Genomic DNA, 71,515 nt, shown 5'->3' on the forward strand with positions numbered 1-71,515 from the left:
GCCGGCGCCTCCATACGGCCAGCCCTGATCTTAGGGACCACCTCACTGCTCAACGCATTGGGCGTGGCAATGATCTGAGAGAGCGACTCAGCTCTAGACCCAATATCCCGCTGGCAGCCCCAACTAACGGGAACCGCCGCGCAGGACAGGGGTCTAACGAGAGGCTGCAGGTGACTCCTCCCGATCAAGGGGTTACTCCAACGACCGGTCTCGATGTGGTCACCATGATCCACAACCTTCGAAATGAGGTACGAGATCTCCGAGAATACGGAATAGGTGGAAGCGCCTACGGAGTCGTTGAGGAGAACTCATCGCCTTTCACTACTCAGATATTGGCTGAGGTTTGTACGGGGAATTTCAAGCTCCCGAACCTCGCTCCCTATGATGGGAAAGCAGATCCTGCTTACCACATCCAGCACTATGAAACCTGGATGACGATGCAGGGTGTTTCTCCTGGTGCCATGTGCCAAGCCTTTAGTTTGACCCTCACCGGACCCGGCTTTGAGTGGTTCAAAAACTTAAGACCAGGAAGCATCCACTCGTTCAAAGACCTGAAGGACATGTTCCTGGCACGGTTCGCTACGTCTATGGTCCAAAAGAAGACCAAGATGTACCTGTGGTCAATCAGGCAAGAGAGTGGCGAGTCTCTTAGACGATACCTCGCCCGATTCACAGAAGAGTCAAACAAGGTCGACCGCTTTGACGACAGTGACGCGATTGCCGCTATCATAGAAGGCTTGCGCACGAGTGACTTCCTCAAGTCTGTCGTCGGCCGTGTCCCTTCCACCATGGCCGAGTTAATGACTCGAGCTAAGACCTTCATGGGAGTTGAAGACTACCTCGACGGCCGCAAGAGCACTAATCAAAGCTCTCGCCGTCGGGAAGAACCTATCCGCGAGCAGAACGAACCTCGTAAGAGGCGAAACAAGGGGAACCAGGTTTCTAGCAACCAACCCCCTGTACCTCAGAAACCGCGACTTGCGGAAAACTTCAAAGGGTACTCGTCGTTCACGCCGCTGAACACGGCGCCGGAAAGGATCTTGGCTCTAGCACGTGACAAGTTCACGCCCCCGGCTCCAATGAAGAAGGATCCCGCAACTCGCGATCGGTCCAGGTATTGTGAGTTCCATCGGGAATATGGTCATTTGACCTCGGAATGCTACAACCTCAAAAGGCAAATCGAGGCTCTGATCCAACGGGGCGAGCTGAAGGAGTTCGTGTTGCGCATGATTGGTGCTGCGGGCCCCACCGCGAACAGACAGCAGTCTGGTCAAGGAGGAGGAGCAGCCGCCTCTGCCAACCAAACTCCGGCTACTGCCAACGCCAACCCACAACTGCACGTGGTAACCACCATACTGGGAGGTCCACAAGATGGGGATTCGGCCCGTCAACGGAAGAAATTCCTTAGGGTCGTGTCTCAGGAAGACGCTGCTATGCACGTCAACTTCACATATGAAGAACCTCCGTCCGTGCCTCACGAGACGATGTATTTCACCAATGAAGAGGCCAAGCGAGTTGTGCATCCGCACAATGACGTGATCGTGCTCAAAGCCCAAGTGGCCAATAACTTGGTGAAAAGGGTTCTCATCGATAACGGCAGCGCTGCCGACATAATCTTCAAGTCCACCCTAGAGCGCATGAAGCTCGGGGGGCTGCGCCCGACTCCGACCCAAACGCCATTGTTTGGGTTCACTGGGGAAAAGGTTATGACCGAGGGCATCATCGACCTGCCGGTCTGTTGGAATCGATCTAGGGTTTGAGAAAAAGTTTAACGCTTCGTTAAGCGGCGGAATTTTAAAAATTTTCTTTTTAAGTAAAACTAGTTTTTACTAACCTAGACAAGAGCATATGCATGTAAATAAAAACTAATATGAGCTATAAAAGTTACTAACCCTTTTGATGCTTGAACGTTGATGAGCCTTTGGAAGGTTGGCAACGTTCGTCTCCCCTCGCAGCACGTCTCTCTTTTCTTTCTTCGGGAACTCGAGCAACCACGATAGTTTCTATCACTAAATCACTCGAAAAGAAGGAATTAGTGAGTGGGCACTTTTAAACACTACGACTTGAGAACGAGTCTCGAAGTCGCAGAGCTAAAGATTAGGTCGAGTGAGGACCTAGGTGCCAAGACAAGAGAAAACCGAAAAATAAACTAGAGAGAGAGAGAAGAGGACTTCGGCCAAGTTCTAGAGAGAGAGTCTCTCAAATCTCTTAAACTTGGATGAATGAATTGTGAGGAAATGGGGCTCCTATTTATAGGAGAGGTCTCACCTTCAATAAGGTAGTTTCCTCTTCTATAGAATATCACATATTCATGAGCAAAAATCCTTCATTTCCCATTCCATGTTGGGCGCCCAAGGCTGCCTCCTAGAGGCTAGGATTTGTTTCCTTTTTTGTTCCTTGGCTTTCCCTTTTCTCACTTGGCCGAATTTCCTACAAGCATGTGTGGGAAATTTGTTTCCTCTTTTTCTTTTGGCAAGTATCCAAATACATTTATGCACAAAATAAACTCTCTTTCCTTGGGTATTATGGGCGCCCATTTCACTTCTAGAAGGAGCTTCTAGAAGCTTCTTCATTTATTCATGAGAACATAAAAAAAGGCCCATTAAGAGTTTTCAATAAAATTCTTATGAAATGAAATTAATTCACAAGGCCCAATGATCAAGTCATGGCCGAGTGAAACATGTCATAAAATGACCTTGTCAAAAAATTTATTGACATTCATTTCATCCTTTGTCTCAAAAGACAAAAATACCCTTTTAACTATTTTCGTTCTTGTTTTGGCTTAGCTTCCAGTTTAACTATTCCTATCGAGGTGATTCGTGACAGTGACCTCATGGACCCAAATGAACAAAGCTTTAGCTAAACACTTGGACTCAAAAGTTCACAAACCTTTTCCAAGTTTAGCTTAATGCCAACTGACTCCACTAAAGAGCTGACACTGAAAATCTCTCGGTTCAAATGAATTTATTTTCTACTCAAGAATTCGACCTAATTATGATGAGCGGATCCACTGAATATTATCTATGTTTACCCTTCATGAATGTCATCAGCTAGTCGGGATTTACTAAATTACCATTTTACCCTTCTAGCTGTTATTTCCTCAACTCCTTTGTCGCTTGTGAATAAGTTAGAAACAATGTATTGACGAGGAGCTAACAAGTCACATTGTTTCATCCAAAAGAGTCAGGACTCAATTTGGACACTGGCCAGTTCATTTATTCACACTCCAAGGAACAAAGCATGAGGTGACATACATTGCATTTCAGCAATCTTGTACATGAATTCCATATCTATGAGAACTTCACAAAGTTACTCATGACAGACTCACAACTTAGTACTTCACCAATAGGCCTTGTTCGGAATCACATAGTGAGTCCGAACTTTGACTTTCTCAAATGAGAATACTAAGGTGTGAAATGGCATGTCTCATTTCAGGATTAAGGTAAGCATGATGCAATTCATACATAGTGACTTCGAGACATAAGAGGTTAAATGGTTTGTTCTTATCTTGTCTCTAGAAGTGCACTGGTCAATTCAGTACCTTCGGAAGATACCTAGAAGAACTATAGAGTTCCTAACTCTCAATGCCTCATAACCAGACATCATAGATTCTTCTAACAATCATACTGAGGTCAATAGTCCTTTGACCCTAAGATTGCGAATATATCGTTTTAAGCAAACTACGAAGAGTTTGTTCATGGAAATCTACATTTGTCTCTTCGTAAGTTGTTAAGTTTGTTTATGGACTAAAAGACTATGGTTTTATCATAAAGCTTCAGACAAGGAAGATTGAATGAACGTTTCAACTTTATTAATGAATGAATAGGCAATTACAAGCAAGAGTCTTCATGAGACTTTATTACATCAAATGTTCAAAATAAAGACTACAACTCTTCTTGTGGGCACCATTGACAACAAACTCCCACTTGACTCAAAGAAGGTGTGTGTAGTCCTTCATGCCTAATCCCTCACGATGTTGGTCGAAGACCTTGTTCGCCAGGGCCTTGGTGAATGGATCTGCGAGGTTGTCCACGTTGAGATCTTCTTCACTTCCACGTCTCCGCGCTGCACGATCTCTCGAATCAAATGGTATTTCCTCTCAATATGCTTAGAGCGCTTGTGGCTTCTAGGTTCCTTTGAGTTAGCGACAGCCCCACTATTATCACAATAAAGGGTCATGGGCTCGTCGACGTTTGGAACAACTTCCAAATACTTAAGGAACTTTCTAAGCCATACAGCCTCTTTGGATGCTTCACAAGCAGCCACATATTCTGCCTCCATTGTGGAGTCAGCAATGCAAGATTGCTTAATACTCCTCCACACGACAGCTCCACCATTAAGGATGAACACAGATCCCGAAGTGGATTTCCTGGAATCCTTATCCGCTTGAAAATCGGAGTCGGTATATCCCGTCATAGTCAGGTCAGTACCTGAGTATGTAAGCATCAAGTTCCTAGTTCTTCGAAGATACTTAAGAACATGCTTAACAGCAATCCAGTGCTCGGGTCCAGGGTTGGATTGGAAACGACTAACTACGCCAACGGCGAAACATATATCAGGTCGGGTGCAAAGCATAGTATACATGAGGCTTCCTACGGCAGAGGCGTAAGGAATTTTCCTCATGTCTTCAATCTCTTGTGCAGTCTTGGGAGACTGGTCCTTAGAGAGTGAAACTCCATGCCTAAAGGGTGTTTGACCCCTCTTGCAGTCTTGCATCGAGAAGCGATCCATCACCTTATCAATATAAGATGCTTGAGAGAGCGACAGGGTCCGGTTTTTCCTATCTCGAAAGATTTGGATCCCCAGAATGTACGCGGCTTCTCCTAGATCCTTCATATCGAATTGCTTTGCTAGCCAGACCTTAACCTCAGATAACTTACCCACGTCATTACCAATGAGTAGTATATCATCGACATATAGTACCAGAAACACAACTTTGCCTTCGTGTATTAACTTGTAAACACAAGGCTCATCTATTGACTGTTCAAAACCGAAGCTCTTTACAGTTTCATCGAATCTAATATTCCATGACCTAGATGCTTGCTTTAGTCCATAAATGGATTTAAGCAACTCACAAACCTTGGTCTCTTGACCTTTATCCACGAAACCGTCTGGTAGAGCCATGTAAATGCGCTCGTCAAGATTGCCATTCAGAAAGGCTGTCTTGACATCCATTTGCCAGATCTCATAGTCGAGAGCTGCAGCTATGGATAGGAGTATGCGGATGGATTTAAGCATCGCGACTGGCGAGAAGGTTTCTTCATAGTCAATCCCTTCTTGTTGGGTATAACCCTTCGCCACAAGTCGTGCTTTGAACGTCTCGACGTTCCCATCAGGACCCCTTTTCTTCTTGTATATCCACTTACACCCTACGGGTTTAATCCCTTCAGGAAGGTCTACAAGTTTCCAGACTTTGTTGACATACATCGAGTGCATCTCAACTTTCATGGCGTCAAGCCAAAGGTTTGATTCAGAACAAGCCATTGCTTGGCTATAGGAAACAGGATCATCCATGTCGGAGACGGCTACAAGAGAGTCTCCATATGACATGTACCTGTCAGGCTTTTGAGTAGCCCTCCCACTACGTCGAAGTACTACTTGACGAGATTCTGATGAGTTAGGTTGTGTTTCAGTTGGGGTAAGAACAGTTCTTACAGATGAGGTAGAAGCTTCCTCACCCAACTTTTCTTCAAGCACAATTTTGCTTCTAGGTTTCGCATCCTTCATAAAGTCCTCCTCAAGGAAACGAGCATTCGTGCTAACGAAAGTCTTATCGTCCTCGGGACTATAGAAAGTAAAACCTTTGGTTTCCTTCGGATATCCTACAAACAGGCACAATTCTGACCTACTAGCCAACTTGCTAGTCTTTTGCCTTAGCACGTGTGCAGGGCAACCCCAAATTCGGATGCGGCCAAGATTCACTTTACGGCCAGTCCATCGTTCATAAGAAGTACCAGGAACCGTTTTAGATGGAACTTGGTTCATAATATAAGCGGCTGTTTCGAGGGCATATCCCCAAAAGGAAAGCGGGAGTAATGAGTAACTCATCATCGATCTAACCATCTCCATAAGAGTTCGGTTTCTTCTCTCTGACACTCCGTTTTGTTGAGGTGTGCCAGGCGCGGTAAGCTGAGAAGCGATACCTTCTTCTTTAAGAAAGTCATCGAACTCTCCAGACATATACTCACCACCTCGATCAGATCGAAGGGTTTTGATCACTTTGCCAGTTTGCTTTTCCACTAAAGCCCTAAAGACCTTAAATACGTTAAAGGTCTCGGATTTGTGTTTAAGCAAATAGACAAACCCATATCTTGAGTAGTCATCAGTGAAGGTAACGAAGTATTCGTATCCTCCACGTGCCTGTTGGTTGAGCGGACCACATACATCAGAATGTATTAGTTCCAGCAACTCAGTGGCTCTTCGACCCTTATCGGAGAAAGGTCGCTTAGTCATTTTTCCTTCTATGCAGGATTCACAAGTAGGTAGTGAACCTATTGCAGAGGCTTGGAGTGGACCATCCCTCACAAGTCTCTTAATCCTATCTAGACTGATATGACCAAGTCTTAAGTGCCAGAGGTATGTTGATTTTGTTAGATCGGAGGATTCAGAAAGTTTGATCCTCTTTGGCTCCCTAATTAGATCGTTATCTATTTCGGTGTCTAAAAGAGAAGGTTGAGTGGGATAGATGTAAAAAAGACCATTCTTCATACATGCATCAGTGACGAAAGAATTAGAAAAAGAAATACGAATTCCATTCTTTATAAACTTTAAATAATAATCTTGCTCGAAAAGTTGAGCAACAGATACTAGGTTTTTCCCAAAGGAAGGAACATAATAAACATTATTCAAATTTAAAGTTCGATCTTCAAAAGATAGCGTCACAGCCTTCGCAGACACCACGCTCTCATCACCCCACTTGAAGCAGAAGTCGCCATCCTCTAAGCTTTTGCTTTTCCTAAAACCAGTCAAGGAGCAGCAAATATGGTTAGTAGCAGCGGAGTCAATAATCCACGATGATACATTATCAGCTACTAAACAGGCTTCAGTAACAAGTACAATACCTTTAGCTTTGGTTTTGAGGTAGGCGGGACAGTTCCTACGCCAGTGACCAGGCTCGTTGCAGTGGTGGCACTTGTCTTTAGACTTGTCCACCTTCGGAGCCTTTGGCGCCTTCTTCTTCGTTTGAACCTTAGGTTGGTTCTTCTTCTCGGCGTTGCGAGGTCTCTTCTTAGATCCAGAGGTGGAGGCAGTAGCATGTACTTCTCCTTGAGCCCTCTTTTTCTTAGTGAGTGCCTCAGCGGTTTGAAGTTCCTTCATGAGCTCGGTAACAGTGTACTCCAGCTTGTTCATGGAATAATTCAATTTGAAGGTATCAAAGGTTTCGGGGAGAGTTTCCAAGATCATATCTATTTTAGTCTCCCCATCAATCTCAGATCCAAGAATCTCCATCTCGTTGAGATAGCTAATGATCAGCATCATATGATCTCTAACGGGAGTTCCAGCCTTCATACGACAGTTCATGAATTGTCGGACCGCTTGTTGCCTAGCTTGACGTCCTTGCCCTCCAAACATCTCATGGAGATTGTAGAGCATATCGGTGGCAGTTTCGAAATCACGATGTTGTTGTTGCAACACATTGTTCATCGATGCCAAAATATAGCATCTCGCAATCTCATCGGATCTAAGCCAGGCCGCCAGGACGTCTTTCTCCTCTTGCGTTGAATCATCATTCGTTTGAGGACAGGGGGTGGTGAGAACCCATTTGTGCTTGTCGACAGTAAGGACTATGTCGAGGTTACGTTTCCAGTCGACGTAATTGTCGCCTTCGAGTTTATTCGAGGAAAGAATTGTTGAGAGAGGGTTGAGAGACATATTGCCTATAAAAGTTGAAACAAGTTTATGATTAGTCTTTGGTTTAGGATTTAAGTTTCATTAAGACTTTTGTAAAACCCAAAGGTGTTATAAACCAAACGATAATTTACTCCCTCAAGAGAAAGCCGCAAAAAATCTCCATTTATAAGTAAATGACACATCATTAATGCTAAGCCAAGATGTCAGTACATCATTTTGACTAGCCACCTTGTAAATTGGTTTGATCACTCATATCCTTTCGCAGAGCCTTAAGGAAGGATACTAGGGATTGAGCCTAAGTGTGCAACCAACCACTTAGTCCAAAAGATCAGCTTTGAAAAACAATCCCCCAAGGGGAGGCCTTGCCATCATTGCATCATTCTCGGACGTAGCTCATTGAGCAATGATCGAAGCAACAACGCCTTGGAGTACTCACATTTAAGTGAGGGTCGCAAGAGCGGCTCTTAGTCCCACGTTATTGCATCTTTCACTAGTGTTGGGGATCGCGGGTTACAAACAACGAGTATAACCCTCCCACTTAGTTTTTGGAGTTGGTTCATCGACTCTTTTAAGTTCGGAAACAGATTTCCTAGTTAGAGAGCGACAGAGCGGACAACTAGAAGAGAATCCTAGATCGACATGTTCAGAGCAGTATTAGTGCATAAAGGCACAAGGGACATACTCGATCTTTTCCTATTTTCTATTTCGGGAAAGTGCGTGAGGGAAGTGTGAACTTCAACTCACTCGAACACTTGAAAGTTTGAGATTACACATCTTTTTATTTTTCGGTTTTGTCTACAAAGAGACCTCCCACTCAAAATTTCAAGAGCATATAGATTTTGAACATATGTGATATAGATATAGTTTTGAAAACATTTTGAAAATTTATTTGATTTGGATGACAAAATATTTTCAAGTTTGAAAGTGAAAACGGTTTTTCAAAATTCAAACTAGTTTTGTAAAAATTCAATTTCAATTAATCTTTCAAAAATCAAAACTTTTAATCTTTACACATCATGTTTATAATCATATGAAAAACATTTTTGCTCAAGAAAGTTTTCTCATTAGAGTTCTATAACTCATGGTAGTGGGGTTTGAAAATCCGGATTTCTAAAAAACTGGAGTTTCAGACAGCCGCGCACCTCGGAGTAAAATCGCCATAACTGGCGGCTCCGATGTCCTTTTGAGCCGAAACCGGTGGCATTGGACAGAGGACAGACAGAGCTTTAATTTGATTCAAGAATCATTAAATTTCGATTTCTGAGCAGAGAGTTATGCCGCTTTTAATGCGGGTTTACATTCCAGCTCGAAGAAAAAGAAATAAATTAAAGCTTTGTCCTTTTAGGTGCAAAAAAGAATCGAGTGTAACGGAACGTTTTATGAAGTTGTTTAAAGCTTTTATTCGTGTTTTATTTGCAGGGTAATAACATAAAAATAAAAGAAATAACAACATGCATAAAACGATTCAAGTAAATAAACGAAACTAGAAAGAAAACAAAACTAGTCATAAAATTTACTCGAAAATTCTCAAACCTTTAAAACACGTTTTTCAATATAAAAAATTAAAAACTTTTAGAACTGATTCTAATGTGTTTTAACATCGTCCCAAACTTATAGAAAATCAACATGGTTTTTAATTTAAAGACAAGAGCATTAAATTAAAAAAAAAACTAAGATTACAATTCTAACTTGTCACAAAATTAGTAAACTTTCGAAAACGATTTTCAAGCTCATAATTTAAAAACATGCACATGCATTCCTTTGACCATAGCTCTGATACCATTTGTTGGAATCGATCTAGGGTTTGAGAAAAAGTTTAACGCTTCGTTAAGCGGCGGAATTTTAAAAATTTTCTTTTTAAGTAAAACTAGTTTTTACTAACCTAGACAAGAGCATATGCATGTAAATAAAAACTAATATGAGCTATAAAAGTTACTAACCCTTTTGATGCTTGAACGTTGATGAGCCTTTGGAAGGTTGGCAACGTTCGTCTCCCCTCGCAGCACGTCTCTCTTTTCTTTCTTCGGGAACTCGAGCAACCACGATAGTTTCTATCACTAAATCACTCGAAAAGAAGGAATTAGTGAGTGGGCACTTTTAAACACTACGACTTGAGAACGAGTCTCGAAGTCGCAGAGCTAAAGACTAGGTCGAGTGAGGACCTAGGTGCCAAGACAAGAGAAAACCGAAAAATAAACTAGAGAGAGAGAGAAGAGGACTTCGGCCAAGTTCTAGAGAGAGAGTCTCTCAAATCTCTTAAACTTGGATGAATGAATTGTGAGGAAATGGGGCTCCTATTTATAGGAGAGGTCTCACCTTCAATAAGGTAGTTTCCTCTTCTATAGAATATCACATATTCATGAGCAAAAATCCTTCATTTCCCATTCCATGTTGGGCGCCCAAGGCTGCCTCCTAGAGGCTAGGATTTGTTTCCTTTTTTGTTCCTTGGCTTTCCCTTTTCTCACTTGGCCGAATTTCCTACAAGCATGTGTGGGAAATTTGTTTCCTCTTTTTCTTTTGGCAAGTATCCAAATACATTTATGCACAAAATAAACTCTCTTTCCTTGGGTATTATGGGCGCCCATTTCACTTCTAGAAGGAGCTTCTAGAAGCTTCTTCATTTATTCATGAGAACATGAAAAAAGGCCCATTAAGAGTTTTCAATAAAATTCTTATGAAATGAAATTAATTCACAAGGCCCAATGATCAAGTCATGGCCGAGTGAAACATGTCATAAAATGACCTTGTCAAAAAATTTATTGACATTCATTTCATCCTTTGTCTCAAAAGACAAAAATACCCTTTTAACTATTTTCGTTCTTGTTTTGGCTTAGCTTCCAGTTTAACTATTCCTATCGAGGTGATTCGTGACAGTGACCTCATGGACCCAAATGAACAAAGCTTTAGCTAAACACTTGGACTCAAAAGTTCACAAACCTTTTCCAAGTTTAGCTTAATGCCAACTGACTCCACTAAAGAGCTGACACTGAAAATCTCTCGGTTCAAATGAATTTATTTTCTACTCAAGAATTCGACCTAATTATGATGAGCGGATCCACTGAATATTATCTATGTTTACCCTTCATGAATGTCATCAGCTAGTCGGGATTTACTAAATTACCATTTTACCCTTCTAGCTGTTATTTCCTCAACTCCTTTGTCGCTTGTGAATAAGTTAGAAACAATGTATTGACGAGGAGCTAACAAGTCACATTGTTTCATCCAAAAGAGTCAGGACTCAATTTGGACACTGGCCAGTTCATTTATTCACACTCCAAGGAACAAAGCATGAGGTGACATACATTGCATTTCAGCAATCTTGTACATGAATTCCATATCTATGAGAACTTCACAAAGTTACTCATGACAGACTCACAACTTAGTACTTCACCAATAGGCCTTGTTCGGAATCACATAGTGAGTCCGAACTTTGACTTTCTCAAATGAGAATACTAAGGTGTGAAATGGCATGTCTAATTTCAGTATTAAGGTAAGCATGATGCAATTCATACATAGTGACTTCGAGACATAAGAGGTTAAATGGTTTGTTCTTATCTTGTCTCTAGAAGTGCACTGGTCAATTCAGTACCTTCGGAAGATACCTAGAAGAACTATAGAGTTCCTAACTCTCAATGCCTCATAACCAGACATCATAGATTCTTCTAACAATCATACTGAGGTCAATAGTCCTTTGACCCTAAGATTGCGAATATATCGTTTTAAGCAAACTACGAAGAGTTTGTTCATGCAAATCTACATTTGTCTCTTCGTAAGTTGTTAAGTTTGTTTATGGACTAAAAGACTATGGTTTTATCATAAAGCTTCAGACAAGGAAGATTGAATGAACGTTTCAACTTTATTAATGAATGAATAGGCAATTACAAGCAAGAGTCTTCATGAGACTTTATTACATCAAATGTTCAAAATAAAGACTACAACTCTTCTTGTGGGCACCATTGACAACACGGTCACCTTTGGGACCCCTGGAGGAATCGAAGCCGTTCACATGGTCCCATTCCTAGTGGTCGATCAAGAGTCGCCCTACAACTTAATCATTGGGCGACCCACGTTGAACCGGCTGAGGGCAATCACTTCCACGTATCACCTACTGGTGAAGTTCCCCACCGAAGGGGGAATTGGCATCATGGCTGGAGACCAATCCCAAGCCAGAATATGCTACGTGCAAGGAGTTGATGGCAAGTCCGCGGGAAAAGCGGTCAACACAATCTTCCAACTGGAAGACGATTACCCATGCAACCTAAGGGATGCAAGGAAGTTCGGAGAACTTGACCCCCGTGATGAAATCGAAAGACTTAAAGTGGAAACCTCCGATGATCTCGTGCCAATCGTCCTGGACGAGTCGAAGCCTGATCAAGTTGTAAAAATCGGCACCCGACTTCCACTCGCCATCAAAACTCAGCTTACCGCCTTCCTTAGGGAATTCAAGGATGTTTTTGCATGGACTCATGCGGACATGCCCGGAATCGATCCCGAGGTAATAGTGCACCGACTGAACGACGACCCAAAGGTCGCCGAAAAAGTGCAGGCTAGACGAACGTTCAACCCAGAACGATACCTGGCCATAAATGAAGAGGTCGAGAAACTCCTCACCGCAAACTTCATTCGAGAGGCTAAGTACCCCAAGTGGGTCGCCAACGTGGTAATGGTAAAAAAGCCCAACGGGAAGTGGCGAATTTGTATAGACTACAAAGATCTTAACAAAGCCTGCCCTAAGGATTGCTTTCCACTCCCGCGCATCGAACAACTGGTGGACGCCACGGCCGGCCATGAACTCCTAAGCTTCATGGACGCCTATTCAGGCTACAACCAAATTCGAATGCACGAGCCCGATCAAATTAAGACAACCTTTGTCACTGATCGAGGTCTCTACTGTTACAAGGTCATGCCTTTCGGCCTTAAGAACGCGGGAGCAACATACCAACGCTTGGTAAATCGGATCTTCGCCGATCAAATCGGCAAGACAATGGAAGTATACGTGGACGACATGCTCGTTAAAAGCCTGCTGGCAACTAATCACGTACGCGACCTTAGGGAGATGTTCACAATCCTCCGCCGATATAAAATGAAGCTCAACCCCAACAAATGCGTATTCGGGGTTGAATCCGGAAAGTTCCTCGGTTATATCGTCAGCCGACGAGGCATAGAAGCGAACCCGGAAAAAATCAAGGCACTCCTTGAAATGAAGTCGCCAAGACGAGTCAAAGAAGTGCAAAGCCTGACCGGTCGGATTGCCGCTCTGACACGCTTCGTGTCTAAAGCCACCGACAAGTGTCAACCGTTCTTCAAAGCTCTGAAGAAGACGGACGGCTTTGAGTGGACGGACGAATGCGAAAGTGCCTTCCAAGAAATGAAGGCTTACTTTGGATCCCCACCATTCCTCTCTAAACCGAAAGAGGGTGAGACGCTGTACGTGTATCTCGCCGTCTCTGAAAGAGCTGTAAGCGCTGTCCTTGTCCGCGAAGAGAACAAGGTCCAATGGCCAATCTACTACGTAAGCAAGGCCTTACTCGACGCGGAAACACACTATACCGAGATTGAGAAACTTTCTCTGGCTCTCGTAACGGCAGCTAAGAAGCTACGACCGTACTTCCAAGCTCACCCAATCGCGGTGCGAACTGAGCATCCAATCGGTAAAGCTCTTCAAAAGGGAACGTCGACTCGCATGGCGATCTGGTCCCAAGAATTGAGCGAGTACGGGATTGAGTTCCACCCAAGAACGGCTATAAAGGGGCAGGCCTTAGCCGACTTCGTGGCAGAATTCTCCTACGCTCCCGATATGGGAGAGCGGAAACTGACTTAAACGATAACGAGCTAACTCGGAAAAGGAAGGTAGACCCAACGGGTCCCATCTGGGAGTTATACGTAGACGGAGCATCTAATGCTCGGGGGGCTGGCGCCGGAATAATCCTAATTAACCCCGATGGGGAAAAGCTGCGATATGCCCTCCACTACGGCTTCCGAGCCTCCAACAATGAAGCTGAATACGAAGCGCTCATTGTAGGGATAGAGCTAGCACAGAAGCTCGGCTCCCATAACCTGCGAATACACTGCGACTCGCAGTTGATCGTAAACCAGGTTAAGGGAGATTACATCGCCAAGGAGCCCAACATGGTCGCATACCTGGCTAAGACGAACTCCAAACTCGAGGCCTTCTCTTGGTTCGAGATTCACCAAATCCCGAGAGAACAAAATTCGGAGGCTGACGCGCTTGCTCGCCTCGGATCTGGCATCGACGAAGACGGATTGGGGACCGTACCCATTGAATCTCTCCCACGACCATCCGTCTCCCGAGACGAAGTCGGGACCATAGAGGTGGCATCTCAGCCCACTTGGATGGACTCAATTGTCGAGTTTTTGCGAAGAGGGGAACTCCCCGAAGACCGCAAGGAAGCCGATAAACTGAGGGCCTTAGCATCCAAATACACGCTCCGTGAGGGCACACTCTATAAGCGCGGTTACTCGACACCGCTGCTCCGATGCCTCGATAGCGTTGAGTCGACCAAGGTCCTCCGCGAAATCCATGAGGGCATCTGCGGAAACCACGCCGCTGGGACTTCCCTTGCGCTCAAAGCGCTCAAGCAAGGCTATTTCTGGCCTTCCATGAAGCGAGATGCTTGCGAATGGGCAAGGCGTTGCGATAAATGCCAGCGCTTCGCGGAAATTCCGCGACAGCCCCCGACCCCGTTAAGCAGCATCGTTGTCCCACGTCCCTTTGCTAAGTGGGGCGTGGACATCATTGGCAAGCTCCCTAGAGCGCTAAGGCAATACGAGTACGCCATTATCGCCATCGACTACTTCACTAAGTGGGTAGAGGCCGAGCCGCTTGCCAGAATAACTGAAGCAAACACGACGAACTTCATCTGGAAGAACATCATATGCAGGCACGGTATCCCCGCCTCGATTGTGACCGACAACGGGGCACAATTTGACAACGCGCGAGTAAGAGATATCTGCGATCAACTGAAGATCAGCAAGACCTTCTCCTCGCCGCGACATCCTCAGGCCAACGGCCAAGTCGAGGCAGTCAACAAGACTATCAAGAGCAACCTGAAAAAGAAGCTCGAAGACAAGAAAGGCGCCTGGGCCGATGAATTACCATTCGTCCTATGGGCGTATAGGACAACCGCGCGAAACGCCACCGGCGAGACGCCATTCTCCCTTGCATATGGGGTCGAGGCTGTGGTTCCAATTGAAACCGAGATACCCACGTTCCGAGTCGACACGTTCGACGAAGCGGAAAACAACGAGGCCATGCGCCTTGAGTTGGACCTGATCGACGAAAAGAGGGCGGAAGCATTCAGACGCCTCGCCGCACAGAAACGCAAGGTCGAAAGATACTACAACTCCAAAATCAAAAGGCGAACCTTTGCCGTCGGAAGCCTTGTCCTCAGACGAGTGTTCCAAAACACACAAGTCCAAGGCGCCGGCGTCCTAGGCCCAAACTGGGAAGGCCCTTACAGAGTCCGCAAAGTCATTCACGACGGGACATACTACATCGAGCACACGGACGGGACTCCGATTCGCCACCCGTGGAACGCAGAACACTTGAGGCATTACTATCAGTAGCTAGCGTCCCCCGCTTTTTTATCGCTTTTATTTCCATTTTCAATAAGGCCTACGAGCCAATGTTTTAGGATTTAAAATTTCTCGCAAGTTTTTTTTCGCAAAAGTAATAAAACTCAAGTTTTCCATTTCAATTTCGTTTTATGCAAGTTTTCTGGTTATCAATAATTAACTTATAACCCAAAAAACTTGGGGGGGCTAGCTATGGTAAGGAAACTCTCAAAAGAACACGCTCCACCAAAAAAATCGTAAGACGCCTACATGGCGCAACCTAAGACGCCTACATGGCGCACGTAAGTCGCGTAAAGGCGCAGCCCGTAAGACGCCTACATGGCGCAACCTAAGACGCCTACATGGCGCACGTAAGTCGCGTAAAGGCGCAGCCCGTAAGACGCCTACATGGCGCAACCTAAGACGCCTACATGGCGCACGTAAGTCGCGTAAAGGCGCAGCCCGTAAGACGCCTACATGGCGCAACCTAAGACGCCTACATGGCGCACGTAAGTCGCGTAAAGGCGCAGCCCGTAAGACGCCTACATGGCGCAACCTAAGACGCCTACATGGCGCACGTAAGTCGCGTAAAGGCGCAGCCCGTAAGACGCCTACATGGCGCAACCTAAGACGCCTACATGGCGCACGTAAGTCGCGTAAAGGCGCAGCCCGTAAGACGCTTACATGGCGCAACCTAAGACGCCTACATGGCGCACGTAAGTCGCGTAAAGGCGCAGCCCGTAAGACGCCTACATGGCGCAACCTAAGACGCCTACATGGCGCACGTAAGTCGCGTAAAGGCGCAGCCCGTAAGACGCCTACATGGCGCAACCTAAGACGCCTACATGGCGCACGTAAGTCGCGTAAAGGCGCAGCCCGTAAGACGCCTACATGGCGCAACCTAAGACGCCTACATGGCGCACGTAAGTCGCGTAAAGGCGCAGCCCGTAAGACGCTTACATGGCGCAACCTAAGACGCCTACATGGCGCACGTAAGTCGCGTAAAGGCGCAGCCCGTAAGACGCCTACATGGCGCAACCTAAGACGCCTACATGGCGCACGTAAGTCGCGTAAAGGCGCAGCCCGTAAGACGCCTACATGGCGCAACCTAAGACGCCTACATGGCGCACGTAAGTCGCGTAAAGGCGCAGCCCGTAAGACGCCTACATGGCGCAACCTAAGACGCCTACATGGCGCGCGTAAGTCGCGTAAAGGCGCAGCCCGTAAGACGCCTACATGGCGCAACCTAAGACGCCTACATGGCGCACGTAAGTCGCGTAAAGGCGCAGCCCGTAAGACGCCTACATGGCGCAACCTAAGACGCCTACATGGCGCACGTAAGTCGCGTAAAGGCGCAGCCCGTAAGACGCCTACATGGCGCAACCTAAGACGCCTACATGGCGCACGTAAGTCGCGTAAAGGCGCAGCCCGTAAGACGCCTACATGGCGCAACCTAAGACGCCTACATGGCGCACGTAAGTCGCTTACATGGCGCAACCCAAGATGCCTACATGGCGCAATTTGAGACGCCCACGTGGCACAACCCGGCGCCTACATGGCGCGTAAGACGCCTACATGGCGCAACCTAAGACGCCTACATGGCGCATGTAAGTCGCGTAAAGGCGCAGCCCATAAGACGCCTACATGGCGCAACCCGTAAGACGCCTACATGGTGCACGTAAGTCGCTTACATGGCGCAACCCAAGATGCCTACATGGCGCGATTTGAGACGCCCACGTGGCGCAATCCGGCGCACGTAACACACCTACGTAGCATGGCTGACTCGCAGTTGAAAATACTTAAGAACGCAAACCATCCAAGTGACTGGCGTGTTTGAAAAAGTATCCTGCTGAGATAAAAGGATGGACACAAACAAGTGACCATCCATGCATACCATAGGAGATAAATGTGCGAAAACATTCATAAAAATAAATGAATAACTCCTCACAAAAGAAAGGGGCAACTGCCTCAAAACCTAGAAAGCATGCGCTAAGACAAGTGCGCTAAAGGGAAATATCCTAGTAAGCAAGCGCTAAGACAAGTGCGCTGAACGGAAAAACCTAAAAAGCACGCGCTAAAACATTTGCGCAGGAAAAATAAAGAAAGAAAACGGTCACTCGGCGGGATCGTCGCCCACAGGGTCGGCCCCGTCAAGTGGTGGGAAAAGCGAGTCGAAGAAGTCGAAGGTGACCCCCCGAGAAACATTCTCGGCAGCTGTGGCGTCCCGACACTCCACCGCCGCTGCGTGCCTTGCCTCCTCGACTCCGACATCAAAGTCGTCCTGAAGGTCGGACGCAAGCTGCTCCGTCGCGGCTTTCTCCTCGGTGACCCGAGCCACCTCCTCCGCCAAGGAGTCACGCTTACGCTCCGCACGAACACGGGCAGCCTCACTCGATGTAAGCTGGCCCTGAAGAATGCCAACTTCTTCCGTGCGCGATTCCAACTGACGTCGAAGGTCCCGCGCTTCGCTCCGGAAGACCTCCGTCGATCGAGTCGCCACTTCAAGGGCTTGACGTTCCGTCGTTAGCTCCTCAGCCATCTTCGCCACCGCCGCCTGAGCACGGTCGCACTTGCCGCGGGTAACTCCCAGTTCCACGCGAGCCTCCTGAAGCTGCTCACGGAGACTCGCAAACTCCGCCTTTGAGTGAGAACCTCGCTCGGCGTGAGCCAACTGAGACTTCGCTTGAGCAAGCTCCTCCTGAGCGCGACTCATCCGCCTGATGAGGTCGTGAAGGATCTTCTCGCTCCGGGTCGCTCGAGCAAGCACCTGAGAAGGCAAAAAGACAGTTTAGCGAAAGACAGATTCATCGCAAAAGAGGCAAGGGAAACTCACTCTCTGTGCATCGGAAACGCCGTGACGAAAGAACTCTACGTCACTGCTGGCCACAACGCTCTTCCACATCTTCATCGAAGATTGAGCAAGGCCCAGGGAACATTCCCCCCTAACCTCCGCGGCCTCCACGTCGACCATCGAATTCACGCGCTTAGAGTCCGAAGACGTGTCTGGCAAAGCCGAGGAGGAAGGTCGCTTCAAGGAAGCGCGAGGACCGCTCTCCGCCCGATGATCGGTATCGAGTTTCTCCCGACCATCCCGCGCAGCAATCCGACGGCGAACCGCCGCCAACGACTTCGGGTCCCGGGAAGCCTTCGCTAGACGAGCCCGAGCCCTCGCCCTAGCCGAAGAGACTGCAAAAGCGACAAAGTCAAAACCTTGAGCTAAAAACAAAAGCAAAAATACGAAACGTCAACATACCTTGAGGATCGCCGCTCGAGAGAGATGATGCGGCACTTAGGGTACCCTCGGTCCGCTGAGGAAACGGCGGGAACCACCCAGTGGAAGCCATCAGCTCAGGAGAACGAAATCGTTCAACGGCTTTCCGAGCCTCCGACATTCCCCGGATCTCCTTCACAAAGTCGAGATCATCGGCCCCCTCGTTAGCAGGAAACTCGGACAAGGGGCCGAACCGGAGCGGGGCGTCACCAAAAGCCTCCGCCGAGACCCACACCCACGGTCGTCGATTGTACTTCTCTGAATCAATGATCAGCTTAGTATTCCGTCGATCGCGGGCCACAAAGAAACTGGGTTGCCCGGGCGCAGGGAAGACCGCGATGAGATTGCGAAAATCACTCACGGTCATCACCCGCTCGGTCTGGCAATGCCACTCCATATGGCACATCGCCACTATGCGGTAGAATGCCGGGCTCATCTGACATGCGTGCACCCCCAGACGGGCGAGAAGCTGCTGAACGATGGGTTGAAACGGCAGCCGCAACCCGCAGTTAAGACTCGCAACTGAAACTGCGGCGAAACCACGACGAGGCCGGAAAGGACGGTCGTCCTTTAAAGGACGGAGAAGTGCCACGGATGACGGAATGGCAAAAGCCTCCCGGAGACCGACGAATGTCCGGTAGGTAAGCGTGCTCGAAGCATCAACCCCCGAACAATCGAAGTCCTCGGGAGCAGCAAGGCCCTCCTCGGGATACCACTCCGTCCTAGCAAGCGACCTCGCCGATACCAACGCCTCCGCGTCAGGGGCCTCGGGCTGAGAATCCCCTGGCTCCACGGAAGGGTCCCCGCCCTCCGACACGACCGCGGCAGCTGCCGACGGTACCTCGGGACACTCCGACGCGAGGCCTTCGGCCCTCGGACATGTCTCTGACTCACCTCCGGGATCTTCAGACTCGGGACCAAAGTCGTCCACGCAGTCTATCTCGTCGAGAACCGACTCTAGCGGAGTCACCGCATCCGCGTCCGTAACATCTCCCGGCGCGCCTTGAAAGCCCAAGTCGGACTGCGGCACGTCGAGGCGAACTTTGTCACGGACCCCCCCGCCAACTAAGTTGATCACGAGGCGAGGGGCAGGCTCCCCGGACGCGGGACGATCAAACTCCCCGCCTGTACCACGCCCAGTTGGCGCGCACCCTTCGAGAGGCTGAGCAGCGGGCACGGTCGCACCCAGCTCGCCTTCCTCCAACCACTGCTCTACTCCGCTTGGATTTTCTTCCACGTGCAGAGGGACTTCCCTTAATCCCGCGAAGAGATCATCCTCTGCGTGTTCAGAACCCTGAAACAAGAGAGAGAAATCAATCTCGGGACTCTCAGCTGAGAAAAGGGGAGGGACACCCATGATGCAAACGTAAAAGAAGAAAACAAGCGTAAGAAAAGAGAAAAAATAATGTGAGGAGTAAAGGGAAGGGGGGAGGTCTATTTATAGACTTCTAGGGGGGTAGCAGTCGAAATCCTACTCCCACAAGGAGCAAAATCGGAGTAGAAACTCCAAAAAGTCGGAGTTCTCCCGCGCGAAGCGACCCAGCCCCGCGCACGGGGCGCGCCGCGCGCCAAGCCCGCGCGCCGCGCGGGTCGTGCAGCGCAGACCGCGCGCCGCGCCGTCCAGGGCGCGCGCCGCGCGGCCACCACCTGAAAAAAAAAAAAAAAAAAAAAAAAAAGAAAAGAAAGGAAAAAGAGAAGAGGAAAAAATTTTCCTCGGGGCCACAAGGCACGGGAAACATTTTCCTCAAACACCCAACTAGAAGAACAAAAAGTTCATCGCTGGGACGCCTCCCGAACGACGAACTTGGGGGGCTAATGTTGTCGGTCGTTTTCGGAAAACCCGAGACGCCGAGAAGGCACGTCGCTCAAAGGGCCGATGGTCAGGCCGGAGGTCCTGAAGAGCGGCAAATCTTCAAGCCCTCGCCCAAACTCCTGACTCCTCGAGTCGAGCTTCGCTCCTCGAGTCGAGCCTTGAGTCAATCTCCTCGAGTCGAGCTTCGCTCCTCGAGTCGAGCCTTGAGTGGTTCCTCGAGTCGAGCCTTTAATTGTTCCTCGAGTCGAGCCTCGAGTCATTTTCGAGTCGAGCCTCGAGTCATCCTCGAGTCACTCCTCGAATCAAGTCGCTAGTCGCTCTCGCCGGGCCAAGCCTTGCCCCTCGGATCGAGTCACTCTCATCAAGTAGAAAGCTTCATATTTCACGTGAGAAGAATGGCATTCGAAGGCCCGCAAGAGCCCGGCAAGACGAGCCGCTCACTGCGCACGCAACGCGCTGCACCGGCCAGCCGGGCAGCAGGCAGCGCGCCGCGCCGGCCAGGCAGCGCGCCGCGCCGGTCAAGGAACCCTGCGCCGCGCGTCCTGCGCCGCGCGTCCTGCGCCGCGCCCGGTGACCCGCGCGCCGCGCCCCCTGCGCCGCGCGCCGCGCGTTGTGCGCCGCCCTTTGTGCGCCGCGCGCGCCGTGCGCCTCCACTTGATGCCACACGCATTCCTAGTCCCACATGGACGAAAAAGGGACCTTCTAAGGCTCCCAAACACCTATAAATACCCTCTCTCATTGAGGGGAAAGCCATCCCAAGATATCCAAGAATATCTAATAATTCTCTTCATCTCTTATCGACACGCTCGATTTCTCTGCTTCTCTGGATGCCATATTTGGCCTGAAGCAGGTTCTCTTCTCTCTCCCTCGTTCTCAAAGGTCCCGAAGCACTCACGGGAACTTCCCGGACGTCGCTCCCTTTGACCGAACGTTCTCCGGTGCTCAAGCACGCCCCTAGGGTTCTCAACTAGAGCTACCCTTGCGCGTCTAACACGCTAGACGCGTACGCGATCTCCGAAGTTCCGAGACGCTGCCGAGGACTCCTCGCGCCCCGTTTCCTTCGTCGAGCACGCCTCTCCGCCAAGGCTCCGCGCCTCATACTGCGTCACATACGCTTGAACTACGTTCTGACCTGATCCCACGCACGGGTACGTAGGCAGCCGACAACCAAGGCACGGTCACTCATCCTCCTCACCCCCTACCTCTCCCGAGAGGCGGGTTGATCGGAGAGAACCCTAGCTCGAGACTATCGAGTTCACACTCTTGGCCCGGGTGCGATCACTTGGTCCGGCCTTGGATCGAACCGCCCGAGGTTTTAAATAGTTGTTCATTTTCGTGCGACAACACTTTCAAAAAACAAAACATTTTAATCTTACACATCATGTTTATAATCATATGAAAAACAATTTTGCTCAAGAAAATTTTGTCATTAGAGTTCTATAACTCATGGTAGTGGGGTTTGAAAATCCGGATTTCTAAAAAACTGGAGTTTCAGACAGCCGCGCACCTCGGAGTAAAATCGCCATATCTGGCGGCTCCGATGTCTTTTTCAGCCGAAACCGGTGGCATTGGACAGAGGACAGACAGAGCTTTAATTTGATTCAAGAATCATTAAATTTAGATTTCTGAGCAGAGAGTTATGCTGCTTTTAATGCGGGTCTACATTCCAGCTCGAAGAAAAAGAAATAAATTAAAGCTTCGTCCTTTTAGGTGCGAAAAAGAATCGAGTGTAACGGAACGTTTTAAGATGTTGTTTAAAGCTTTTATTTGTGTTTTATTAGCAGGGTAATAACATAGAATAAAAGAAATAACAACATGCATAGAACGATTCAAGTAAATAAACGAAACTAGCAAGAAAAAAAAAACTAGTCACAAAATTTACTCGAAAATTCTCAAACCTTTAAAACACGTTTTTCAATATAAAAAATTAAAAACTTTTAGAACTGATTCTAATGTGTTTTAACATCATCCCAAACTCATAGAAAAACAACATGGTTTTTAATTTAGAGACAAGAGCAATAAATTAAAAAAAAATCTAAGATTACAATTCTAACTTGTCACAAAATTAGTAAACTTTCGAAAACGATTTTCAAGCTCATAATTTAAAAAACATGCACATGCATTCCTTTGACCATAGCTCTGATACCATTTGTTGGAATCGATCTAGGGTTTAAGAAAAAGTTTAACGCTTCGTTAAGCGGCGGAATTTTAAAAATTTTCTTTTTAAGTAAAACTAGTTTTTACTAACCTAGACAAGAGCATGTGCATGTAAATAAAAACTAATATGAGCTATTAAAGTTACTAACCTTTCTTGAAGCTTGAACCTTGTAGAAGCTTTTGGAAAGTTGCAATGCTCGTCTCCCCTCGCAGCACGTCTCTCTTTCTTTCCTCGGCACCTCGAGCAACCACGAAAGTTTCTATCACTAAATCACTCGAAAAGAAGGAATCAGTGAGTGGGCACTTTTAAACACTACGACTTGAGAACGAGTCTCGAAGTCGCAGAGCTAAACACTAGGTCGAGTGAGGACCTAGGTGCCAAGACAAGAAAAAATCGAAAATATAAACTAGAGAGAGAGAGAGGAAGGGGCGGCCAAGTCTAGAGAGAGAAGCTCTCAATCTCTAAAACTTTGCATGAATGAAAAGTGTGGAATGAGGCTCCTATTTATAGGAGAGGTCTCACCTTCAATAAGGTAGTTTCCTCTTCTATAGAATATCACATATTCATGAGCAAAATAACCCTTATTTCTCATTCCTTTTGGGTGCCCAAGGCAGCCTTCTAGAAGGCTAGGATTTGTTTCCTTTTTTGTTCCTTGGCTTGCCTATTACTCTCTTGGCCGATTCCCTTGTGCATCTAATATGCAAATTTGTTTCCTCTTTTTCTTTTGGCAAGTATCTAAATACATTTATGCACAAAATAATTTCCCTTTCTCTTTGGGTAGTGTTGGGCGCCTATGGCTTCTAGAAAAGGCTTCTAGAATTTTCTTCACTTGTTCATGACAACATAAGAAAAAGCCCATTTAGAATTTTCAATAAAATTCTTATGAAATGAAATTAATTCACAAGGCCCAATTAATCATATTATGGCCGAGTGACATTAAGTCATCAAATGAACTTGTCAAAATTTATTGACATCCATTTCATCCATATGTCTCAAAAGACAAAAATACCCTTTCGACAATTTTCGTTCTTGTTTTGACTTAGCTTCCAGTTTAACTATTCCTATCGATGTGATTCGTGACAGTGAGCTCATGGACCCAAATGAACAGAGCTTGAGCTAAACACTTGGACTCAAAAGTTCACAAACCTTTTCCAAGTTTAGCTTAATGCCAACTGACTCCACTAAAGAGTTGACACTGAAAATCTCTCGGTTCAAATGAATTTATTTTCTACTCAAGAATTCGACCTAATTATGATGAGCGGATCCACTGAATATTATCTATGTTTACCCTTCATGAATGTCATCAGCTAGTCGGGATTTACTAAATTACCATTTTACCCTTCTAGCTGTTATTTCCTCAACTCCTTTGTCGCTTGTGAATAAGTTAGAAACAATGTATTGACGAGGAGCTAACAAGTCACATTGTTTCATCCAAAAGAGTCAGGACTCAATTTGGACACTGGCCAGTTCATTTATTCACACTCCAAGGAACAAAGCATGAGGTGACATACATTGCATTTCAGCAATCTTGTACATGAATTCCATATCTATGAGAACTTCACAAAGTTACTCATGACAGACTCACAACTTAGTACTTCACCAATAGGCCTTGTTCGGAATCACATAGTGAGTCCGAACTTTGACTTTCTCAAATGAGAATACTAAGGTGTGAAATGCCATGTCTCATTTCAGGATTGAGGTAAGCATGACGCAATTCATACATAGTGACTTCGAGACATAAGAGGTTAAATGGTTTGTTCTTATATTGTCTCTAGAAGTGCACTGGTCAATTCAGTACCTTCGGAAGATACCTAGAAGAACTATAGAGTCTCCAACTCTCAATGCCTCATAACCAGACATCATAGATTCTTCTAACAATCATACTGAGGTCAATAGTCCTTTGACCCTAAGATTGCGAATATATCGTTTTAAGCAAACTACGAAGAGTTTGTTCATGCAAATCTACATTTGTCTCTTCGTAAGTTGTTAAGTTTGTTTATGGACTAAAAGACTAAGGTTTTATCATAAAGCTTCAAACAAAGAAAGAATGAATGAACGTTTCAACTTTATTATTAATGAATAAGCAATTACAAGCAAGAGTCTTCGTAAGACTATATGACATCAAATGTACATAAATAGACACTACTACTCTTCTTGTGGGCACCATTGACAACAGAAAGACGATCCCATTGAATCCTATTCAATACACAAAATTCTCTTCATCTCCTATCGACACGCTCGATTTCTTACTCGCCTCTGCTTCTCTGGATGCCATATTTGGCCTGAAGCAGACTCTCTTCTCCCTCCCTCGTTCTCAAAGGTTCCGAAGCACTCACGGGGACTTCCCGGACGTCGCTCCCTTTGACCGAACGTTCTCCGGTGCTCAAGCACGCCCCTAGGGTTCTCAACTAGAGCTACCCTCGCGCGTCTAACACGCTAGACGCCTACGCAATCTCCGAAGTTCTGAGACGCCGCCGAGGACTCCTCGCGCCCCGTCTCCTTCGTCGAGCACGCCTCTCCGCCAAGGCTCCGCGCCTCATACTACGTCTTTCACGCTTGAACTACGTTCTGACCTGATCCCACGCACGGGTACGTAGGCAGCCGACAACCAAGGCACGGTCACTCCTCCTCCTCATCCCCTACCTCTCCCGAGAGGCGGGTTGATCGGAGAAAACCCTAGCTCGAGACTATCGAGTTCACACTCTTGGCCCGGGTGCGATCACTTGGTCCGGCCTTGGATCGAACCGCCCAAGGTTTTAAATAGTTGTTCATTTTCGTGCGACAACACAAGGCCCGTTCACTCCTCCTCCTCACCCCCTACCTCTCCCGAGAGGCGGGTTGATCGGAGAAAAACCTAGCTCGAGACTATCGAGTTCACACTCTTGGCCCGGGTGCGATCACTTGGTCCGGCCTTGGATCGAACCGCCCGAGGTTTTCAATAGTTGTTCATTTTCGTGTGACAACATTTTGGCGCTAGAAGGAGGGGACTTCCCGACCTATTCAGCCCGAAATCCCTTCTGTTCATCTTCTTCTTTTCTTCTGCGAACTCAACTTTCTCGAACTTGAGAAAAGATGAGTAGCCAACCACCCGTACGTTCTGAGGGCGTTAACAACCCCTATAACGTTGCGGGGACTAAAAAGTACTTCTTGCGCTCCCGAGCGCATGGTGACGAAGTGTCGCTCCACGAAGAGAGCTCGACCCGCTCACCATCTCCATCTCCTGATAGCAGGGACAACCGCATCATGGAGTTAGAGGAGAGTATCCGCCGACTAAAGGCGAGGAACGCAAGGTACCACAGCCGACTGGCTGCGAAGCAACCTGTGCGTGACACGGTAATCCCCAACGGGGATCCTGAGAACCTCAACGAGGAAAGCCACGACCGCGACCCTGATTACGAGGGTACTGGTGAGTCGGAGGATATCGAGACTTCTCTCACGAAGGAAGGGGGACTCCACGCCGTGTTTGAAGTCGGTCCGTAGAATCCCTTACCCCGAACAAGCGATGCGCCGGCAGCCTCTCAAGAGGGGAATTCCCGACGTTCAGCTCTCGACCGACTAGGTCCGAGGGAGAATGTTGCGGAAAGTCAGGGCACGCGGAGAGCGCGCCGTCGCAGACGAAGCCTCCGCCTCCGTACGACCAGCCCTGACCTTAGGGACCGCCTCACATCTCAACGCATTGGGCGTGGCAATGATCTGAGAGAGCGACTAAGCTCTAGACCCAATATCCCGCTGGCAGCCCCAACTAACGGGAACCGCCGCGCAGGTCAAGGGTCTAACGAGAGGCTGCAGGTGACTCCTCCCGAACAAGGGGTTACTCCAACGACCGGTCTCGATGTGGTCACTATGATCCACAACCTTCGAAATGAGGTACGAGATCTCCGAGAATACGGAATAGGTGGAAGCACCTATGGGGTCGTTGAGGAAAATTTATCGCCTTTCACAGCTCAGATACTGGCTGAGGTTTGTACGGGAAATTTCAAGCTCCCGAACCTCACTCCCTATGATGGGAAAGCAGATCCTGCTTACCACATCCAGCACTATGAAACCTGGATGACGATGCAGGGTGTTTCTCCTCGCGCCATGTGCCAAGCTTTTAGTTTGACCCTCGCCGGACCCGGCTTTGAGTGGTTCAAGAACTTAAGGCCAGGAAGCATCCACTCGTTCAAAGACCTAAAGGACATGTTCCTAGCACGGTTCGCTACATCTATGGTCCAAAAGAAGACCAAGATGTACCTATGGTCAATCAGGCAAGAGAGTGGCGAGTCTCTTAGACGATACCTCGCCCGATTCACTGAAGAGTCAAACAAGGTCGACCGCTTTGACGACGGTGACGCAATTGCCGCTATCATAGAAGGCTGGCGCACAAGTGACTTCCTCAAGTCTGTCGTCGGCCGTGTCCCTTCTACCATGGCCGAGTTAATGACTCGAGCTAAGACCTTCATGGGAGTCGAAGATTACCTTGACGGCCGCAAGGGCACTAATCAAAGCTCTCGTCGTCGAGAAGAACCTAGCCACGAGCAGAACGAACCTCGTAAAAGGCGAAACAAGGGGAACCAGGTTTCTAGTAACCAACCCCCTGTACCCCAGAAGCCGCGACTTGCGGAAAACTTCAAAGGGTACTCTACGTTCACGCCGCTGAACACGGCGCCGAAACGAATTCTTGCTCTGGCACGTGACAAGTTCACGCCCCCGGCTCCAATGAAAAAGGATCTTGCAACTCGCGATCGATCCAGATATTGTGAGTTCCATCGGGAATATGGTCATTTGACCTCGGAATGCTACAATCTTAAAAGACAAATCGAGGCTTTGATCCAACGGGGTGAGCTGAAAGAGTTCGTGTTACGCATGATTAGCGCTGCGGGCCCCACCACGAACAGACAACAGTCTGGTCAGGGAGGAGGAACAGCCGCTGTTGCCGACCGAACCACGGCTGCTGCCAACGCCAATCCACAACTCCATGTTGTAACCACCATATTGGGAGGTCCACAAGATGTGGTTTCAGCCCGACAACGGAAGAAATTCCTTAGGACCGTGGCTCAGGAAGACGCTGCTATGCACGTCAACTTTACGTATGAAGAACCTCCGTCCGTGCCTCACGAGACGATGTATTTCACCAATGAAGAGGCCAAGCGAGTTGTGCATCCGCACAATGACGCGATCGTGCTCAAAGCCCAAGTGGCTAATAACCTGGTGAAAATGGTTCTCATCGATAACGGCAGCGCTGCCGACATAATTTTCAAGTCCACCCTAGAGCGCATGAAGCTCGGGGGGCTGCGTTCGACTCCGACTCAAATGCCATTGTTTGGGTTCACTAGAGAAAAGGTTATGATCGAGGGCATCATCGATCTGCCGGTCACCTTTGGGACCCCTGGAGGAATTGAGGCCGTTCACATGGTCCCATTCCTAGTGGTTGACCAGGAGTCGCCCTATAGCTTAATCATTGGGCGACCCACGTTGAACCGGCTAAGGGTAATCACTTCCACGTACCACCTACTGGTGAAATTCCCCACCGAAGAGGGAATTGGCATTATGGCTGGAGACCGATCCCAAGCCAGAATATGCTACGTGCAAGGAGTTGATGGCAAATCCGCGGGAAAAGCGGTCAACACAATCTTCCAACTGGAAGACGATTACCCATGCAACCCAAGGGATGCAAGGAAGTTCGGAGAACTTGACCCCCGGGATGAAATCGAAAGACTCAAGGTGGAAACCTCCGATGATCTTGTGCCAATCGTCCTGGACGAATCTAAGCCTGATCAGGTTGTAAAGGTCGGCACCCGACTTCCACTCGCCATCAAAACTCAGCTTACTGCCTTCCTCAGGGAGTTCAAGGATGTTTTTGCATGGACTCATGCAGACATGCCCGGAATAGATCCCGAGGTTATAGTGCACCGACTGAACGACGACCCAAAGGTCGCCGAAAAAGTGCAGGCTAGACGAACGTTCAACCCGGAACGGTACCTGGCCATAAATGAAGAGGTCGAGAAACTCCTCACCGCAAACTTCATTCGAGAGGCTGAATATCCCAAGTGGGTCGCCAACGTGGTAATGGTGAAAAAGCCTAACGGGAAGTGGCGAATTTGTATAGACTACAAAGATCTTAACAAAGCCTGCCCTAAGGACTGCTTTCCACTCCCGCGCATCGAACAACTGGTGGACGCCACGGCCGGCCATGAACTTCTAAGCTTCATGGACGCCTATTCAGGCTACAACCAAATTCGAATGCACGAGCCCAAATTAAGACGACCTTTGTCACCGATCGAGGTCTCTATTGTTACAAGGTCATGCCTTTCGGCCTTAAGAACGCGGGAGCAACGTACCAGCGCTTGGTAAATCGGATCTTCGCCGATCAAATCGGCAAGACAATGGAAGTATACGTGGACGACATGCTCGTTAAAAGCCTACTGGCAACCAATCACATACGCGACCTAAGGGAGATGTTCACAATCCTCCGCCGATATAAAATGAAGCTCAACCCCAACAAATGCGTATTCGGGGTTGAATCCGGGAAGTTCCTCGGTTACATCGTCAGCCGACGAGGCATAGAGGCAAATCCGGAAAAAATCAAGGCACTCCTTGAAATGAAGTCGCCAAGACGAGTCAAAGAGGTACAAAGCCTGACCGGTGGGATTGCCGCTCTGACACGCTTCGTGTCTAAAGCCACCGACAAGTGTCAACCGTTCTTCAAAGCTCTAAAGAAGACGGACGGCTTTGAGTGGACGGACGAATGCGAAAGTGCCTTCCAAGAAATGAAGGCTTACTTTGGGTCCCCACCATTCCTCTCTAAACCAAGAGAAGGCGAGACGCTATACGTATATCTCGCCGTCTCTTAAAGAGCTGTAAGTGTTGTCCTTGTCCGCGAAGAAGACAAGGTCCAATGGCCGGTCTACTACGTGAGCAAAGCCTTACTCGACGCGGAAACACGCTACACCAAAATAGAGAAACTTTCTCTGGCTCTCGTAACAGCAGCTAAGAAGCTGCGGCCGTACTTCCAAGCTCACCCAGTCGCGGTGCGAACTGAGCATCCGATCGGTAAAGCTCTTCAAAAGGGAAAATCGATTCGCATGGCGATCTGGTCCTCAGAATTGAGCGAGTACGGGATTGAGTTCCACCCAAGAACGACTATAAAGGGGCAGGCCTTAGCCGACTTCGTGGCAGAATTCTCCTATACTCCCGATATGGGAAGAGCGGAAGCTGACCTAAACGATGATGCGTTAACTCGGAAAAGGAAGGTAGACCCAACGGGTCCCATCTGGGAGTTATACGTAGACGGAGCATCTAATGCTCGGGGGGCTGGCGCCGGAATAATCCTGATTAACCCTGAGGGGGAAAGGTTACGTTACGCTCTCCACTACGGCTTCCAGGCCTCCAACAATGAAGCCGAATACGAGGCCCTCATTGTAGGAATAGAGCTGGCACAGAAGCTTGGCTCTCATAACCTGCGAATACACTGCGACTCGTAGTTGATTGTGAACCAGGTTAAAGGACATTACACCGCCAAGGAACCTAATATGGTTGCATACCTGGCTAAGACAAACTCCAAGCTCGATGCCTTCTCTTGGTTCGAGATTCACCAAATCCCGAGAGAACAAAATTCTGAGGCTAACGCACTTGCTCGCCTTGGATCCGGCATCGACGAAGACGGATTGGGGACCGTACCCATTGAATTTCTCCCACGGCCATCCGTCTCCCGAGACGAAATCGGGACCATAGAGGCGGCATCTCAGCCCACTTGGATGGACTCGATTGTCGAGTTTCTGCGAAGAGGGGAACTCCCCGAAGACCGCAAGGAAGCCGATAAGCTGAGGGCCTTAGCGGCCAAATACACGCTCCGTGAGGGCATACTCTATAAGCGCGGTTACTCGACGCCGCTGCTCCGGTGCCTCGATAGCGTTGAGTCGACCAAGGTCCTCCGTGAAATTCATGAGGGCATCTGTGGGAACCACGCCGCTGGAACTTCCCTCGCGCTCAAAGCGCTTAAGCAAGGCTATTTCTGGCCTACCATGAAGCGAGATGCTTGCGAATGGGCAAGGCATTGCTATAAATGCCAGCGCTTCGCGGAAATTCCGCGACAGCCTCCGACCCCATTAAGCAGCATCGTTGTTCTACGTCCCTTTGCTAAGTGGGGCGTGGACATCATTGATAAGCTCCCTAGAGCGCCAAGCCAATACGAATATGCCATTATCGCCATCGACTACTTCACTAAGTGGGTAGAGGCCGAGCCGCTTGCCAGAATAACTGAAGCAAACACGACAAACTTCATCTGGAAGAGCATCATATGCAGGCACGGTATCCCCGCTTCGATTGTGACCGACAACGGAGCACAATTCGACAATGCGCGAGTAAGAGATATCTGCGACCAACTGAAGATCAGCAAGACCTTCTCCTCGCCGCATCACACTCAGGCCAACGGCCAAGTCGAGGCAGTCAACAAGACTATCAAGAGCAACTTGAAAAAGAAGCTCGAAGACAAGAAAGGCGCCTGGGCCGAGGAATTGCCATTCGTCCTATGGGCGTATAGGACAACCGCGCGAAACGCCACCGGCGAAACACCATTCTCCCTCGCGTACGGGATCGAAGCTGTGGTTCCAATCGAAACAGAGATACCCACATTCCGAGTCGATACGTTCGACGAAGCGGACAACGACGAGGCCATGCGCCTTGAGTTGGATCTAATCGATGAAAAGAGAGCGGAAGCATTCAGACGCCTCGCCGCACAGAAGCGCAAGGTCGAAAGATACTACAACTCCAAGATCAAAAGGCGAACATTTGCCGTCGGAAGCCTTGTACTCAGACGAGTTTTCCAGAATACGCAAGTTCAAGGCGCCGGCGTCCTAGGCCCAAACTGGGAAGGCCCCTATAGAGTCCGCAAAGTCATTCACGACGGGACCTACTACATCGAGCACACGGACGGGACTCCGATTCGCCACCCGTGGAACGCGGAAGACTTGAGGCAGTACTACCAGTAGCTAGCGTTCCCCGCATTTTTATCGCTTTTATTTCCCGTTTACAATAAGGCCTACGAGCCAATGTTTTAGGACTTTAAATTTCTCGCAAGTTTTTCGCAAAAGTAATAAAAATCTAGTTTTCCGTTAAAAATTCGTTTTATGCAAGTTTCTGTTTATCAAAAATTAACTTATAACCCAAAAACTTGGGGGGGCTAGCTATGGTAAGGATACCCTCAAAATAACACGCTCCACCAAAAAACAACGTAAGACGCCTACATGGCGCAACCTAAGACGCCTACATGGCGCACTTAAGACACCTACATGGCGCACGTAAGACGCCTACATGGCGCAACCTAAGACGCCAACATGGCGCACTTAAGACGCCTACATGGCGCACGTAAGACGCCTACATGGTGCAACCTAAGACGCCTACATGGCGCACGTAAGACGCCTACATGGCGCAACCTAAGACGCCTACATGGCGCACTTAAGACGCCCACATGGCGCACGTTAGACGCCTACATGGCGCAACCTAAGACGCCTACATGGCGCATGTTAGACGCCTACATGGCGCAACCTAAGACGCCTACATGGTGTATTAAGACGCCTACATGGCGCACTTAAGACGCCTACATGGCGTACGTAAGACGCCTACATGGCGCAACCTAAGACGCCTACATGGCGCACCTAACACGCCTGAATGGCGCATTAAGACGCCTACATGGCGCACGTAAGACGCCTACATGGCGCAACCAAGTCGTCTCTCGAGACGCACCTAAGACGCCTACATGGCGCACCTAAGACATCTACATGGCGCAACCTAAGACCCCTACATGGCGCACTTAAGACGCCTACATGGCGCAGCCTAAGACGCCTACATTGCGTACTTAAGACGCCTACATGGCGCAACCTAAGACGCCTACATGGCGCACCTAAGATGCCTACATGGCGCATTAAGACGCCTACATGGCGCACGTAAGGCACCTACGTAGCATGGCTAACTCGCAGGTGAAAAAAACTTACAGAGCGCGAACCATCCAAGTGGCTGGCGCGCCTGAAAAGGTATCCTGCTGAGGTAAAGGAATTGGCAAGACCATTGACACAAACACTTGCCTATCTAAACACGCCATGAAAGATGAATGTGCAAAAACGCTCATAAAAATAAATGAATAATATCTCACAAAGAAAAGGGCAACTGCCCCAAGATCCTAGAAAGCATGCGCTAAGACAAGTGCGCTAAACGGAAAAATCCTAGTAAGCAAGCGCTAAAACAAGTGCGCTGAATGGAAAAAACCTAAAAGAAAGCATGCGCTAAACACTTGCGCAAGAAAAATAAAGAAAAATGTCACTCGGCGGGATCGCCGCCTACAGGATCGGCCCCGTCGAGTGGTGGGAACAACGAGTCAAAGAAGTTGAAAGTGACCCCTCGAGAAGCGTTCTCGGTGGTTGTGGCATCCCGACACTCCACCGCCGCCGCACGTCTTGCCACCTCGACTCCGACATCAAAGTCGTCTTGAGGTCGGACGCAAGCTGTTCCGCCGCGGCTTTCTCCTCGGTAACCCGAGCCACCTCCTCCGCCAAGGAGTCGCCCTCGCGCTCCACTCGAACATGGGCAGCCTCGCTCGATGTAAGCTGGCCCTGGAGAATGCCAACTTCTTCTGTGCGCGACTCCAACTGGCGTCGAAGGTCCCGCTCCTCGCTCCGGAAGACCTCCGTCGATCGGGTCGCCACTTCGAGAGCTTGACGTTCCGTCGTTAGCTCCTCAGCCATCTTCGCCACCGCCGACTGAGCACAGTCGCATTTGCCGCGGGTAACTCCTAATTCCACACGGGCCTCTTGAAGCTGCTCGCGGAGACTCGTAAACTCCGCCCTTGAGTGAGAACTTCGCTCGACACGGGCTAGCTGAGACTTCGCTTGAGCGAGCTCCTCTTGGGCAAGGCTCATCCGTCTGATGAGGTCATGAAGGATCTTTTCGCCCCGGGTCACTCGAGCAAGCACCTGAGAAGGCAAGGAGACAATTCAGTAAAAGACAAAGCCCCAAAACAGACAAGGCAAGAGAAACTTACTCTCTGCGCGTCAGAAACGCCGTGGTGAAAGAACTCCACGTCACTACTGGCCACGATGCTCTTCCACATCTTCATCGAGGATTGAGCGAGGCCCAGGGAACATTCCCCCATAACCTCCGCGGCCTCCACGTCGACCATCAAGTTCACATGCTTGGAGTCCGAAGACGTGTCTGGTAGAGCCGAGGAAGAGGGTCGCTTCAAAGAAGCGTGAGGGCCGTTCTCTGGTGGATGACCAATGTCGGGTTTCTCCTGACCGTTTCGTGCGGCAATCCGACAACGGACCGCCGCCAACGACTTCGGATCTCGGGAGGCCTTCGCCAATCGCGCCTGAGCCCTCGCCCTAGCTGAAGAGACTACAAAAGCGACAAAGTCAAAACCCTAAGCTAAAAACAAAAGCAAAAAGTGCGAAACGTCAACATACCTCGAAGATCGCCGCTCGAGAGAGATGATGCGGCACTGGGGGCACTCTCGGTCCGCTGACTATCGCCCCGGCTAGGTGGAAATGGCGGGAACCACCCGGTGGAAGCCATCAGCTCAGGGGAACGAAATCGTTCGACGGCCTTCCGAGCATCCGACATTCCCCGGATCTCCTTCACGAAGTCGAGATCATCGGCCCCCGCGTCAGCAGAAAACTCGGTCAAGGGGCCGAACCGGAGCGGCGCGTCGCCAAAAGCCTCCGCCGAAACCCACACCCATGGTCGTTGATTATACTTCTCTGAATCCATGACCAGCTTAGTGTTCCGGCGATCGCGGGCCATGAAGAAACTGGGTTGCCCGGGCGCAGGGAAGACCGCGATGCGATTACGAAAATCACTCACGGTCATCACCCGCTCGGTCTGGCAATGCCACTCCATGTGGCATATCGCCACGATGCGGTAGAACGCCGGACTCATCTGACACGCGTGCACCCCCAGACGGGCGAGAAGCTGCTGAACGATGGGTTGAAACGGCAGCCGCAACCCGCAGTTGAGACTTGCAACTGAAACTGCGGCAAACCACGACGAGGCCGAAAACGACGGTCGCCCTGTAAGGGACGGAGAAGCGCCACGGACGATGGAATGGCGAATGCCTCCCGGAGATCGACGAATGTTCGGTAGGTGAGCGAGCTCGAAGCGTCGACCCCCGAACAATCGAAGTCCTCGGGAGCAGCAAAGCCCTCCTCGGGATACCACTCCGTCCTAGCAAGCGACCTCGCCGATACTAATGCCTCTGCGTCAGGGGTCTCGGGCTGAGAACCCCCTGACTCCACGGAAGGGCCCCTGCCTTCCGGCACAGCCGCGGCAGCCGCCGACGGTACCTCGGGACGCTCCGATGCGAGGCCTTCGGCCCCCGGACATGTCTCCGAATCGCCTCCGGGATCATCAGACTCGGGACCAAAGTCGTCCACGCAGTCAATCTCGTCAAGGACCGACTCTAGCGGAGTCACCGCATCTACGTCCGCGATATCTCCCGGCGCGCCATGAGGGTCCAACTCGGACTGCGGCACATCAAGGCAGGCTTTGTCGCGAACCCCCTCGCCAACTTAGTTGATCACGAGGCGAGGGGCAGGTTCCCCAGACGTCGGATGATCAAACTCCCCACCTGTGTCGCGCCCAGCTGGCGCGCACTCTTCTTGAGGCTGAGCAGCAGGCACGGTCGTGCCCAGCTCGCCTTCCTCGAGCCACTGCTCTACTCCGCTTGGATTCTCTTCCACGTGCAGAGGAATTTCCCCTAATCCCGCGAAGAGATCGTCCTCTGCATGTTCAGAACCCTGAAACAAGAGAGGGAAATCAATCTCGGGACTCTCAGTTGAGAAAAGGGGAGGGACACCCATAATGCAAACGTAAAAAGAAAAAAGAAACAAGCGTAGAGAAAGAGAGAAAAAAATAAAGTGAGGAATAAGAGAAGGGGGGGGGGGTCTATTTATAGACTTCTAGGGGGATATGAGTCGAAATCCTACTCCCACAAGGAGAAAAAACTAAGGAAAACTCCAAAAAATCGTAGTTCCCCCGCGCAAGGCGAACCAGCCCCGCGCACGGGGCGTGCCGCGCGTCAAGCCCACGCGCCGCGCGGGTCGCGCTGCACAGACCGCGCGCCGCGCCTTCCAAGGCGCGCGCCGCGCGGCCTCGTAAAAAAAAAAGAAGAAGAAGAGGAAAAGATTTTTCCTCGGGTAACAGGACATGGGAAATATTTTCGTCAAACACCCAACTAGAAGGACAAAAAGTTCATCGCTGGGAACCTCCCGAGCGACGAACTTGGGGGGCTAATGTTGTCTGTCGTTTTCGGAAAACTTGAGACACCGAAAAGGCACACCGCTCAAAGGGCCGATGGTCAGGCCGGAGGTCCTGAAAAGCGGCAAGCCCCCAAATCCTCGTCCAAACTCTTGACTCCTTGAGTCGAGCTTAGCCCCTCGAGTTGAGACTTGAGTCTGTTCCTCGAGTCGAGCCTCGCTCTTCGAGTTGAACTTTGAGTCGGTCTCCTCGAGTCGAGCTTCGTTCCTCGAGTCGAGCTTCGAGTCGGTCTCCTCGAGTCGAGCTTCGCTCCTCGAGTCGAGCCTCGAGTCGGTCTCCTCGAGTTAAGCTGCGTTTCTCGAGTCGAGCCTCGAGTCGGTCTCCTCGAGTCGAGCTGCGCTCCTCGAGTCGAGCCTCGAGTCGGTCTCCTCGAGTCGAGCTTCGCTCCTTGAGTCCAGCATCGAGTCGGCCTCCTCGAGTCGAGCTTCGCTCCTTGAGTCCAGCATCGACTCGAGTCTTATCCGTGAAACAAACATTTGTGTCAAAGGCCCGAAATACCAAGCGTCTCAGCGGGCCCGGAAGCGAGACGATCGCGAAAAGCCCGCAGAGACGAAGCCCTGCGCGCGCCGCGCCGGCAGGGCTGTGCGCCGCGCAGTGGGCAGCGCTGCCAGCGCACCGCGGGTCGCGCGCCGCGTCCGGCCAAGGCCACGCTGCGAACTGAGCGGCACAGACCGCGCGCCGCGGATCGCGCACCGCGCGTTGTGCGCCGCTGCCTCTTCTGCGCCTCCACGTGAATAGGGGTGCGTTCCTAGTCCCACATAGACGCCAAAGGGCCTCCTTAGGGTCCTCAAACACCTATATAAACCCCCTCCCATTGAGGGGAAAATCATCCCTTCATCTCCTATCGACACGCTCGATTTCTTACTCTTCTCTGCTTCTCTTGATGCCATTTTTGGCCTGATGCAGTTCCTCTACTCTCCCTCTCGTTCTCAGAGGTCTCGACGCACTCACGGGAACTTCCCGGACGTCGCTCCCTCTGACCGAATGTTCTCCGGTGCTCAAGCAAGCCCCTAGGGTTCTCGACTAGAGTTCCCCTCGCGCGTCTAACACCTTAGACGCGTGCGCGATCTCCGAGGTTCCGAGACGCCGCCGAGGACTCCTCGCGCCCCGTCTCCTTCGTCGAGTACGCTTCTCCACCAAGGTTTCAAGCCTCATGTTGTCGCACGAAAATGAACAACTATTTAAAACCTCGGGCGGTTCGATCCAAGGCCGGACCAAGTGATCGCACCCGGGCCAAGAGTGTGAACTCGATAGTCTCGAGCTAGGGTTTTCTCCGATCAACCCGCCTCTCGGGAGAGGTAGGGGGTGAGGAGGAGGAGTGACCGTGCCTTGGTTGTCGGCTGCCTACGTAACCGTGCGTGGGATCAGGTCAGAACATAGTTCAAGCGTGTAGGACACTGTGTGAGGCGCGGAGCCTTGGTGGAGAAGCGTACTCGACGAAGGAGACGAGGTGCGAGGAGTCCTCGGCGACGTCTCAGAATTTCGGAGATCGCGTGCGCGAGAGAGAATGTGTGTTTTCTCTCTTTAGGAGACGTGGAAGACTCTAAGTCAAGAGTTCCTTGTTATGGCGGAGATTTCGGACGCGTAGGCGATTCCTAGTCGGAAATGCCGGACGCGTAGGCGATTTCTTGTCAGAAATGGCGGACGCGTCTAGGGGGCTAGACGCGTAGGCGATTTTCAGTAGAAAACCGTTAGACCACTCATGGGCTCAAGATTAATCGCTCGATCAAGAGAGGCGGCACTCGGGAGTCCCCGGAAAGCGCTTCAGAATCTCCGAGAGCGAGAAATCGTGGAGAATCCGCTTCAGGCCAAGGATGGCATCTAGAGAAGCGGAGAGAAGTCTCAAGTTCCTTGAGAAAGAATGGGATGGCTTTCCCCTCAATGGGAGGGGGTATTTATAGGTGTTTGGGGGCCTTAGAAGGCTTCTTTTTCGTCCATGTGGGACTAGGAACGCATGTGGCATCAAGCGGAGGCGCACGGCGCGCGCGGCGCACAAAGAGCGGCGCACAACGCGCGGCGCGCGGGCCGCGGCGCAGGGGGCGCGGCGCGCGAGTCATTTGGCGCGGCGCGCGGGTGCTCGGCGCATGGAGCGCGCGGCGCGGGCGCGTCTTGGTGCGGCGCGCGCCTGCCTGGCGCGGCGCGTTGTCTTGATGGCGCGGCGCGCTGCTTGCTGCGCGGCTGGCCGACGCAGCTTGCTGTGCGCGCAGCGAATGGTTCGTCTTGCCGGACTCTTGCGGGCCTTTAGGGGTCTTCGAATACCATTCTTGCCATGCAAAATATGAAGGTTTCTACTCGACGAGAGTGGCTCGACTCGAGGAGCAACTCAAGGCTCGACTCGAGGAACGACTCGAGGCTCGACTCGAGGAGAACGACTCGAGGCTCGACTCGAGGAGAACGACTCGAGGCTCGACTCGAGGAACAACTCAAGGCTCGACTCGAGGAGCGACCCGAGGCTCGACTCGAGGAACGACTCGAGGCTCGACTCGAGGAGAACGACTCGAGGCTCGACTCGAGGAACGTGAGGATTTGGCACGAGGACTTGTCAGTCGACTCGTGACAGAAGGCTTGCCGCTCTTCAGGACCTCCGGCCTGACCATCGGCCCTTTGAATGGCGTGTCTTCTTGGCGTCTCGGGTTTTCCGAAAACGACCGACAACATTAGCCCCCCAAGTTTATCGCTCGGGAGGCCCCGGGCGGTGAACTTTTAGTTGTTTCTGCCGGGTGTTTGAGGAAAATTTATCTCCCAGGGCTTCGCTGTCGCGAAGCTTTTGTGAACATAGAGAATATTCTTGCGAACGCTAGTGCTCTCTCTCGCTTTTCCGTTTCTCTCGACACGAGTGTGTGATCGACACGTGGAGGAGGATCCAAGCGGATAGGAGACGTAGCTCGACGTGGGCGAGGCAGACGTGTTTGCGTCCATCGCTCTAGTCCCGGAGCAAAGGGGACATGCGTGGGCAGGCGGGACACGCATTTGTGTAGAGGCAGCCCGGCGTGTCGCGGCTCGTTGATCTTTTGGCGAAGTCATGCCCAAGTCTTTCTTCGATGGCATTTTGCTTGATAATATCATCAATCCGGAGTTCATGGGACTCGACGGTGACTAGCAGGGCGACGATTGTGTAATCGTGACGTATTAGGGGAAGATCATGGCTTCCGTCTCGGCCAGCTTGGAAGGCGACTGCACTTTTGCATTTTGCAGAGGCGTGCTCATTTCGAGGTCTCGAAGACGGAGGTTGATGCTGCGGGCGGATGCTTCGAGAAGACGGAGTGGCACCTGGCGGAAGGCTCTGCCACACCGGAGGGCTTCGACTGCTCGGGGATAAACGCTAAGAGTTTGACCACGCATCAAGCATAAGTCGGTCTCACGGGGCATCCGCCATTCCTGCCTTGGTGGTGCTTCTTCGTCTGCGTTCGGAAGATCGACCCTTATTCCCCAGGCGCGAGCGCGGGTCTCTGCTTTGGCTAACCTGTTCTTCAGGTTGCTCCAGCCGTTTGTTCGAGGAGCGGGACTCGACTCGAGGAGAACGACTCAAGGCTCGACTCGAGGAGCGAAGCTCGCCTCGAGGAGACTGACTCAAGGCTCGATTCGAGGAGCGAAGCTCGACTCGAGGAGACTGAATCAAGTCTCAACTCGAGGAGCAAAGCTCAACTCGGGGAGCCGACTCAAGTCTCAACTCGAGGGGCTAGGCTCGACTCAGGGAGCCGACTCAAGTCTCGACTCGAGGGGCTAGGCTCGACTCAAGGAGATTGGCTGGACTTTAAGGAATATGACTCTACTTGAGGAGCGACGCTCGACTCGAGGAGTATGACTCGATTCGAGGGGCAAGACTCAACTCGGGGAGAATGGCTTGATGAGTGATGCTCGACTCGAGAGGGATGACTCGAGGAGAGTGACTCGACTCGAGGAGCATGGCTCGACTCGAGGAGGGTGTGACTCGACTTGAGAAGGATGTCTTGACTCGAGGAGCAGTGCTCGACTCAAGGAGAATGATTTGACTCAAGGAGCGAGACTCGACTCAAGGAGCGTGACTCGACTTTGAGGAGCGATGCTCGACTTGAGGAGAATGGTTCGATTTCAGGAGCAAGACTCGACTCGAGGAGAATGACTCAACTCGAGGGGCAAGGCTTGACTCGAGGAGAATGGCTCGACTCAAGGAGCGAAGCTCGACTTCGAGGAGAATGACTCGACTCAAGGAGCGAAGCTCGACTTTGAGGTGAATGACTCGACTCAAGGAGCGAAGCTCGACTCGAGGAGAATGACTCGACCCGAGGAGCGAAGCTCGACTCGAGGAGAATGACTTGACTCGAGGAGCGAAGCTCAACTCGGGGAGACTGACTCGACTCGAGGAGCGAAACTCGACTCGAGGAGGATGACTCGACTCGAGGAGCGAAGCTCGACTCGAGAAGAATGACTTGACTCGAGGAGCGAAGCTCAACTGACTTGACTCGAGGAGCGAAACTCGACTCGAGGAGGATGACTCGACTCGAGGAGCGAAGCTCAACTTGGGGAGACTGACTCAACTCAAGGAGCGAAACTCGACTCGGGGAGGATGACTCGACTCGAGGAGCGAAGCTTGACTCGAGAAGAATGACTCGACTCGAGGAGCGAAACTCGACTCGAGGAGGATGACTCGACTCGAAGAGCGAAGCTCGACTCGAGAAGAATGACTTGACTCGAGGAGCGAAGCTCAACTCGAGGAGACTGACTCGACTCGAGGAGCAAAACTCGACTTGAGGAGGATGACTCGACTCGAGGAGCGAAGCTAAACTCGGGGAGACTGACTCGACTCGAGGAGCGAAACTCGACTCGAGGAGGATGACTCGACTCGAGGAGCGAAGCTCAACTCGAGGAGACAGACTCGACTTGAGGAGCGAAACTCGACTCGAGGAGGATGACTCGACTCGAGGAGCGAAGCTCAACTCGGGGAGACTGACTCAACTCGAGGAGCGAAACTCGACTCGAGGAGGATGACTCGACTCGAGGAGCGAAGCTCGACTCGAGAAGAATGACTTGACTCGAGGAGCGAAGCTCAACTCAAGGAGACTGACTCGACTCGAGGAGCGAAGCTCGACTCGAGGAGAATGACTTGACTCGAGGAGCGAAGCTCAACTCGAGAAGCGAAGCTCGACTCGAGGAGGATGACTCCACTCGAGGAGCGAAGTCTCAGCTAGTTCAGGCCGAGCGAGGTTCTTTCTCGGAGGCGGGGTTCGCGAGTTTTTGCGAGCAGCTTCAATTAACTCGCATGGAACGGGGATTCTCCCAAGGTGAGGGTGATCGTGTTTAGTTGGCGATGGCGAAGACAGCATGAACTGCGCCTTGTACGGCGGTTCAGGTGCGTTGCGATTTAGTCATCATATTCAACGCTTTGTGGTCACTCTTAGCGCGTCGTGAGAAGCGGTTTTGTGCGTCGTTTAGGCGCCTTAGGCACATTGCGAGGGATGGCCTAGATGCACCATGCAGGCTTCTTAGGTGTGCCGTATAGGCGTTTTAGATGAGCCATGTAGGCATCTTGGTTGCGCCATATAGGCATTTTAGGTGTGCTATTGTTGTGCCATGTAGGCGTCTTACGTGCGCCATGTAGGCGTCTTAAGTGCGCCATGTAGGCGTCTTAGGTTGCGCCATGTAGGCGTCTTAAGTGCGCCATGTAGGCGTCTTAGGTTGCGCCATGTAGGCGTCTTAAGTGCGCCATGTAGGCGTCTTAGGTTACGCCATGTAGGCGTCTTACGGGTTGCGTCTTTACGCGTCTTACGTGCGCCATGTAGGCGTCTTAGGTTGCGCCATGTAGGCGTCTTGCGGGCTGCGCCTTTACGCGTCTTACGTGCGCCATGTAGGCGTCTTACGTGCGCCATGTAGGCGTCTTAGGTTGCGCCATGTAGGCGTCTTACGGGCTGCGCCTTTAGGCGTCTTACGTGCGCCATGTAGGCATCTTAGGTTGCGCCATGTAGGCGTATTACGGGCTGCGCCTTTACGCGTCTTACGTGCGCCATGTAGGCGTCTTACGGGCTGCGCCTTTACGCGTCTTACGTGCGCCATGTAGGCGTCTTAGGTTGCGCCATGTAGGCGTCTTACGGGCTGCGCCTTTACGCGTCTTACGTGCGCCATGTAGGCGTCTTAAGTTGCGCCATGTAGGCGTCTTACGGGCTGCGCCTTTACGCGTCTTACGTGCGCCATGTAGGCGTCTTAGGTTGCGCCATGTAGGCGTCTTACGGGCTGCGCCTTTACGCGTCTTACGTGCGCCATGTAGGCGTCTTAAGTTGCGCCATGTAGGCGTCTTACGGGCTGCGCCTTTACGCGTATTACGTGCGCCATGTAGGCGTCTTAGGTTGCGCCATGTAGGCGTCTTACGGGCTGCGCCTTTACGCGTCTTACGTGCGCCATGTAGGCGTCTTATGTTGCGCCATGTAGGGGTCTTACGGGCTGCGCCTTTACGCGTCTTACGTGCGCCATGTAGGCGTCTTAGGTTGCGCCATGTAGGCGTCTTACGGGCTGCGCCTTTACGCGTCTTACGTGCGCCATGTAGGCGTCTTAGGTTGCGCCATGTAGGCGTCTTACGGGCTGCGCCTTTACGCGTCTTACGTGAGCCATGTAGGCGTCTTAAGTTGCGCCATGTAGGCGTCTTACGGGCTGCGCCTTTACGCGTCTTACGTGCGCCATGTAGGCGTCTTAGGTTGCGCCATGTAGGCGTCTTACGGGCTTCGCCTTTACGCGTCTTACGTGCGCCATGTAGGCGTCTTAAGTTGCGCCATGTAGGCGTCTTACGGGCTGCGCCTTTACGCGTCTTACGTACGCCATGTAGGCGTCTTAGGTTGCGCCATGTAGGCGTCTTACGGGCTGTGCCTTTGCGCGTCTTACGTGCGCCATGTAGGCGTCTTATGTTGCGCCATGTAGTCGTCTTACGGGCTGCACCTTTACGCGTCTTACGTGCGCCATGTAGGCGTCTTAGGTTGCGCCATGTAGGCGTCTTACGGGTTGCGCCTTTACGCGTCTTACGTGCGCCATGTAGGCGTCTTAGGTTGCGCCATGTAGGCGTCTAACGGGCTGCGCCTTTACGCGTCTTACGTGCGCCATGTAGGCGTCTTAGGTTGCGCCATGTAGGCGTCTTACGGGCTGCGCCTTTACGCGTCTTACGTGCGCCATGTAGGCGTCTTAAGTTGCGCCATGTAGGCGTCTTACGGGCTGCGCCTTTACGCGTCTTACGTGCGCCATGTAGGCGTCTTACGGGCTGCGCCTTTACGCGTCTTACGTGCGCCATGTAGGCGTCTTAGGTTGCGCCATGTAGGCGTCTTACGGGCTGCGCCATGTAGGCGTCTTACGTGCGCCATGTAGGCATCTTAGGTTGCGCCATGTAGGCGTCTTACGGGTTGCGCCTTTACGCGTCTTACGTGCGCCATGTAGGCGTCTTAGGTTGCGCCATGTAGGCGTCTTACGGGCTGCGCCTTTACGCGTCTTACGTCCGCCATGTAGGCGTCTTAGGTTGCGCCATGTAGGCATCTTACGGGCTGCGCCTTTACGCGTCTTACGTGCGCCATGTAGGCGTCTTAAGTTGCGCCATGTAGGCGTCTTACGGGCTGCGCCTATACGCATCTTACGTGCGCCATGTAGGCGTCTTAGGTTGCGCCATGTAGGCGTCTTACGGGCTGCGCCTTTACGCATCTTACGTGCGCCATGTAGGCGTCTTAGGTTGCGCCATGTAGGCGTCTTACGGGCTGCGCCTTTACGCGTCTTACGTGCGCCATGTAGGCGTCTTACGGGCTGCGCCTTTACGCGTCTTACGTGCGCGATGAAGGCGTCTTAGGTTGCGCCATGTAGGCGTCTTACGGGCTGCGCCATGTAGGCGTCTTACGTGCGCCATGTAGGCATCTTAGGTTGCGCCATGTAGGCGTCTTACGGGCTGCGCCTTTACACGTCTTACGTGCGCCATGTAGGCGTCTTAGGTTGCGCCATGTAGGCGTCTTACGGGCTGCGCCTTTACGCGTCTTACGTGCGCCATGTAGGCGTCTTAGGTTGCGCCATGTAGGCATCTTACGGGCTGCGCCTTTACGCGTCTTACGTGCGCCATGTAGGCGTCTTAAGTTGCGCCATGTAGGCGTCTTACGGGCTGCGCCTTTACGCGTCTTACGTGCGCCATGTAGGCGTCTTAGGTTGCACCATGTAGGCGTCTTACGGGCTGCGCCTTTACGCGTCTTACGTGCGCCATGTAGGCGTCTTAGGTTGCGCCATGTAGGCGTCTTACGGGCTGCGCCTTTACGCGTCTTACGTGCGCCATGTAGGCGTCTTAGGTTGCGCCATGTAGGCGTCTAACGGGCTGCGCCTTTACGCGTCTTACGTGCGCCATGTAGGCGTCTTAGGTTGCGCCATGTAGGCGTCTTACGGGCTGCGCCTTTACGCGTCTTACGTGCGCCATGTAGGCGTCTTAAGTTGCACCATGTAGGCGTCTTACGGGCTGCGCCTTTACGCGTCTTACGTGCGCCATGTAGGCGTCTTACGGGCTGCGCCTTTACGCGTCTTACATGCGCCATGTAGGCGTCTTAGGTTGCGCCATGTAGGCGTCTTACGGGCTGCGCCTTTACGCGTCTTACGTGCGCCATGTAGGCGTCTTAGGTTGCGCCATGTAGGCGTCTTACGGGCTGCGCCTTTACGCGTCTTACGTGCGCCATGTAGGCGTCTTAAGTTGCGCCATGTAGGCGTCTTACGGGCTGCGCCTTTACGCGTCTTACGTGCGCCATGTAGGCGTCTTAGGTTGCGCCATGTAGGCGTCTTACGGGCTGCGCCTTTACGCGTCTTACGTGCGCCATGTAGGCGTCTTAAGTTGCGCCATGTAGGCGTCTTACGGGCTGCGCCTTTACGCGTCTTACGTGCGCCATGTAGGCGTCTTAGGTTGCGCCATGTAGGCGTCTTACGGGCTGCGCCTTTACGCGTCTTACGTGCGCCATGTAGGCGTCTTAGGTTGCGCCATGTAGGCGTCTTACGGGCTGCGCCTTTACGCATCTTACGTGCGCCATGTATGCGTCTTAGGTTGCGCCATGTAGGCGTCTTACGGGCTGCGCCTTTACGCGTCTTACGTGCGCCATGTAGGCGTCTTACGGGCTGCGCCTTTACGCGTCTTACGTGCGCGATGAAGGCGTCTTAGGTTGCGCCATGTAGGCGTCTTACGGGCTCCGCCATGTAGGCGTCTTACGTGCGCCATGTAGGCATCTTAGGTTGCGCCATGTAGGCGTCTTACGGGCTGCGCCTTTACGCGTCTTACGTGCGCCATGTAGGCGTCTTAGGTTGCGCCATGTAGGCGTCTTACGGGCTGCGCCTTTACGCGTCTTACGTGCGCCATGTAGGCGTCTTAGGTTGCGCCATGTAGGCGTCTTACGGGCTGCGCCTTTACGCGTCTTACGTGCGCCATGTAGGCGTCTTAAGTTGCGCCATGTAGGCGTCTTACGGGCTGCGCCTTTACGCGTCTTACGTGCGCCATGTAGGCGTCTTAGGTTGCGCCATGTAGGCGTCTTACGGGCTGCGCCTTTACGCGTCTTACGTACGCCATGTAGGCGTCTTAGGTTGCGCCATGTAGGCGTCTTACGGGCTGTGCCTTTGCGCGTCTTACGTGCGCCATGTAGGCGTCTTATGTTGCGCCATGTAGTCGTCTTACGGGCTGCACCTTTACGCGTCTTACGTGCGCCATGTAGGCGTCTTAGGTTGCGCCATGTAGGCATCTTACGGGTTGCGCCTTTACGCGTCTTACGTGCGCCATGTAGGCGTCTTAGGTTGCGCCATGTAGGCGTCTAACGGGCTGCGCCTTTACGCGTCTTACGTGCGCCATGTAGGCGTCTTAGGTTGCGCCATGTAGGCGTCTTACGGGCTGCGCCTTTACGCGTCTTACGTGCGCCATGTAGGCGTCTTAAGTTGCGCCATGTAGGCGTCTTACGGGCTGAGCCTTTACGCGTCTTACGTGCGCCATGTAGGCGTCTTACGGGCTGCGCCTTTACGCGTCTTACGTGCGCCATGTAGGCGTCTTAGGTTGCGCCATGTAGGCGTCTTACGGGCTGCGCCATGTAGGCGTCTTACGTGCGCCATGTAGGCATCTTAGGTTGCGCCATGTAGGCGTCTTACGGGTTGCGCCTTTACGCGTCTTACGTGCGCCATGTAGGCGTCTTAGGTTGCGCCATGTAGGCGTCTTACGGGCTGCGCCTTTACGCGTCTTACGTCCGCCATGTAGGCGTCTTAGGTTGCGCCATGTAGGCATCTTACGGGCTGCGCCTTTACGCGTCTTACGTGCGCCATGTAGGCGTCTTAAGTTGCGCCATGTAGGCGTCTTACGGGCTGCGCCTATACGCATCTTACGTGCGCCATGTAGGCGTCTTAGGTTGCGCCATGTAGGCGTCTTACGGGCTGCGCCTTTACGCATCTTACGTGCGCCATGTAGGCGTCTTAGGTTGCGCCATGTAGGCGTCTTACGGGCTGCGCCTTTACGCGTCTTACGTGCGCCATGTAGGCGTCTTACGGGCTGCGCCTTTACGCGTCTTACGTGCGCGATGAAGGCGTCTTAGGTTGCGCCATGTAGGCGTCTTACGGGCTGCGCCATGTAGGCGTCTTACGTGCGCCATGTAGGCATCTTAGGTTGCGCCATGTAGGCGTCTTACGGGCTGCGCCTTTACACGTCTTACGTGCGCCATGTAGGCGTCTTAGGTTGCGCCATGTAGGCGTCTTACGGGCTGCGCCTTTACGCGTCTTACGTGCGCCATGTAGGCGTCTTAGGTTGCGCCATGTAGGCATCTTACGGGCTGCGCCTTTACGCGTCTTACGTGCGCCATGTAGGCGTCTTAAGTTGCGCCATGTAGGCGTCTTACGGGCTGCGCCTTTACGCGTCTTACGTGCGCCATGTAGGCGTCTTAGGTTGCACCATGTAGGCGTCTTACGGGCTGCGCCTTTACGCGTCTTACGTGCGCCATGTAGGCGTCTTAGGTTGCGCCATGTAGGCGTCTTACGGGCTGCGCCTTTACGCGTCTTACGTGCGCCATGTAGGCGTCTTAGGTTGCGCCATGTAGGCGTCTAACGGGCTGCGCCTTTACGCGTCTTACGTGCGCCATGTAGGCGTCTTAGGTTGCACCATGTAGGCGTCTTACGGGCTGCGCCTTTACGCGTCTTACGTGCGCCATGTAGGCGTCTTAAGTTGCACCATGTAGGCGTCTTACGGGCTGCGCCTTTACGCGTCTTACGTGCGCCATGTAGGCGTCTTACGGGCTGCGCCTTTACGCGTCTTACATGCGCCATGTAGGCGTCTTAGGTTGCGCCATGTAGGCGTCTTACGGGCTGCGCCTTTACGCGTCTTACGTGCGCCATGTAGGCGTCTTAGGTTGCGCCATGTAGGCGTCTTACGGGCTGCGCCTTTACGCGTCTTACGTGCGCCATGTAGGCGTCTTAAGTTGCGCCATGTAGGCGTCTTACGGGCTGCGCCTTTACGCGTCTTACGTGCGCCATGTAGGCGTCTTAGGTTGCGCCATGTAGGCGTCTTACGGGCTGCGCCTTTACGCGTCTTACGTGCGCCATGTAGGCGTCTTAAGTTGCGCCATGTAGGCGTCTTACGGGCTGCGCCTTTACGCGTCTTACGTGCGCCATGTAGGCGTCTTAGGTTGCGCCATGTAGGCGTCTTACGGGCTGCGCCTTTACGCGTCTTACGTGCGCCATGTAGGCGTCTTAGGTTGCGCCATGTAGGCGTCTTACGGGCTGCGCCTTTACGCATCTTACGTGCGCCATGTAGGCGTCTTAGGTTGCGCCATGTAGGCGTCTTACGGGCTGCGCCTTTACGCGTCTTACGTGCGCCATGTAGGCGTCTTACGGGCTGCGCCTTTACGCGTCTTACGTGCGCGATGAAGGCGTCTTAGGTTGCGCCATGTAGGCGTCTTACGGGCTGCGCCATGTAGGCGTCTTACGTGCGCCATGTAGGCATCTTAGGTTGCGCCATGTAGGCGTCTTACGGGCTGCGCCTTTACGCGTCTTACGTGCGCCATGTAGGCGTCTTAGGTTGCGCCATGTAGGCGTCTTACGGGCTGCGCCTTTACGCGTCTTACGTGCGCCATGTAGGCGTCTTAGGTTGCGCCATGTAGGCGTCTTACGGGCTGCGCCTTTACGCGTCTTACGTGCGCCATGTAGGCGTCTTAAGTTGCGCCATGTAGGCGTCTTACGGGCTGCGCCTTTACGCGTCTTACGTGCGCCATGTAGGCGTCTTAGGTTGCGCCATGTAGGCGTCTTACGGGCTGCGCCTTTACGCGTCTTACGTGCGCCATGTAGGCGTCTTAAGTTGCGCCATGTAGGCGTCTTACGGGCTGCGCCTTTACGCGTCTTACGTGCGCCATGTAGGCGTCTTAGGTTGCGCCATGTAGGCGTCTTACGGGCTGCGCCTTTACGCGTCTTACGTGCGCCATGTAGGCGTCTTAGGTTGCGCCATGTAGGCGTCTTACGGGCTGCGCCTTTACGCATCTTACGTGCGCCATGTAGGCGTCTTAGGTTGCGCCATGTAGGCGTCTTACGGGCTGCGCCTTTACGCGTCTTACGTGCGCCATGTAGGCGTCTTAGGTTGCGCCATGTAGGCGTCTTACGGGCTGCGCCTTTACGCGTCTTACGTGCGCCATGTAGGCGTCTTAAGTTGCGCCATGTAGGCGTCTTACGGGCTGCGCCTTTACGCGTCTTACGTGCGCCATGTAGGCGTCTTACGGGCTGCGCCTTTACGCGTCTTACGTGCGCCATGTAGGCGTCTTAGGTTGCGCCATGTAGGCGTCTTACGGGCTGCGCCTTTACGCGTCTTACGTGCGCCATGTAGGCGTCTTAGGTTGCGCCATGTAGGCGTCTTACGGGCTGCGCCTTTACGCATCTTACGTGCGCCATGTAGGCGTCTTAGGTTGCGCCATGTAGGCGTCTTACGGGCTGCGCCTTTACGCGTCTTACGTGCGCCATGTAGGCGTCTTACGGGCTGCGCCTTTACGCGTCTTACGTGCGCGATGAAGGCGTCTTAGGTTGCGCCATGTAGGCGTCTTACGGGCTGCGCCATGTAGGCGTCTTACGTGCGCCATGTAGGCATCTTAGGTTGCGCCATGTAGGCGTCTTACGGGCTGCGCCTTTACGCGTCTTACGTGCGCCATGTAGGCGTCTTAGGTTGCGCCATGTAGGCGTCTTACGGGCTGCGCCTTTACGCGTCTTACGTGCGCCATGTAGGCGTCTTAGGTTGCGCCATGTAGGCGTCTTACGGGCTGCGCCTTTACGCGTCTTACGTGCGCCATGTAGGCGTCTTAAGTTGCGCCATGTAGGCGTCTTACGGGCTGCGCCTTTACGCGTCTTACGTGCGCCATGTAGGCGTCTTACGGGCTGCGCCTTTACGCGTCTTACGTGCGCCATGTAGGCGTCTTAGGTTGCGCCATGTAGGCGTCTTACGGGCTGCGCCATGTAGGCGTCTTACGTGCGCCATGTAGGCATCTTAGGTTGCGCCATGTAGGCGTCATACGGGTTGCGCCTTTACGCGTCTTACGTGCGCCATGTAGGCGTCTTAGGTTGCGCCATGTAGGCGTCTTACGGGCTGCGCCTTTACGCGTCTTACGTCCGCCATGTAGGCGTCTTAGGTTGCGCCATGTAGGCATCTTACGGGCTGCGCCTTTACGCGTCTTACGTGCGCCATGTAGGCGTCTTAAGTTGCGCCATGTAGGCGTCTTACGGGCTGCGCCTATACGCATCTTACGTGCGCCATGTAGGCGTCTTAGGTTGCGCCATGTAGGCGTCTTACGGGCTGCGCCTTTACGCATCTTACGTGCGCCATGTAGGCGTCTTAGGTTGCGCCATGTAGGCGTCTTACGGGCTGCGCCTTTACGCGTCTTACGTGCGCCATGTAGGCGTCTTACGGGCTGCGCCTTTACGCGTCTTACGTGCGCGATGAAGGGGTCTTAGGTTGCGCCATGTAGGCGTCTTACGGGCTGCGCCATGTAGGCGTCTTACGTGCGCCATGTAGGCATCTTAGGTTGCGCCATGTAGGCGTCTTACGGGCTGCGCCTTTACGCGTCTTACGTGCGCCATGTAGGCGTCTTAGGTTGCGCCATGTAGGCGTCTTACGGGCTGCGCCTTTACGCGTCTTACGTGCGCCATGTAGGCGTCTTAGGTTGCGCCATGTAGGCGTCTTACGGGCTGCGCCTTTACGCGTCTTACGTGCGCCATGTAGGCGTCTTAGGTTGCGCCATGTAGGCGTCTTACGGGCTGCGCCTTTACGCGTCTTACGTGCGCCATGTAGGCGTCTTAGGTTGCGCCATGTAGGCGTCTTACGGGCTGCGCCTTTACGCGTCTTACGTGCGCCATGTAGGCGTCTTAAGTTGCGCCATGTAGGCGTCTTACGGGCTGCGCCTTTACGCGTCTTACGTGCGCCATGTAGGCGTCTTAGGTTGCACCATGTAGGCGTCTTACGGGCTGCGCCTTTACGCGTCTTACGTGCGCCATGTAGGCGTCTTAGGTTGCGCCATGTAGGCGTCTTACAGGCTGCGCCTTTACGCGTCTTACGTGCGCCATGTAGGCGTCTTAGGTTGCGCCATGTAGGCGTCTTACGGGCTGCGCCTTTACGCGTCTTACGTGCGCCATGTAGGAGTCTTAAGTTGCGCCATGTAGGCGTCTTACGGGCTGCGCCTTTACGCGTCTTACGTGCGCCATGTAGGCGTCTTAGGTTGCGCCATGTAGGCGTCTTACGGGCTGCGCCTTTACGCGTCTTACGTGCGCCATGTAGGCGTCTTAAGTTGCACCATGTAGGTGTCTTACGGGCTGCGCCTTTACGCGTCTTACGTGCGCCATGTAGGCGTCTTACGGGCTGCGCCTTTACGCGTCTTACATGCGCCATGTAGGCGTCTTAGGTTGCGCCATGTAGGCGTCTTACGGGCTGCGCCTTTACGCGTCTTACGTGCGCCATGTAGGCGTCTTAGGTTGCGCCATGTAGGCGTCTTACGGGCTGCGCCTTTACGCGTCTTACGTGCGCCATGTAGGCGTCTTAAGTTGCACCATGTAGGTGTCTTACGGGCTGCGCCTTTACGCGTCTTACGTGCGCCATGTAGGCGTCTTACGGGCTGCGCCTTTACGCGTCTTACATGCGCCATGTAGGCGTCTTAGGTTGCGCCATGTAGGCGTCTTACGGGCTGCGCCTTTACGCGTCTTACGTGCGCCATGTAGGCGTCTTAGGTTGCGCCATGTAGGCGTCTTACGGGCTGCGCCTTTACGCGTCTTACGTGCGCCATGTAGGAGTCTTAAGTTGCGCCATGTAGGCGTCTTACGGGCTGCGCCTTTACGCGTCTTACGTGCGCCATGTAGGCGTCTTAGGTTGCGCCATGTAGGCGTCTTACGGGCTGCGCCTTTATGCGTCTTACGTGCGCCATGTAGGCGTCTTAGGTTGCGCCATGTAGGCGTCTTACGGGCTGCGCCTTTACGCGTCTTACGTGCGCCATGTAGGCGTCTTAAGTTGCGCCATGTAGGCGTCTTACGGGCTGCGCCTTTACGCGTCTTACGTGCGCCATGTAGGCGTCTTAGGTTGCACAATGTAGGCGTCTTACGGGCTGCGCCTTTACGCGTCTTACGTGCGCCATGTAGGCGTCTTAGGTTGCGCCATGTAGGCGTCTTACGGGCTGCGCCTTTACGCGTCTTACGTGCGCCATGTAGGCGTCTTAGGTTGCGCCATGTAGGCGTCTAACGGGCTGCGCCTTTACGCGTCTTACGTGCGCCATGTAGGCGTCTTAGGTTGCGCCATGTAGGCGTCTTACGGGCTGCGCCTTTACGCGTCTTACGTGCGCCATGTAGGCGTCTTAAGTTGCACCATGTAGGCGTCTTACGGGCTGCGCCTTTACGCGTCTTACGTGCGCCATGTAGGCGTCTTACGGGCTGCGCCTTTACGCGTCTTACATGCGCCATGTAGGCGTCTTAGGTTGCGCCATGTAGGCGTCTTACGGGCTGCGCCTTTACGCGTCTTACGTGCGCCATGTAGGCGTCTTAGGTTGCGCCATGTAGGCGTCTTACGGGCTGCGCCTTTACGCGTCTTACGTGCGCCATGTAGGCGTCTTAAGTTACGCCATGTAGGCGTCTTACGGGCTGCGCCTTTACGCGTCTTACGTGCGCCATGTAGGCGTCTTAGGTTGCGCCATGTAGGCGTCTTACGGGCTGCGCCTTTACGCGTCTTACGTGCGCCATGTAGGCGTCTTAAGTTGCGCCATGTAGGCGTCTTACGGGCTGCGCCTTTACGCGTCTTACGTGCGCCATGTAGGCGTCTTAGGTTGCGCCATGTAGGCGTCTTACGGGCTGCGCCTTTACGCGTCTTACGTGCGCCATGTAGGCGTCTTAGGTTGCGCCATGTAGGCGTCTTACGGGCTGCGCCTTTACGCATCTTACGTGCGCCATGTAGGCGTCTTAGGTTGCGCCATGTAGGCGTCTTACGGGCTGCGCCTTTACGCGTCTTACGTGCGCCATGTAGGCGTCTTACGGGCTGCGCCTTTACGCGTCTTACGTGCGCGATGAAGGCGTCTTAGGTTGCGCCATGTAGGCGTCTTACGGGCTGCGCCATGTAGGCGTCTTACGTGCGCCATGTAGGCATCTTAGGTTGCGCCATGTAGGCGTCTTACGGGCTGCGCCTTTACGCGTCTTACGTGCGCCATGTAGGCGTCTTAGGTTGCGCCATGTAGGCGTCTTACGGGCTGCGCCTTTACGCGTCTTACGTGCGCCATGTAGGCATCTTAGGTTGCGCCATGTAGGCGTCTTACGGGCTGCGCCTTTACGCGTCTTACGTGCGCCATGTAGGCGTCTTAAGTTGCGCCATGTAGGCGTCTTACGGGCTGCGCCTTTACGCGTCTTACGTGCGCCATGTAGGCGTCTTAGGTTGCGCCATGTAGGCGTCTTACGGGCTGCGCCTTTACGCGTCTTACGTGCGCCATGTAGGCGTCTTAAGTTGCGCCATGTAGGCGTCTTATGGGCTGCGCCTTTACGCGTCTTACGTGCGCCATGTAGGCGTCTTAGGTTGCGCCATGTAGGCGTCTTACGGGCTGCGCCTTTACGCGTCTTACGTGCGCCATGTAGGCGTCTTAGGTTGCGCCATGTAGGCGTCTTACGGGCTGCGCCTTTACGCATCTTACGTGCGCCATGTAGGCGTCTTAGGTTGCGCCATGTAGGCGTCTTACGGGCTGCGCCTTTACGTGTCTTACGTGCGCCATGTAGGCGTCTTACGGGCTGCGCCTTTACGCGTCTTACGTGCGCGATGAAGGCGTCTTAGGTTGCGCCATGTAGGCGTCTTACGGGCTGCGCCATGTAGGCGTCTTACGTGCGCCATGTAGGCATCTTAGGTTGCGCCATGTAGGCGTCTTACGGGCTGCGCCTTTACGCGTCTTACGTGCGCCATGTAGGCGTCTTAGGTTGCGCCATGTAGGCGTCTTACGGGCTGCGCCTTTACGCGTCTTACGTGCGCCATGTAGGCGTCTTAGGTTGCGCCATGTAGGCGTCTTAGGTTGCGCCATGTAGGCGTCTTACGGGCTGCGCCTTTACGCGTCTTACGTGCGCCATGTAGGCGTCTTAAGTTGCGCCATGTAGGCGTCTTACGGGCTGCGCCTTTACGCGTCTTACGTGCGCCATGTAGGCGTCTTAGGTTGCACCATGTAGGCGTCTTACGGGCTGCGCCTTTACGCGTCTTACGTGCACCATGTAGGCGTCTTAAGTTGCGCCATGTAGGGGTCTTACGGGCTGCGCCTCTACGCGTCTTACGTGCGCCATGTAGGCGTCTTAGGTTGCGCCATGTAGGCGTCTTACGGGCTGCGCCTTTACGCGTCTTACGTGCGCCATGTAGGCGTCTTAGGTTGCGCCATGTAGGCGTCTAACGGGCTGCGCCTTTACGCGTCTTCCGTGCGCCATGTAGGCGTCTTAGTTTGCGCCATGTAGGCGTCTTACGGGCTGCGCCTTTACGCGTCTTACGTGCGCCATGTAGGCGTCTTAAGTTGCGCCATGTAGGCGTCTTACGGGCTGCGCCTTTACGCGTCTTACGTGCGCCATGTAGGCGTCTTACGGGCTGCGCCTTTACGCGTCTTACGTGCGCCATGTAGGCGTCTTAGGTTGCGCCATGTAGGCGTCTTACGGGCTGCGCCTTTACGCGTCTTACGTGCGCCATGTAGGCGTCTTAGGTTGCGCCATGTAGGCGTCTTACGGGCTGCGCCTTTACGCGTCTTACGTGCGCCATGTAGGCGTCTTAAGTTGCGCCATGTAGGCGTCTTACGGGCTGCGCCTTTACGCGTCTTACGTGCGCCATGTAGGCGTCTTAGGTTGCGCCATGTAGGCGTCTTACGGGCTGCGCCTTTACGCGTCTTACGTGCGCCATGTAGGCGTCTTAAGTTGCGCCATGTAGGCGTCTTACGGGCTGCGCCTTTACGCGTCTTACGTGCGCCATGTAGGCGTCTTAGGTTGCGCCATGTAGGCGTCTTACGGGCTGCGCCTTTACGCGTCTTACGTGCGCCATGTAGGCGTCTTAGGTTGCGCCATGTAGGCGTCTTAGGTTGCGCCATGTAGGCGTGTTACGGGCTGCGCCTTTACGCGTCTTACGTGCGCCATGTAGGCGTCTTAGGTTGCGCCATGTAGGCGTCTTACGGGCTGCGCCTTTACGCGTCTTACGTGCGCCATGTAGGCGTCTTAGGTTGCGCCATGTAGGCGTCTTACGGGCTGCGCCTTTACGCGTCTTACGTGCGCCATGTAGGCGTCTTAGGTTGCGCCATGTAGGCGTCTTAGGTTGCGCCATGTAGGCGTCTTACGGGCTGCGCCTTTACGCGTCTTACGTGCGCCATGTAGGCGTCTTAAGTTGCGCCATGTAGGCGTCTTACGGGCTGCGCCTTTACGCGTCTTACGTGCGCCATGTAGGCGTCTTAGGTTGCACCATGTAGGCGTCTTACGGGCTGCGCCTTTACGCGTCTTACGTGCACCATGTAGGCGTCTTAAGTTGCGCCATGTAGGGGTCTTACGGGCTGCGCCTCTACGCGTCTTACGTGCGCCATGTAGGCGTCTTAGGTTGCGCCATGTAGGCGTCTTACGGGCTGCGCCTTTACGCGTCTTACGTGCGCCATGTAGGCGTCTTAGGTTGCGCCATGTAGGCGTCTAACGGGCTGCGCCTTTACGCGTCTTCCGTGCGCCATGTAGGCGTCTTAGTTTGCGCCATGTAGGCGTCTTACGGGCTGCGCCTTTACGCGTCTTACGTGCGCCATGTAGGCGTCTTAAGTTGCGCCATGTAGGCGTCTTACGGGCTGCGCCTTTACGCGTCTTACGTGCGCCATGTAGGCGTCTTACGGGCTGCGCCTTTACGCGTCTTACGTGCGCCATGTAGGCGTCTTAGGTTGCGCCATGTAGGCGTCTTACGGGCTGCGCCTTTACGCGTCTTACGTGCGCCATGTAGGCGTCTTAGGTTGCGCCATGTAGGCGTCTTAGGTTGCACCATGTAGGCGTCTTACGGGCTGCGCCTTTACGCGTCTTACGTGCGCCATGTAGGCGTCTTAGGTTGCGCCATGTAGGCGTCTTAGGTTGCGCCATGTAGGCGTCTAACGGGCTGCGCCTTTACGCGTCTTCCGTGCGCCATGTAGGCGTCTTAGTTTGCGCCATGTAGGCGTCTTACGGGCTGCGCCTTTACGCGTCTTACGTGCGCCATGTAGGCGTCTTAAGTTGCGCCATGTAGGCGTCTTACGGGCTGCGCCTTTACGCGTCTTACGTGCGCCATGTAGGCGTCTTACGGGCTGCGCCTTTACGCGTCTTACGTGCGCCATGTAGGCGTCTTAGGTTGCGCCATGTAGGCGTCTTACGGGCTGCGCCTTTACGCGTCTTACGTGCGCCATGTAGGCGTCTTAGGTTGCGCCATGTAGGCGTCTTACGGGCTGCGCCTTTACGCGTCTTACGTGCGCCATGTAGGCGTCTTAAGTTGCGCCATGTAGGCGTCTTACGGGCTGCGCCTTTACGCGTCTTACGTGCGCCATGTAGGCGTCTTAGGTTGCGCCATGTAGGCGTCTTACGGGCTGCGCCTTTACGCGTCTTACGTGCGCCATGTAGGCGTCTTAAGTTGCGCCATGTAGGCGTCTTACGGGCTGCGCCTTTACGCGTCTTACGTGCGCCATGTAGGCGTCTTAGGTTGCGCCATGTAGGCGTCTTACGGGCTGCGCCTTTACGCGTCTTACGTGCGCCATGTAGGCGTCTTAGGTTGCGCCATGTAGGCGTCTTAGGTTGCGCCATGTAGGCGTGTTACGGGCTGCGCCTTTACGCGTCTTACGTGCGCCATGTAGGCGTCTTAGGTTGCGCCATGTAGGCGTCTTACGGGCTGCGCCTTTACGCGTCTTACGTGCGCCATGTAGGCGTCTTATGTTGCGCCATGTAGGCGTCTTACGGGCTGCGCCTTTACGCGTCTTACGTGCGCCATGTAGGCGTCTTAGGTTGCGCCATGTAGGCGTCTTAGGTTGCGCCATGTAGGCGTCTTACGGGCTGCGCCTTTACGCGTCTTACGTGCGTCATGTAGGCGTCTTAAGTTGCGCCATGTAGGCGTCTTACGGGCTGCGCCTTTACGCGTCTTACGTGCGCCATGTAGGCGTCTTAGGTTGCACCATGTAGGCGTCTTACGGGCTGCGCCTTTACGCGTCTTACGTGCACCATGTAGGCGTCTTAAGTTGCGCCATGTAGGGGTCTTACGGGCTGCGCCTCTACGCGTCTTACGTGCGCCATGTAGGCGTCTTAGGTTGCGCCATGTAGGCGTCTTACGGGCTGCGCCTTTACGCGTCTTACGTGCGCCATGTAGGCGTCTTAGGTTGCGCCATGTAGGCGTCTAACGGGCTGCGCCTTTACGCGTCTTCCGTGCGCCATGTAGGCGTCTTAGTTTGCGCCATGTAGGCGTCTTACGGGCTGCGCCTTTACGCGTCTTACGTGCGCCATGTAGGCGTCTTAAGTTGCGCCATGTAGGCGTCTTACGGGCTGCGCCTTTACGCGTCTTACGTGCGCCATGTAGGCGTCTTACGGGCTGCGCCTTTACGCGTCTTACGTGCGCCATGTAGGCGTCTTAGGTTGCGCCATGTAGGCGTCTTACGGTCTGCGCCTTTACGCGTCTTACGTGCGCCATGTAGGCGTCTTAGGTTGCGCCATGTAGGCGTCTTACGGGCTGCGCCTTTACGCGTCTTACGTGCGCCATGTAGGCGTCTTAAGTTGCGCCATGTAGGCGTCTTACGTGCTGCGCCTTTACGCGTCTTACGTGCGCCATGTAGGCGTCTTAGGTTGCGCCATGTAGGCGTCTTACGGGCTGCGCCTTTACGCGTCTTACGTGCGCCATGTAGGCGTCTTAAGTTGCGCCATGTAGGCGTCTTACGGGCTGCGCCTTTACGCGTCTTACGTGCGCCATGTAGGCGTCTTAGGTTGCGCCATGTAGGCGTCTTACGGGCTGCGCCTTTACGCGTCTTACGTGCGCCATGTAGGCGTCTTAGATTGCGCCATGTAGGCGTCTTACGGGCTGCGCCTTTACGCGTCTTACGTGCACCATGTAGGCGTCTTAAGTTGCGCCATGTAGGGGTCTTACGGGGTGCGCCTCTACGCGTCTTACGTGCGCCATGTAGGCGTCTTAGGTTGCGCCATGTAGGCGTCTTACGGGCTGCGCCTTTACGCGTCTTACGTGCGCCATGTAGGCGTCTTAGGTTGCGCCATGTAGGCGTCTAACGGGCTGCGCCTTTACGCGTCTTACGTGCGCCATGTAGGCGTCTTAGGTTGCGCCATGTAGGCGTCTTAGGTTGCGCCATGTAGGCGTCTTACGGGCTGCGCCTTTACGCGTCTTACGTGCGCCATGTAGGCGTCTTAAGTTGCGCCATGTAGGCGTCTTACGGGCTGCGCCTTTACGCGTCTTACGTGCGCCATGTAGGCGTCTTAGGTTGCACCATGTAGGCGTCTTACGGGCTGCGCCTTTACGCGTCTTACGTGCACCATGTAGGCGTCTTAAGTTGCGCCATGTAGGGGTCTTACGGGCTGCGCCTCTACGCGTCTTACGTGCGCCATGTAGGCGTCTTAGGTTGCGCCATGTAGGCGTCTTACGGGCTGCGCCTTTACGCGTCTTACGTGCGCCATGTAGGCGTCTTAGGTTGCGCCATGTAGGCGTCTAACGGGCTGCGCCTTTACGCGTCTTCCGTGCGCCATGTAGGCGTCTTAGTTTGCGCCATGTAGGCGTCTTACGGGCTGCGCCTTTACGCGTCTTACGTGCGCCATGTAGGCGTCTTAAGTTGCGCCATGTAGGCGTCTTACGGGCTGCGCCTTTACGCGTCTTACGTGCGCCATGTAGGCGTCTTACGGGCTGCGCCTTTACGCGTCTTACGTGCGCCATGTAGGCGTCTTAGGTTGCGCCATGTAGGCGTCTTACGGGCTGCGCCTTTACGCGTCTTACGTGCGCCATGTAGGCCTCTTAGGTTGCGCCATGTAGGCGTCTTACGGGCTGCGCCTTTACGCGTCTTACGTGCGCCATGTAGGCGTCTTAAGTTGCGCCATGTAGGCGTCTTACGGGCTGCGCCTTTACGCGTCTTACGTGCGCCATGTAGGCGTCTTAGGTTGCGCCATGTAGGCGTCTTACGGGCTGCGCCTTTACGCGTCTTACGTGCGCCATGTAGGCGTCTTAAGTTGCGCCATGTAGGCGTCTTACGGGCTGCGCCTTTACGCGTCTTACGTGCGCCATGTAGGCGTCTTAGGTTGCGCCATGTAGGCGTCTTACGGGCTGCGCCTTTACGCGTCTTACGTGCGCCATGTAGGCGTCTTAGGTTGCGCCATGTAGGCGTCTTACGGGCTGCGCCTTTACGCGTCTTACGTGCACCATGTAGGCGTCTTAAGTTGCGCCATGTAGGGGTCTTACGGGCTGCGCCTCTACGCGTCTTACGTGCGCCATGTAGGCGTCTTAGGTTGCGCCATGTAGGCGTCTTACGGGCTGCGCCTTTACGCGTCTTACGTGCGCCATGTAGGCGTCTTAGGTTGCGCCATGTAGGCGTCTAACGGGCTGCGCCTTTACGCATCTTACGTGCGCCATGTAGGCGTCTTAGGTTGCGCCATGTAGGCGTCTTAGGTTGCGCCATGTAGGCGTCTTACGGGCTGCGCCTTTACGCGTCTTACGTGCGCCATGTAGGCGTCTTAAGTTGCGCCATGTAGGCGTCTTACGGGCTGCGCCTTTACGCGTCTTACGTGCGCCATGTAGGCGTCTTAGGTTGCACCATGTAGGCGTCTTACGGGCTGCGCCTTTACGCGTCTTACGTGCACCATGTAGGCGTCTTAAGTTGCGCCATGTAGGGGTCTTACGGGCTGCGCCTCTACGCGTCTTACGTGCGCCATGTAGGCGTCTTAGGTTGCGCCATGTAGGCGTCTTACGGGCTGCGCCTTTACGCGTCTTACGTGCGCCATGTAGGCGTCTTAGGTTGCGCCATGTAGGCGTCTAACGGGCTGCGCCTTTACGCGTCTTCCGTGCGCCATGTAGGCGTCTTAGTTTGCGCCATGTAGGCGTCTTACGGGCTGCGCCTTTACGCGTCTTACGTGCGCCATGTAGGCGTCTTAAGTTGCGCCATGTAGGCGTCTTACGGGCTGCGCCTTTACGCGTCTTACGTGCGCCATGTAGGCGTCTTACGGGCTGCGCCTTTACGCGTCTTACGTGCGCCATGTAGGCGTCTTAGGTTGCGCCATGTAGGCGTCTTACGGGCTGCGCCTTTACGCGTCTTACGTGCGCCATGTAGGCGTCTTAGGTTGCGCCATGTAGGCGTCTTACGGGCTGCGCCTTTACGCGTCTTACGTGCGCCATGTAGGCGTCTTAAGTTGCGCCATGTAGGCGTCTTACGGGCTGCGCCTTTACGCGTCTTACGTGCGCCATGTAGGCGTCTTAGGTTGCGCCATGTAGGCGTCTTACGGGCTGCGCCTTTACGCGTCTTACGTGCGCCATGTAGGCGTCTTAAGTTGCGCCATGTAGGCGTCTTACGGGCTGCGCCTTTACGCGTCTTACGTGCGCCATGTAGGCGTCTTAGGTTGCGCCATGTAGGCGTCTTACGGGCTGCGCCTTTACGCGTCTTACGTGCGCCATGTAGGCGTCTTAGGTTGCGCCATGTAGGCGTCTTACGGGCTGCGCCTTTACGCGTCTTACGTGCGCCATGTAGGCGTCTTAAGTTGCGCCATGTAGGCGTCTTACGGGCTGCGCCTTTACGCGTCTTACGTGCGCCATGTAGGCGTCTTAGGTTGCGCCATGTAGGCGTCTTACGGGCTGCGCTTTTACGCGTCTTACGTGCGCCATGTAGGCGTCTTAGGTTGCGCCATGTAGGCGTCTTACGGGCTGCGCCTTTACGCATCTTACGTGCGCCATGTAGGCGTCTTAGGTTGCGCCATGTAGGCGTCTTACGGGCTGCGCCTTTACGCGTCTTACGTGCGCCATGTAGGCGTCTTACGGGCTGTGCCTTTACGCGTCTTACGTGCGCGATGAAGGCGTCTTAGGTTGCGCCATGTAGGCGTCTTACGGGCTGCGCCATGTAGGCGTCTTACGTGCGCCATGTAGGCATCTTAGGTTGCGCCATGTAGGCGTCTTACGGGCTGCGCCTTTACGCGTCTTACGTGCGCCATGTAGGCGTCTTAGGTTGCGCCATGTAGGCGTCTTACGGGCTGCGCCTTTACGCGTCTTACGTGCGCCATGTAGGCGTCTTAGGTTGCGCCATGTAGGCGTCTTACGGGCTGCGCCTTTACGCGTCTTACGTGCGCCATGTAGGCGTCTTAAGTTGCGCCATGTAGGCGTCTTACGGGCTGCGCCTTTACGCGTCTTACGTGCGCCATGTAGGTGTCTTAGGTTGCGCCATGTAGGCGTCTTACGGGCTGCGCCTTTACGCGTCTTACGTGCGCCATGTAGGCGTCTTAAGTTGCGCCATGTAGGCGTCTTACGGGCTGCGCCTTTACGCGTCTTACGTGCGCCATGTAGGCGTCTTAGGTTGCGCCATGTAGGCATCTTACGGGCTGCGCCTTTACGCGTCTTACGTGCGCCATGTAGGCGTCTTAGGTTGCGCCATGTAGGCGTCTTACGGGCTGCGCCTTTACGCATCTTACGTGCGCCATGTAGGCGTCTTAGGTTGCGCCATGTAGGCGTCTTACGGGCTGCGCCTTTACGCGTCTTACGTGCGCCATGTAGGCGTCTTACGGGCTGCGCCTTTACGCGTCTTACGTGCGCGATGAAGGCGTCTTAGGTTGCGCCATGTAGGCGTCTTACGGGCTGCGCCATGTAGGCGTCTTACGTGCGCCATGTAGGCATCTTAGGTTGCGCCATGTAGGCGTCTTACGGGCTGCGCCTTTACGCGTCTTACGTGCGCCATGTAGGCGTCTTAGGTTGCGCCATGTAGGCGTCTTACGGGCTGCGCCTTTACGCGTCTTACGTGCGCCATGTAGGCGTCTTAGGTTGCGCCATGTAGGCGTCTTACGGGCTGCGCCTTTACGCGTCTTACGTGCGCCATGTAGGCGTCTTACGGGCTGTGCCTTTACGCGTCTTACGTGCGCGATGAAGGCGTCTTAGGTTGCGCCATGTAGGCGTCTTACGGGCTGCGCCATGTAGGCGTCTTACGTGCGCCATGTAGGCATCTTAGGTTGCGCCATGTAGGCGTCTTACGGGCTGCGCCTTTACGCGTCTTACGTGCGCCATGTAGGCGTCTTAGGTTGCGCCATGTAGGCGTCTTACGGGCTGCGCCTTTACGCGTCTTACGTGCGCCATGTAGGCGTCTTAGGTTGCGCCATGTAGGCGTCTTACGGGCTGCGCCTTTACGCGTCTTACGTGCGCCATGTAGGCGTCTTAAGTTGCGCCATGTAGGCGTCTTACGGGCTGCGCCTTTACGCGTCTTACGTGCGCCATGTAGGTGTCTTAGGTTGCGCCATGTAGGCGTCTTACGGGCTGCGCCTTTACGCGTCTTACGTGCGCCATGTAGGCGTCTTAAGTTGCGCCATGTAGGCGTCTTACGGGCTGCGCCTTTACGCGTCTTACGTGCGCCATGTAGGCGTCTTAGGTTGCGCCATGTAGGCATCTTACGGGCTGCGCCTTTACGCGTCTTACGTGCGCCATGTAGGCGTCTTAGGTTGCGCCATGTAGGCGTCTTACGGGCTGCGCCTTTACGCATCTTACGTGCGCCATGTAGGCGTCTTAGGTTGCGCCATGTAGGCGTCTTACGGGCTGCGCCTTTACGCGTCTTACGTGCGCCATGTAGGCGTCTTACGGGCTGCGCCTTTACGCGTCTTACGTGCGCGATGAAGGCGTCTTAGGTTGCGCCATGTAGGCGTCTTACGGGCTGCGCCATGTAGGCGTCTTACGTGCGCCATGTAGGCATCTTAGGTTGCGCCATGTAGGCGTCTTACGGGCTGCGCCTTTACGCGTCTTACGTGCGCCATGTAGGCGTCTTAGGTTGCGCCATGTAGGCGTCTTACGGGCTGCGCCTTTACGCGTCTTACGTGCGCCATGTAGGCGTCTTAGGTTGCGCCATGTAGGCGTCTTACGGGCTGCGCCTTTACGCGTCTTACGTGCGCCATGTAGGCGTCTTAAGTTGCGCCATGTAGGCGTCTTACGGGCTGCGCCTTTACGCGTCTTACGTGCGCCATGTAGGCGTCTTAGGTTGCACCATGTAGGCGTCTTACGGGCTGCGCCTTTACGCGTCTTACGTGCACCATGTAGGCGTCTTAAGTTGCGCCATGTAGGGGTCTTACGGGCTGCGCCTCTACGCGTCTTACGTGCGCCATGTAGGCGTCTTAGGTTGCGCCATGTAGGCGTCTTACGGGCTGCGCCTTTACGCGTCTTACGTGCGCCATGTAGGCGTCTTAGGTTGCGCCATGTAGGCGTCTAACGGGCTGCGCCTTTACGCGTCTTCCGTGCGCCATGTAGGCGTCTTAGTTTGCGCCATGTAGGCGTCTTACGGGCTGCGCCTTTACGCGTCTTACGTGCGCCATGTAGGCGTCTTAAGTTGCGCCATGTAGGCGTCTTACGGGCTGCGCCTTTACGCGTCTTACGTGCGCCATGTAGGCATCTTACGGGCTGCGCCTTTACGCGTCTTACGTGCGCCATGTAGGCGTCTTAGGTTGCGCCATGTAGGCGTCTTACGGGCTGCGCCTTTACGCGTCTTACGTGCGCCATGTAGGCGTCTTAGGTTGCGCCATGTAGGCGTCTTACGGGCTGCGCCTTTACGCGTCTTACGTGCGCCATGTAGGCGTCTTAAGTTGCGCCATGTAGGCGTCTTACGGGCTGCGCCTTTACGCGTCTTACGTGCGCCATGTAGGCGTCTTAGGTTGCGCCATGTAGGCGTCTTACGGGTTGCGCCTTTACGCGTCTTACGTGCGCCATGTAGGCGTCTTAAGTTGCGCCATGTAGGCGTCTTACGGGCTGCGCCTTTACGCGTCTTACGTGCGCCATGTAGGCGTCTTAGGTTGCGCCATGTAGGCGTCTTACGGGCTGCGCCTTTACGCGTCTTACGTGCGCCATGTAGGCGTCTTAGGTTGCGCCATGTAGGCGTCTTACGGGCTGCGCCTTTACGCATCTTACGTGCGCCATGTAGGCGTCTTAGGTTGCGCCATGTAGGCGTCTTATGGGCTGCGCCTTTACGCGTCTTACGTGCGCCATGTAAGCGTCTTACGGGCTGCGCCTTTACGCGTCTTACGTGCGCCATGAAGGCGTCTTAGGTTGCGCCATGTAGGCGTCTTACGGGCTGCGCCATGTAGGCGTCTTACGTGCGCCATGTAGGCATCTTAGGTTGCGCCATGTAGGCGTCTTACGGGCTGCGCCTTTACGCGTCTTACGTGCGCCATGTAGGCGTCTTAGGTTGCACCATGTAGGCGTCTTACGGGCTGCGCCTTTACGCGTCTTACGTGCACCATGTAGGCGTCTTAAGTTGCGCCATGTAGGGGTCTTACGGGCTGCGCCTCTACGCGTCTTACGTGCGCCATGTAGGCGTCTTAGGTTGCGCCATGTAGGCGTCTTACGTGCGCCATGTAGGCGTCTTACGGGCTGCGCCTTTACGCGTCTTACGTGCGCCATGTAGGCGTCTTAGGTTGCACCATGTAGGCGTCTTACGGGCTGCGCCTTTACGCGTCTTACGTGCACCATGTAGGCGTCTTAAGTTGCGCCATGTAGGGGTCTTACGGGCTGCGCCTCTACGCGTCTTACGTGCGCCATGTAGGCGTCTTAGGTTGCGCCATGTAGGCGTCTTACGGGCTGCGCCTTTACGCGTCTTACGTGCGCCATGTAGGCGTCTTAGGTTGCGCCATGTAGGCGTCTAACGGGCTGCGCCTTTACGCGTCTTCCGTGCGCCATGTAGGCGTCTTAGTTTGCGCCATGTAGGCGTCTTACGGGCTGCGCCTTTACGCGTCTTACGTGCGCCATGTAGGCGTCTTAAGTTGCGCCATGTAGGCGTCTTACGGGCTGCGCCTTTACGCGTCTTACGTGCGCCATGTAGGCATCTTACGGGCTGCGCCTTTACGCGTCTTACGTGCGCCATGTAGGCGTCTTAGGTTGCGCCATGTAGGCGTCTTACGGGCTGCGCCTTTACGCGTCTTACGTGCGCCATGTAGGCGTCTTAGGTTGCGCCATGTAGGCGTCTTACGGGCTGCGCCTTTACGCGTCTTACGTGCGCCATGTAGGCGTCTTAAGTTGCGCCATGTAGGCGTCTTACGGGCTGCGCCTTTACACGTCTTACGTGCGCCATGTAGGCGTCTTAGGTTGCGCCATGTAGGCGTCTTACGGGCTGCGCCTTTACGCGTCTTACGTGCGCCATGTAGGCGTCTTAAGTTGCGCCATGTAGGCGTCTTACGGGCTGCGCCTTTACGCGTCTTACGTGCGCCATGTAGGCGTCTTAGGTTGCGCCATGTAGGCGTCTTACGGGCTGCGCCTTTACGCGTCTTACGTGCGCCATGTAGGCGTCTTAGGTTGCGCCATGTAGGCGTCTTACGGGCTGCGCCTTTACGCATCTTACGTGCGCCATGTAGGCGTCTTAGGTTGCGCCATGTAGGCGTCTTATGGGCTGCGCCTTTACGCGTCTTACGTGCGCCATGTAAGCGTCTTACGGGCTGCGCCTTTACGCGTCTTACGTGCGCCATGAAGGCGTCTTAGGTTGCGCCATGTAGGCGTCTTACGGGCTGCGCCATGTAGGCGTCTTACGTGCGCCATGTAGGCATCTTAGGTTGCGCCATGTAGGCGTCTTACGGGCTGCGCCTTTACGCGTCTTACGTGCGCCATGTAGGCGTCTTAGGTTGCGCCATGTAGGCGTCTTACGGGCTGCGCCTTTACGCGTCTTACGTGCGCCATGTAGGCGTCTTAGGTTGCGCCATGTAGGCGTCTTACGGGCTGCGCCTTTACGCGTCTTACGTGCGCCATGTAGGCGTCTTAAGTTGCGCCATGTAGGCGTCTTACGGGCTGCGCCTTTACGCGTCTTACGTGCGCCATGTAGGCGTCTTAGGTTGCACCATGTAGGCGTCTTACGGGCTGCGCCTTTACGCGTCTTACGTGCACCATGTAGGCGTCTTAAGTTGCGCCATGTAGGGGTCTTACGGGCTGCGCCTCTACGCGTCTTACGTGCGCCATGTAGGCGTCTTAGGTTGCGCCATGTAGGCGTCCTACGGGCTGCGCCTTTACGCGTCTTACGTGCGCCATGTAGGCGTCTTAGGTTGCGCCATGTAGGCGTCTAACGGGCTGCGCCTTTACGCGTCTTCCGTGCGCCATGTAGGCGTCTTAGTTTGCGCCATGTAGGCGTCTTACGGGCTGCGCCTTTACGCGTCTTACGTGCGCCATGTAGGCGTCTTAAGTTGCGCCATGTAGGCGTCTTACGGGCTGCGCCTTTACGCGTCTTACGTGCGCCATGTAGGCATCTTACGGGCTGCGCCTTTACGCGTCTTACGTGCGCCATGTAGGCGTCTTAGGTTGCGCCATGTAGGCGTCTTACGGGCTGCGCCATGTAGGCGTCTTACGTGCGCCATGTAGGCATCTTAGGTTGCGCCATGTAGGCGTCTTACGGGCTGCGCCTTTACGCGTCTTACGTGCGCCATATAGGCGTCTTAGGTTGCGCCATGTAGGCGTCTTACGGGCTGCGCCTTTACGCGTCTTACGTGCGCCATGTAGGCGTCTTAGGTTGCGCCATGTAGGCGTCTTACGGGCTGCGCCTTTACGCGTCTTACGTGCACCATGTAGGCGTCTTAAGTTGCGCCATGTAGGCGTCTTACGGGCTGCGCCTTTACGCGTCTTACGTGCGCCATGTAGGCGTCTTAGGTTGCGCCATGTAGGCGTCTTACGGGCTGCGCCTTTACGCGTCTTACGTGCGCCATGTAGGCGTCTTAAGTTGCGCCATGTAGGCGTCTTACGGGCTGCGCCTTTACGCGTATTACGTGCGCCATGTAGGCGTCTTAGGTTGCGCCATGTAGGCGTCTTACGCGCTGCGCCTTTACGCGTCTTACGTGCGCCATGTAGGCGTCTTATGTTGCGCCATGTAGGGGTCTTACGGGCTGCGCCTTTACGCGTCTTACGTGCGCCATGTAGGCGTCTTAGGTTGCGCCATGTAGGCGTCTTACGGGCTGCGCCTTTACGCGTCTTACGTGCGCCATGTAGGCGTCTTAGGTTGCGCCATGTAGGCGTCTTACGGGCTGCGCCTTTACGCGTCTTACGTGCGCCATGTAGGCGTCTTAGGTTGCGCCATGTAGGCGTCTTACGGGCTGCGCCTTTACGCATCTTACGTGCGCCATGTAGGCGTCTTAGGTTGCGCCATGTAGGCGTCTTATGGGCTGCGCCTTTACGCGTCTTACGTGCGCCATGTAAGCGTCTTACGGGCTGCGCCTTTACGCGTCTTACGTGCGCCATGAAGGCGTCTTAGGTTGCGCCATGTAGGCGTCTTACGGGCTGCGCCATGTAGGCGTCTTACGTGCGCCATGTAGGCATCTTAGGTTGCGCCATGTAGGCGTCTTACGGGCTGCGCCTTTACGCGTCTTACGTGCGCCATGTAGGCGTCTTAGGTTGCGCCATGTAGGCGTCTTACGGGCTGCGCCTTTACGCGTCTTACGTGCGGCATGTAGGCGTCTTAGGTTGCGCCATGTAGGCGTCTTACGGGCTGCGCCTTTACGCGTCTTACGTGCGCCATGTAGGCGTCTTAGGTTGCGCCATGTAGGCGTCTTACGGGCTGCGCCTTTACGCGTCTTACGTGCGCCATGTAGGCGTCTTAGGTTGCGCCATGTAGGCGTCTTACGGGCTGCGCCTTTACGCGTCTTACGTGCGCCATGTAGGCGTCTTAAGTTGCGCCATGTAGGCGTCTTACGGGCTGCGCCTTTACGCGTCTTACGTGCGCCATGTAGGCGTCTTAGGTTGCGCCATGTAGGCGTCTTACGGGCTGCGCCTTTACGCGTCTTACGTGCGCCATGTAGGCGTCTTAAGTTGCGCCATGTAGGCGTCTTACGGGCTGCGCCTTTACGCGTCTTACGTGCGCCATGTAGGCGTCTTAGGTTGCGCCATGTAGGCGTCTTACGGGCTGCGCCTTTACGCGTCTTACGTGCGCCATGTAGGCGTCTTAGGTTGCGCCATGTAGGCGTCTTACGGGCTGCGCCTTTACGCATCTTACGTGCGCCATGTAGGCGTCTTAGGTTGCGCCATGTAGGCGTCTTATGGGCTGCGCCTTTACGCGTCTTACGTGCGCCATGTAAGCGTCTTACGGGCTGCGCCTTTACGCGTCTTACGTGCGCCATGAAGGCGTCTTAGGTTGCGCCATGTAGGCGTCTTACGGGCTGCGCCATGTAGGCGTCTTACGTGCGCCATGTAGGCATCTTAGGTTGCGCCATGTAGGCGTCTTACGGGCTGCGCCTTTACGCGTCTTACGTGCGCCATGTAGGCGTCTTAGGTTGCGCCATGTAGGCGTCTTACGGGCTGCGCCTTTACGCGTCTTACGTGCGCCATGTAGGCGTCTTAGGTTGCGCCATGTAGGCGTCTTACGGGCTGCGCCTTTACGCGTCTTACGTGCGCCATGTAGGCGTCTTAAGTTGCGCCATGTAGGCGTCTTACGGGCTGCGCCTTTACGCGTCTTACGTGCACCATGTAGGCGTCTTAAGTTGCGCCATGTAGGGGTCTTACGGGCTGCGCCTTTACGCGTCTTACGTGCGCCATGTAGGCGTCTTAGGTTGCGCCATGTAGGCGTCTTACGGGCTGCGCCTTTACGCGTCTTACGTGCGCCATGTAGGCGTCTTAGGTTGCGCCATGTAGGCGTCTAACGGGCTGCGCCTTTACGCGTCTTACGTGCGCCATGTAGGCGTCTTAGTTTGCGCCATGTAGGCATCTTACGGGCTGCGCCTTTACGCGTCTTACGTGCGCCATGTAGGCGTCTTAAGTTGCGCCATGTAGGCGTCTTACGGGCTGCGCCTTTACGCGTCTTACGTGCGCCATGTAGGCGTCTTACGGGCTGCGCCTTTACGCGTCTTACGTGCGCCATGTAGGCGTCTTAGGTTGCGCCATGTAGGCGTCTTACGGGCTGCGCCTTTACGCGTCTTAAGTGCGCCATGTAGGCGTCTTAGGTTGCGCCATATAGGCGTCTTAAGTGCGCCATGTAGGCGTCTTAGGTTACGCCATGTAGGCGTCTTACGGGTTGCGTCTTTACGCGTCTTACGTGCGCCATGTAGGCGTCTTAGGTTGCGCCATGTAGGGGTCTTGCGGGTTGCGCCTTTACGCGTCTTACGTGCGCCATGTAGGCGTCTTAGGTTGCGCCATGTAGGCGTCTTGCGGGCTGCGCCTTTACGCGTCTTACGTGCGCCATGTAGGCGTCTTACGTGCGCCATGTAGGCGTCTTAGGTTGCGCCATGTAGGCGTCTTACGGGCTGCGCCTTTAGGCGTCTTACGTGCGCCATGTAGGCATCTTAGGTTGCGCCATGTAGGCGTATTACGGGCTGCGCCTTTACGCGTCTTACGTGCGCCATGTAGGCGTCTTAGGTTGCGCCATGTAGGCGTCTTACGGGCTGCGCCTTTACGCGTCTTACGTGCGCCATGTAGGCGTCTTAGGTTGCGCCATGTAGGCGTCTTACGGGCTGCGCCTTTACGCGTCTTACGTGCGCCATGTAGGCGTCTTAAGTTGCGCCATGTAGGCGTCTTACGGGCTGCGCCTTTACGCGTCTTACGTGCGCCATGTAGGCGTCTTAGGTTGCGCCATGTAGGCGTCTTACGGGCTGCGCCTTTACGCGTCTTACGTGCGCCATGTAGGCGTCTTAAGTTGCGCCATGTAGGCGTCTTACGGGCTGCGCCTTTACGCGTATTACGTGCGCCATGTAGGCGTCTTAGGTTGCGCCATGTAGGCGTCTTACGCGCTGCGCCTTTACGCGTCTTACGTGCGCCATGTAGGCGTCTTATGTTGCGCCATGCAGGGGTCTTACGGGCTGCGCCTTTACGCGTCTTGCGTGCGCCATGTAGGCGTCTTAGGTTGCGCCATGTAGGCGTCTTACGGGCTGCGCCTTTACGCGTCTTACGTGCGCCATGTAGGCGTCTTAGGTTGCGCCATGTAGGCGTCTTACGGGCTGCGCCTTTACGCGTCTTACGTGCGCCATGTAGGCGTCTTAAGTTGCGCCATGTAGGCGTCTTACGGGCTGCGCCTTTACGCGTCTTACGTGCGCCATGTAGGCGTCTTAGGTTGCGCCATGTAGGCGTCTTACGGGCTGTGCCTTTGCGCGTCTTACGTGCGCCATGTAGGCGTCTTATGTTGCGCCATGTAGTCGTCTTACGGGCTGCACCTTTACGCGTCTTACGTGCGCCATGTAGGCGTCTTAGGTTGCGCCATGTAGGCGTCTTACGGGTTGCGCCTTTACGCGTCTTACGTGCGCCATGTAGGCGTCTTAGGTTGCGCCATGTAGGCGTCTAACGGGCTGCGCCTTTACGCGTCTTACGTGCGCCATGTAGGCGTCTTAGGTTGCGCCATGTAGGCGTCTTACGGGCTGCGCCTTTACGCGTCTTACGTGCGCCATGTAGGCGTCTTAAGTTGCGCCATGTAGGCGTCTTACGGGCTGCGCCTTTACGCGTCTTACGTGCGCCATGTAGGCGTCTTACGGGCTGCGCCTTTACGCGTCTTACGTGCGCCATGTAGGCGTCTTAGGTTGCGCCATGTAGGCGTCTTACGGGCTGCGCCATGTAGGCGTCTTACGTGCGCCATGTAGGCATCTTAGGTTGCGCCATGTAGGCGTCTTACGGGTTGCGCCTTTACGCGTCTTACGTGCGCCATGTAGGCGTCTTAGGTTGCGCCATGTAGGCGTCTTACGGGCTGCGCCTTTACGCGTCTTACGTGCGCCATGTAGGCGTCTTAGGTTGCGCCATGTAGGCGTCTTACGGGCTGCGCCTTTACGCGTCTTACGTGCGCCATGTAGGCGTCTTAGGTTGCGCCATGTAGGCGTCTTATGGGCTGCGCCTTTACGCGTCTTACGTGCGCCATGTAGGCGTCTTAAGTTGCGCCATGTAGGCGTCTTACGGGCTGCGCCTTTACGCGTCTTACGTGCGCCATGTAGGCGTCTTAGGTTGCGCCATGTAGGCGTCTTACGGGCTGCGCCTTTACGCGTCTTACGTGCGCCATGTAGGCGTCTTAAGTTGCGCCATGTAGGCGTCTTACGGGCTGCGCCTTTACGCGTATTACGTGCGCCATGTAGGCGTCTTAGGTTGCGCCATGTAGGCGTCTTACGCGCTGCGCCTTTACGCGTCTTACGTGCGCCATGTAGGCGTCTTATGTTGCGCCATGTAGGGGTCTTACGGGCTGCGCCTTTACGCGTCTTACGTGCGCCATGTAGGCATCTTAGGTTGCGCCATGTAGGCGTCTTACGAGCTGCGCCTTTACGCGTCTTACGCGCGCCATGTAGGCGTCTTAGGTTGCGCCATGTAGGCGTCTTACGGGCTGCGCCTTTACGCGTCTTACGTGCGCCATGTAGGCGTCTTAAGTTGCGCCATGTAGGCGTCTTACGGGCTGCGCCTTTACGCGTCTTACGTGCGCCATGTAGGCGTCTTAGGTTGCGCCATGTAGGCGTCTTACGGGCTTCGCCTTTACGCGTCTTACGTGCGCCATGTAGGCGTCTTAAGTTGCGCCATGTAGGCGTCTTACGGGCTGCGCCTTTACGCGTCTTACGTACGCCATGTAGGCGTCTTAGGTTGCGCCATGTAGGCGTCTTACGGGCTGTGCCTTTGCGCGTCTTACGTGCGCCATGTAGGCGTCTTATGTTGCGCCATGTAGTCGTCTTACGGGCTGCACCTTTACGCGTCTTACGTGCGCCATGTAGGCGTCTTAGGTTGCGCCATGTAGGCGTCTTACGGGTTGCGCCTTTACGCGTCTTACGTGCGCCATGTAGGCGTCTTAGGTTGCGCCATGTAGGCGTCTAACGGGCTGCGCCTTTACGCGTCTTACGTGCGCCATGTAGGCGTCTTAGGTTGCGCCACGTAGGCGTCTTACGGGCTGCGCCTTTACGCGTCTTACGTGCGCCATGTAGGCGTCTTAAGTTGCGCCATGTAGGCGTCTTACGGGCTGCGCCTTTACGCGTCTTACGTGCGCCATGTAGGCGTCTTACGGGCTGCGCCTTTACG

The sequence above is a fragment of the Urtica dioica genome, chromosome 1 (genome assembly GCF_054948205.1).
Source record: "Urtica dioica subsp. dioica isolate 48M chromosome 1, U.dioica_male_clone48M_v1_H2, whole genome shotgun sequence".
Taxonomy (NCBI): Eukaryota; Viridiplantae; Streptophyta; class Magnoliopsida; order Rosales; family Urticaceae; genus Urtica; species Urtica dioica.